The 72,089-nt window shown below is 36.2% G+C and overlaps 1 protein-coding gene across 1 annotated transcript; it reads right to left on the bottom strand.

The window, feature by feature from the left end:
• Positions 1 to 31,932: 31,932 nt before the first annotated feature.
• On the bottom strand, positions 31,933 to 68,992 carry LOC127881489 (uncharacterized). The gene is made up of 5 exons (XM_052429390.1): positions 67,775 to 68,992; positions 44,740 to 44,944; positions 39,025 to 39,171; positions 35,975 to 36,124; positions 31,933 to 34,733 (listed from the first exon to the last, which is right to left on the bottom strand). Exons 1-5 carry the CDS (start codon positions 68,933 to 68,935, stop codon positions 34,492 to 34,494), a joined length of 1,905 nt encoding a protein of 634 aa, XP_052285350.1. The 5' UTR covers positions 68,936 to 68,992; the 3' UTR covers positions 31,933 to 34,491.
• Between the last annotated feature and the right edge of the window lie 3,097 nt (positions 68,993 to 72,089).

The following is a 72,089-nucleotide window of genomic DNA, read 5'->3' as shown; positions in this document are numbered from 1 at the left end:
TAAGATAAGAAACACGTTTCCCATCAACTCGCTAGCAAAATCACTAGAACCGGAATCCGCATTTTCATTTAGAAACTGCCATTGATGAATTGGCGCCTTTTATAGGTTTACTTTGATTTAACTTATTCTGGATGTTCACATTGAAAATTTTTAGGCCTTGTCCGAATCTGGTTCACGTGCGTCTAAAGTCCAAAAACTAGTTCATCACTTACAATTGTAAAACAGAAATATTAAACGACTCTAGAGTCAACAGTTATGACTTCATCTTGATAAATCAAAGCGCTGAAAGCACCGAAGTTGTTCGCTGTTGTATAATCTTAGACGCAGCTTAATTTTTAAAATTATGTTATAGCTTTTTATATCGCAAGTTTGAAATGAACCAACCCATTCAAATTTATAAAGAGTGTGTTTTAAAGAACAGGTCGAGATGAGTTTTTTTTTTCAAATCATTAATATAAAAAAATTAGCTTCATAATGGGAAAACAGGGCTTAATGCAAATGCGTTAATTGTCATTCGAGTACCAGAGACTCTTAAACAAAAAACACAATAGAACTTAGAAAGTGTCGTCCTTGATTAATTGTTACGCTCACAACTAAAAAATCAGAAAACTTTTCTTAACACTTGCAAGGTCACGTGTTAAACTAGTCACAAGGTCAAATCTTAAAAAAAAATCGAAATCAATTACAAAAAATAAACAGCAGTATTGGTGCATCAGCAACTATACTTAGTACAAACTGATGGACACATAAAGCAACTTTTCACAACATACATATGTTATATGCCTATAAACAGCAAATAGATGTAATGCAAACCATTGGCATGCTTTTGATATGATCCGACCTTGCAGACTCTTGACTTGTTCTTCACTCGGCGGATGGCTGCATGGTTCCATTTGTCTTCAATACATTCTTCTGTAGCCAGCACACTGACGATGCGCTCTATCCTTTTTGCCCTACCGATGTCGGTGTCTTGTCGAAGCGTGACTTCCGTGGCAAAAGTATTTAAAATCATGATACTACATGTTGGTGATTGATTGACATTGACCAACGTTGTTGCAATTCGAAGTGCATACATGTCCTTCTCAAACTGTTGGACAGGTTCGAGCATAAAATCAGAGTTGACGTCTTCGTCGTCATCTGTGAAAGCTCCACAAATACGCTTAAAACCGCCTGGGCCATACAAGGAAGTATCATGTCCATTGATACCTTAACGCGCCTAGCCCTGTTGGACTTGCCCACCTGGAATATAGGTCTCGAGCCTATCGAGTAGGATCTTGTTGCTGCTTAAAAAGATATCTGCAGGTTCTTAAGAATGTCGTACCACAGCAATGCTTCGTCTTCTATTTCTGCAATTATGACCTTTTCAGACAGTATAAGTAGGGAGAAGCTCAAGATCAATAATTGCTTCACCCGCATCCTTAATTGGTACCCCGTTTGCACTAACGAATCAGGCTGAATGGTCAAACTGTGGACGTGAAGTGACCGGCAACTGATTAAATGCCCTCGTTGAGATGATGGTCCGTGAAGCACCTGTATCTGCCGTGAACGTTACCGGATGACCGTTTACATTGCCGTGTACATACACCCCTCTGCCAGCTTCCTTGGCCTCCGTACCACCCTATTGGTAGCGGCTTTATCCGTATGGCCAATGCCCTGTTGCTTCACCTCCCGCCTATTATGGCCTTCGCAGCTCTCTAATGGGACCTCCCTTTGGCCGCAAGGGCTAGTCCCTTTTCTTTTAAAGGGTTGTCTGCTGTCTTGCTTGACTCGGTCTCGATGATTGGAGAGCCTTGTTTAGTGGCCGTACTCTTCCTAGCGTAGTGATCCTTCTCATGGCACTTGAAACATTCGACTTCCCTTTTCACCCGGGGTCTTCTTTTCCCATTCCAGTGCCTCTAGATATTCTAGCCTTTTAAGGATCTGCTGCATTAGTGTCTCCTGGCGGTCATTGGTGGACCAATGCTGTTTCTCCGTGTTAGGACTACGCATCTCATTAGTCTTGTGCTGCCTCTTGTAATTTCGGGCGGCCCGGTGTCCCGATGTCGCTGCTTGTCGTCGATCTCTATGCACTCTGTTGCTATCCTAGTAGGTCGGCACTGCTTCCAATCGCCTTTATGGGTGCTTTTCGTGTTTTACAAGACGGACACAGCATAGAAGACAGCATCTTCAATATTGGATGGCTCTTTATTCAACTCGACTTCAAAACGAGCGTCCTGGTATAGGAGACCTCAGATACCAACGATTGGTAGTTACTAACCAGCGATGCGTAAAGCTGCGTAAAGACAAACACGGCCACCTGCCCTTCTATGTTTTGCAGCAGATGGTTTAGCCTTCGCTCGTCTCCCCAACCTATGTGGTCTGCAATGGTATTTAGCATGGCAATCCAAACTTGCCAGTGTTTCATTGCTGGTGAATGGGGGCATCTTGATCCGCTCATTGATAGGCATGCATAACAGTTGGGGAGCCCGCTGATGAAGCGGAGTAAACTGATGAGTTGCAGGCGCTGCCCACCGTTGATTGCTATCCCCCACTGCATGGAAGCTTGGAGCATCCGGCCCACGGGGGAACATGTTGACATTAATTAGGGCCGGGCAATCGAGGGACGAAGCAGGCTGTTGCAGTGAACTACTCTGATCACCAATCGGCATAGCTTTGGTGCTAGTCTGCGCAATGGCAAATGCCTCTGCGTGGGCCCCCTTTACTGCATTAACCTCAGTGGCAAGGTCTCTGATACAGCACTGAAGCGTATCTACGGCCTTCCAGAGGTCACGAGATGATCTACTGCAAGAAGGTTGTTTGCTTAGACTCATATGCCGGTGCGTAGAATCGCTATCAGAGGCTTCTGACACTCTTTCCGGATGGGTATAAGCGGCGCCTGGACTCCCTGCATTAACCGGACCATCCTCCTTGTAAGGGAGATTAAACTGCACGTCAGGGTCACTGTTGGCCATTTAATGTTATGTTGTTCAATCAAATGTCTCAATAAATGATTTAAAATTATCAGAGTTCAATTTTCTGTTTAGAATAACATTGCTATTCTTGGTTGTTGTTACTTTTTTATTACTTGTCTCTGGACATAAAGTCAAAAGATGCACTTTATTTTCGTTAACTTTTATTTATTATTTTTACACAATAAATAGCGTACGTTCGTTTCAATGGATCCACAGAAACTTTCATGAAGCCCACCGCTGCCACAAAAAAAATGTTGCGTTCCGAGCGATAGTAAATATAATTTGGTAGTGTGTAACCTTCAATGAATCGACAGACGACGTTTCCGTATTTACAAAATATGTTCATGTAACATATGAATACAAATAACTATTAAACGATATGTTTAGTCAAATTGTCATTCTACAGTATGTAAAATAGCTTCCGTCCGAACGAATGAGTGTGAAGCATCTAGGCTATACATTTCATTCAGTAAAAATAAATCTTCATTGTTTACATTGCGTAGATCAACTTAGAATTAAATCACCGCGAGCCCAACATAGACTTTAATGTGACGCTATAATGTATAATAATAGTCTTACTCTTAATATTAGCTTATACATTACAAGTAGCAGTTTTAAATATTCCAAATCATCTCACGATGAATGTTACTTTATTATTTACTTCAACAAAGTGAAGGAGTTGCAAACTAAAACTGACTGACAAATCAGTCCTATATATACTAAGAGCTCTAGGTCGAACCAAAAACATGGTCGATCGACCACAAATTTTGTGGACCAAACGCTACCGACGTACCGTAATGTAAATATCCACCCAAATGATGGTCGATCAGACACTTACGACCAAAATTATTGGTCGATGACGTAATTTGTGATACAAGTATTCTACAGTTCCTAGGCAACGCCGGAAGCAATATGGCGGATGAAACATTTTCCGATTTTAACAACAAAGTGTTTAAAAATGAAAATGAGCTGTTTAAAACCATTTATGACAAATGTTTACAGCAAAATTATGGAATATATTGCCTAGGACCTGTTCTTTCTAGTACGTACCTTAAAATTAAACTAACATGACTTTTAAACTGATATTTAAAAATCTTAAAGTCAGACATTTCTCGACTAAACAATGTTACCGCTGACATAAAACGGAGCGGAATTTACACTCGAGTATAAAAGAAAACATGGATTAAGGACTAAGACCTTTTGGATATAACTGGAGATTTGTTCTGGATCTTACGAAAATCGTACTGTTATAAATTACTGGAAGGGCGAAACAATGCCTTCTTGTGAGCTGCATCAGTAACAATCTACAAAGCATGAAAGGAAGGTAAGTTTTTTAGAATAATCACTACCCATAGTAGTAGATTGCATCAATATAGTCTAATATCGACCGGGTACGTTTAAGTATCGTATGCGTTGAAACGTTTGTAACTATTAGTTTTGTCTTGACTGTAGTCACATTTCCTATAAATTGTAAGATCTCTTTAGGACTGAAGCGTCTCAACATTTGCCATTCAACTGTGATGGGTGTGTTAAATGACTTCTTTTCAAGTGTTTTTACATAGGAAAAATTAAGCCAATGTTATTGCATACCCTGTTTCAATGATTTTTTTCAAAAAACACCATGTGAATGGAAATATGATAAAGTGACTCCTTTAATTAAAAACGAAAGTAAGTCTGAAACGGGGAACTGTAGACCTGTTACTTTAACTTTCATATTATGTACAAGCCTGAAACGAATTCGAGGCTAGGCGTAGCCGGCATCAATATGATTTTGATAAAATATAAAAATTTAATTAAAATGTCTGATTTTCATCTGGTAATAGGACACAATACATTATTATGGTTTAGAATAACGGGGCTCTTTAAATGTGGAACCATGTCGTCTAAAAAATAGATACGCCAGGGCTTCTTCAAATAGCAGTCCAAAGATCCTCAGTTGGACGATTGGACGATTGGTCTGATATACATAGAACTGAATTGAATGTTGATCTTCAAATTTATATTTCATAGTCTCTGAGTATTGGACGAACATTTATCCTATTACCTGATGAAAATCGATAGTATAACAACGATCGTATAAACTTGAGATTTATACTATCGCTATTTTTAGATAAGAGTTGTTGTTTTTTTTTTCCAAAAAATGGAGAATCAGTTTTTGTCAACTAAGCGAAAACAAAATCGAAAAACATGCGATATTGATAATAAATCATGGAAAATAAGGAGGTAATGATAAAATAAATAGAATATTATGTGAGTTTTGGATAAAGATCAAATTCGGCTACCATGGCTCTAAGCCTCGCATGATAAATTTTATCTTTATCCAAAACTTACATAATATTTTCTTTGAAACAGAGGGTTCGCATTGCAATCATAAGACAAAAACAAAGACACACAATAAAGGTAAATCGTTTTATTTAAAAACGCTTGAACAAAAAAGAACTCCAATGACACATAAGTTAAGAAGTCTAGCCGATGAGGTCTACAATAACATTTTTGTTTGTTATTTCCACTCAGGGAGACCAATCACAAACGACACAATCTCACCACCACATAAAAATTGACACATGAAAACTGGTTTAGTTTATTTCCCAATGGGAGAGATGGTCCTTTAAATACAACCGCTTCGGTTTGTTTGGATGCATAGGAAAGGGACAAACTAAAATCCAGAGTCAGCGTTTATCCTTTGCAAATTGTATACGAACTAAATTCTTACCATTGCAAGAGACGTCACATATTACTAAATAACGGACATGTATGAAAAAACTTTTCACATGAGGGAAACTATGGCCCTTAAAAGTTCATCTCCACAAATTGTTGAAGCCTTCGCCTGAAAGAAGGTAGAAACTTAGAAAAATAACTACATCTAAATGAGAAAACGTCAATAAGGCACGGATGCCCCTACATTAAACTTGTGTCTCAAAAGTCCGCTTACGTCTAACACAGGCACTTTATTTCCAAATATATTGTTTAAATGATTGTTATATTGACGTTTGAGGTCATCCGGCAGGTAATAAAAACAACACTCAGGGTTGTAATTGGTGGAACGTAGTCTAAATATTGAATTAACATGTGAAATAAATACAAATGTGAAATTTGCCATAATGGTAGCCATTTGTGGCAAGCTAGCATAAAATAGCAAAACACATTTGCAAGTAAGCTTAAAATAGCAGAAAACATTGGCAAGTTAGCTAAAATAAGCAGAATAAATTGGCAAGTTAGCTTAAAATAACATATAAATTGGCAAGTTAGCTTTAATAAGCAGAATAAATTTGCAAGTAAGCTTAAATAAGCAGAATAAATCACAAAAAATAAAGTCCGATATATTGTATGGCAAAAACTTCGGAGAAGGAATGCGATTGTTACACTTGTAAGGACTAAACAATGGTGAATTGTAATAAATGCATTTGTGCCAAGTTATTTCACATTCTATCACTTCATTTCAATAGTATGGCAGTGGAAGCAATTGACCAAGCTACTATATGCATTTATTTGTTTGTTGACTTCTATTTGTGACCTTGACCTTTTAGGAAGGGAGATGATTGCTATACACAAAATGTCATCACATTATGGTTGTTATTTTCATTAAGGTACTGTTCAAGTATTATGATAAATAGTGATAAAGCTGTTTTATGGAGGAAAATTATCTTTGAACTCTAACGTGTTGCTTTGATCTTTGAGGTTGGGAGACACGTTTTTCACGCGACTTTTCTGGTTTTGCATAAGCGTGTTATTTTGAAATTATTTCTTTATTTAAGATGTTCAATTGTAAATTTGGCTTTTGACGTCTAAGGGTCACCTTGACTTTTGATGAAGGGAGACGGTTTTTACACGCCGTCTAGTGATTATGTAATTTTGTGCCAAGTTACTTCAAAATACAAATAATATAGCAACTTTATCGATGACACAGGTATTGTCAAGGTATTATGGCCAAATTTACTGGACAGTAATGTAACGTAATTTCAAATGCAATCAAGGATATAGCTGGGACAGATAATTTCTCACCAACGTACGGACGGACACTACAGTGCTATAAACGCTAGTCTTCGAAAGAGGGCATAACATTGATTGAACCTCGAATAAAAACAAACCACGCATTATGCGCGTATGTAAACTGAACTATCATTAATACAAGTGTAGTCAAAGGGGTATAACAGCTTACATCCTAAGTTGACATTTACAAGAGGTGCCTCGCATATAAGATAAGCTTAATTAATATCTAGAATGGTAACAAGGTGTAACGTCTGACCTTTTTTTTTAATTAAGTTACCCGAAATCAATTCATTTATTGATAATATAAACTTGTATAAATGGAGGGGCATGTACTTTGTTTATTGACATTTGTCGCCGTTAACAATAAATATTAAAGGCTCTATAAAGGTGAAAATACGTAATTATCTACAGATTTTTAAATATTTTTTTCATATTTTATTTATAAAGGTTATCAAAAAACAATATATATATGCTATTGGACGTAATAATAAAAATATGAGCAATACAACTTGTTTTGAGCTCAAAATAAAGTGTCCTCCAAGTCAATTGTGTTTACAAACAATCAGTTTATTTACATCGCTGTTTACTCGCGAAAGAGAAAGTGAAAGTGACTTAGGTCACCAAAATGATAACGATGACTTTTAACGTTTTCCGGTATCACTCACAAAGTAGGCCTCTTCTAAATGGTTAAAACGTTTGAAGTGATCTAATAAGTTACTTTCTGCTGGTAAAAAGTTGTTAAAATAGAATTAAAATTGAAATTTCTTTCGGCTATTTTTAGCATTTGTCAACGCTCTGAGGCTACACATCACGTTAGTTGCAAAAATGTAAACATTTCTTCCAATTATGATTCTTGACAACGTTGTACCTAAGCTGTGTTATTAGCAGTTTTTATGCAAGAGTAACTGAAATCCGGTAAAAAAAGACCAGTTGATATGCATAATAATTGGATTTGTGACCTTTATAGAGCCTTTAATAATAAAATCAAGTTATGGCAGCAAATAGACTACACTAGCGCTGCACATTAACACAATGTTGATGTTTTCTTTTAAATACCCTCACTTATTAACAATACACAAACAACCTATTTCATACAAGAGTAACATAAAGTGCAAAGTACTTATTTTGTATTTCAAATAAAGGGCAGTCCGGTGATTTAAGAGGTTTCGAAAACACATATACATTAAATGCATTTAGGCCACTCCAAATTGATCTGTTGGTCGTCGGATTTTCCGCACTTATTTTTTCAAAATGTAAAAAATATATATTATTTTTTTACCACTCACACTTATTTTTTTGTCCTTCTGTAACTATAGCGCATATTGTTGTTGTTTTAATTTGTGGAAAAAAACGCGATCTAGCAGAAACGATTTTCACGCTGAATACGAATGACAAATAATCAAATATAGTGTTTCGTAACTTTTTTAATCGATAACTGCAGACGCTTAAAAATTCGATCGAGACGACCAGAAAAAATGGCTTAATGCGCGAGCAGTTTATGTTTCGCTTTCGTGACCGTTTTCACAAATTGCGGTGAAAAGTTGCTGCCGCCAACCCTTAAAAATATAAACAAATCTTTAACGTTCTGTGACTTATTTGAATGTTTTTGTTTACGTTCGAACATGCAACTATCAGCAGAAGCCTGTTCAATTTCAAACAACATCGGAAAACATGACGTAATATTTTTTTTACCTGTTTTCATTAACTGGGCATACGGACGGTATTTCTCTATATCACGCCATCTACAAAATACTCTTCTCTCATTGGCTGTTTGACGTCACATGCTGACCCCTTATATTCTATATGGTGTCAGTAAAAAACAGTAGAAACATTCAAAATGGCCGCCCGGAATCGTCGATTCAACAGTAACAGCGCATTTGGATTTTCTACTGCTTATCGATATGAGGCTGTATAAAATAACTGGCTGCTCAAATATGTTTAGTACTATGTGACCTACAAAAGGACTTTCCGCGCTTTTTTTTCATTGGGTTCGTTATCAAAAATGAGTTTGAAGAGCAGAAAATTTAGATGCAGAATGACAGCACAATTTTCAATGAAACTTACAAATAACAATTTAACGAGTGAAGATATTCATATGACATGCATGGATAAGCGAAATATGTGTACTCATCTTTCATGGAGAGTTATTTTAAGCCATAAACATTCAGTGTTCAACATAGATAATTTAAGTGAAAGTGTGTTTTCCAAGCGGACCGTTTTCATGACAACTTTACAAGAAAGAACAGTGGCATGATTCTTGGTCAAAAATGGTAAATGACAAACATGGTTTGATTTATATGTTAGTGGATCTGCGTTTTATCATATTCATATTCTGCTTATTATGTTTGTTTTAACACCAGACCAAAACAACGTAACTGTAAACACGTGTCTTAAAAAGGTAAATAGTTTTTTGTACTAATAACCCAGCTCATAACATAAACCCCCACAAATTTTGGCCAAACTCAGAAGCAGAAAATTGAGATGGAAAGTTGTTGGCGTGATATAATCGTTACAGGGTTAGTTACTGACCCGATACGGTCGAGCCCCGATATGGCTTTCCACAGAACCGTATATCCCGTATCGGGTCAGTAACTTACCCTGTAACTATTAATATGTAGGCAAATTTGTATTATAACACAATTTTAAGTGAACAAAAATAATTCTAACACGGCACGCGACTTGTTTTCTATAGACAAAGAAGGAAATCAAGTGTGGGTTATTCTGCAATAACTTATGGGCAGAGCTGAATGTTTCGAAAATAGTTCCGAATAAATAAAGAAAATATTGCAGTAAAATACACGTGCTAACACCCGCTCTAAAAGAAATATAATAAATGTAGCATATATATAAATGTAATGAAACAACAAATTGTATATTTGGTGATAAGTGGCATAACCACGCCTACAAAGAATGTCATTTGTTAGGAAACGTAATTCATAAAACATTTATAGCATGTCAGCTTTTCAGTAGCATCAATAAACGTGACGTAATTAAGTTTCTACGATTGTTGTTTTCAATGAAAATGACGTCATTTGCAAAATATTTATGAATGAAAAGACGTTTGTACAAGTCAATGAGTATTGAAAAATATAGTTCACGTCCTAAAGCTTGAACCAAATCAATCAGAATCGTGTTAGAATCGAAATAATATTTTTATATGATGGTTTGTTGTCGAATAACCCACAGTAAGTTGTATAGATGCGTGTTATCGAATCACTCGTGCTTCGCACTCGTGATTTAATTCCTACGCATCTATACTCCTTACTGTGGGTTATTCTACAACAAACCATGATAGAAAAATATTATTTCTTAATTCTACCACGGCACGTAACTTGTTTTCTATATACAAAGAAGGAAAACTACCGTGGGTTATTACCCCGATATACCAACGGGGATAAGTATGACGTCACTTTGATTGTCCGCGCCCTGTTTATGAATGAAGACGACGTCATTTAATTGTCATTTTTGTGGTGACGTCACGTTTACGCGGAAACGTGGAGGGCGTTCTGTTAAACAATTCTCATTTATAACCTTTAAATCGCGGATAACATATTAACGAAATCGTGTTAGAATCGAAATAATCGACATGTAAGCGTTGGTTATTGCGGTAATAACCAACGGTATGTCGTTCCGATGCTTGTTATCAAACCACTCGGGCTACGCCCTCGTGGTTTAATTCCTACGCATCGGAATTCCATACCGTTGGTTATTACCGCAATAACCAACGGTTACCCGTCGATTATCTCTTAAACATAAAATCATTAAATGCTGGTTCTAAAAGTTTCACAGGGAAAATGTTTTATAATTTTTAAAATACATGCTTGACGGAACATGTTTAACAGCTAGGTCCGTGTATTTCAGAAACATCAAATAAGTTTTGTGTAATGTTTTAATTTATTTAAGAAAAATACAATACCGTACTAGCCATCGATATGCCCCTTTTAAATAGGGCAGCGACAATGGATTATATGCATGGCCTTTGTCCGACTGGCTGTCATTATTATGTTGATGATTGTCCCTCTTCAAGTACTATTGCAACATGGTATACCTTTTCACAGCTTGCACCATGGTATACCTTTTCACAGCTTTCACTGTTTTAAACTTCAAACAAATTTTAGCAGCAGTATGTAGACATGTGTCCCTCACATCAATGATATGTTTACATGTATATTTCGCGGTCAAAGGTCATATGCAACTTACGCCTATAAATATGAGGTCGATATATATTCTTTCTATAAGAATCGATTTGAATGTAAAATATAGCTGTTTAAACCTGTATCTCTTGATAATACAATATTTTTCTATCGAAATATGATTTCTTTATTCTTCGCTCTTCGCTCGCTCGAGGATTTTCCTGTTTTCAAAAAAAAAAAATTTTTTCGCTCGCCATTTCTACTTTTTCTAAAAAAATCCGTAGACAAACAGATCAATTTGGAGTGGCCTTACTACATAAAAAACAACAATATTTGGAACTATTTTTTAAAACGTGATGCAATCGAGTAAAATGTTAAACTTTAAAATGTAACATCGCCACAAACAAAACACGGGGTTCTTGAGAGGATAATCTACAATACTTCATTTTAAACATAAATACTCAATCAGAAAAAAGTTACGGAAGCAACACATAAGTCGAAAACCATACGCTCGCTGCAGGTCACCAGACGTTTTCTAGATAAAATACCCGAACCTCTATACTAGTATTTATTACATATATAGTTATATATTTTGGAGAACTGAACTGAGAATTTTCGGTAAAAAATGTAGCTAATCAATTCGTTCAATAAAGATTAATAATGAATGTTCGATATTAAAACTAAGTAAAAACCTAGTTCTTATTCCTTTACGAATCGTTATTTTGACCAGTCACTGTATACTATACTTATGTAATGTATTCAAAAATGACTATACATGCCCTACTGTTTTCGATGCGACGCAAACTGTAAAAAAAATACTTTTACGCCTTTTACCAAACATGACACGAATTCAACATCAGCAATAATTTTTTTTACACATTGTCAAGCTCAATAATAATTTTTTTACGCCCTCTCGGAATTTTTTACCGCTAAAAATATACACATAAAAGTTAGTGCGTATTTTAGGTCCACAAGGTATCCAGCTGCGTGCTCAATGGTCTCCCCTTGAAACTTATTTAACGAAATGCTCTCCGGATAGTTTTTAAAAATCACATTGACTAAGAAGTACAGAATATTGGTTATAAGATATGTAACATTAGCCATTATAAGATTTGTTGTCAATGAACGGAACCTCGCAGATTTTCTGTGCGTCTGTACAAACGAACGATGTCCGAAGCTTAATCCATATTATGAGACTTCCTGTAATAACGTAAATGAATGTTATAGCTGGAAAACTGAAAGATACCCAGTGAGATGTTGTAAAGAATTTTTTCCATGTATCACTTTTTGGAACAAGGTTCCAGGACTCATTTCTGACAGCGACGAAAACTCGCAGGTAATTTACCACCACAACAGCGATAGACGTCGCAGCCAACGCAAGTATCACCCTTGGTACCGTCAGCACATGTTGAACTTTAAACGGCATCGTTATACCGTACTTAAAAGTCTCTCTGTAGTTATGGCGAAAAGGGTCCACGTCGATAATGTCTCAATCGTTTCACTTACGAACATAAAATATACATTGAACTCTTCTAAACTTTTTATATATGCCCTCGCCGCGGAACTAAATCCAACAATTATTTAAAACAGCGGCTGAATAAATGTCGCTAACATATCTGTGCTTGCAAGTATTCCAAACAAAGCACTGGTTGTAGTTACTTTGTCTCTCGCAACCACTATTATTATAAGTAGATTGCCAAAAATCGACGACGCAACTATCGGTATTTTGAGGAAGTTAAACACTTGAATCATTTTAATCATAATTTATAGCTTTTGTGACGTTTCCCGAAATATTCATTTCATCAAAATGCTTGAACCAAATGTATTAACCTACACCCGAACAAAACAATTCCTCGTCATATGACGACATATTTATTGTTCTCTGTGTCAATTTATAGTTGTCTGGGTCATGATTAGATGATTTAAATAAAATGGTGATTATTAAATCATAAATGAACAACATTTAAAGCAAATCATTTGGGAAATCAGTTAAGTATTGGTAATAGCTTTGGCCTAAATCATAAATGTCTGACTCTCACCAAGTATAGCACGAAACATTAAAGTTCTCTAGTGTATGTCATGAATAGTAATCAGTATTATATTATTTTCAACGGATTATAGAATGCTATTGAAGAAAGAAGATTTAATTGTTTTCACTAAGTTAAAATATCAGAAAACAATGCAAAACGGTTTCATTAAATACAGCGGTCTGCAAGTGTCAGTTACTTTTTCTGACTATTAAAGAAGTGTTTGAAATATTCAACAAATTGTGTGTACCATGAAACCATAAAAGAAAATCTTTAGCTACGAAGACGCACGTGATATGACACATTTTCAGACTATATTTAATAATGACGCCGGGTTTAGCACACATGTTAATGACGTGATTATATACAAACGTTTAATGTTACGTTTTTGTTTGCATGTGTTTGTAATTTTATTATAATAAAGCATATCGTCTACTGAATGTAATAACTAGGGTAACTGACATTTTGTGAATTATTCAGGAAAGCATATTTTCAGACATTTTCAAAAATACAGTAAGAGCACTTACGTTATATTTGCGCTCAAAATATTTCAGTGTTGAAAATTATGGTAACTGCTCCTTTCTTAATTTTATATTGTTTTAAAAAAGACATATCAATTTGGAGTTTTGTTTCGTTTTTCAAGTGATATTATAATACTATAATCAGAAAATTTGAATACGGAAACATGTTTATTATTTTAATAGAACTTTTTTTGCTTCTCCTGAAAATTTAACAAAATGTCAGTTACGCTACTTTTTGCATTCAGAAAATGACATGTGTTTGTTATGTCAATTTCAAAAATTTGATAAAAACGTTATTTTTACCAAAAAGGTTGACTTAATATTTTAACAGTTGATGTATGTCACCTTAATAAACACAAAAATGGAAAAAAGTAAAAAAAAATAAAAATGTCAGGTACATGACTTATTACATTCAGTAGGCGATATACAATGTAATTAAAAGAACAGTTGCCGTTTTTGTTTTATGATTAATTTTTTATTTCACTCGTTGTTATAGAAAAGGCATATGTTCACTCGTGGCTACCATAACCACCAAGAGGAAAGACAAGTGAGGCCTTTCATACGGTCAAACGAGCACATACGAGCGTCGTAGCTACAGGCGGGCCAAATAATTCTTGTACGCAAATCGCTCGCCTCATAATCGGGCAGAATATTTTTAAAAAAAACATACTAAGCGTACATTTAACAGTCGACAACGCGAAAATTATCGAACATATTCAAAGTCACAACCTCAAAAGTTTATAAAAGAAATAATATAAATAATCTGAAAAATGATAGTGATATTTCTCCGGAAACATTTTGTTAACACTTTAAGAATATATTTTCTTGCAATAATGTTTTCTTCTTACGTCACAGCTGAAGAAAAGTTATCAAACGTATTAGATAGTGCATTGTTTCCTAGTAAGAAGTTGATTGCAACTTAACAATTGATTAAATAATATACGCAATAGGGGATCGGCGAAAAGCGGTGGTTTTACTTACTTATTCCTGAGATTGTAATTGACTGTAAGAAGCTTATAAATAGTTTTAGAACACACACCCTCACGCATGCGCACAAACACGAATACCAGCTCGCACGCACGCACACAAACAAACACATATACATTTAAAAAATACCGAATCTAGTGACAAAAAACTGATAACTCATCCAATGTTAATGATATGTGATAAGAACTGTTACCGTTTTAAAATTTCCATTACAACATGCCCCATGGCCTTAATTATCAAATTCACATCTGACAGCTGTGTACTTCAATTATAAATCGCTCTCTCGATACAACAAGGAGAATGCCTCATGCGTTACTTAATTAAAAAAATAAAACAAGCTTTTTACTTGTTCGTCGCTGTTGGGATACTAAAACTGGCGGACAATTTCCGCCATAAATGAAACAAGCACTAGAAAATTAAGTGTACGTCACTTTATGGTTGACCTGAAAACAATAAAATAATATCTAAAAGTACGCTTAGCCTCGGATGCTTCCTCAATAATAATTAAAAAATTCCCACATATACTTTCTAAAAACCGATCCAGTGATTTAGCAGATTGTTAACACATCAACGCTATTTGCGTTAATGTCGGCTTGTAATGGTAAAATCTTTGTATGTACTTCCTTATACAAGAATCCTTTTCATCATCAAATATCAAAACGATCGCAAGCAATTAATAATAAAAACCTCGATGATGATAAACTATATATGCGAAAACATAATCGCATTAATATTGCCTTACGGCTGTTCGTCGGATAATTTGATTTCTTTGGTCTAAAACAAAGACAAAAATAATACAAATTCAGATTTGAAGCCTGGTATTTTTTAACTTACAACAAATCGCACATTTCTTATGAAAATTTATGTTTAATTTCAATATTTTTATATAGACAATATAAGAAATTGATAAAACTGTTCATAACACTAATGATTTAAACACGTTTTGATGAATGTACAAAGTTTTATTATTACCGCTAACCACTGCTCAACTGAGATTGTCTATAAATTGCTTCTAAATGTGTTGTGTTTGTAAGTTCGTTTTTTACGTTTTATGGTAATGACCCGCGTCGATAAAAAAGCGTACATGCCAAAAAGCTTTTCAGTTTATACTCCAGCTCCATGCCAAATATATGATATTATATAACCTAAAATTTATATCGCAGACACAAAACATTCAACACAACGCAAGGTTTATTAACATGTCGCCTATGGTAATTTTTTGTACAATGTTTTGTCGGTATTCATTTCTTTATAAAAATGTTAGTTTTCCTCAATACCAGAGTGTGCTGTGTGTAAAGCTGTAAACCTTTGTTACACGTTAAAGGGGCCGTCCAAAAGATTGTTAAATTGACAAAATTAGAAAAACATGTTTCAAATTCGCAAATTGTCGTTTTTATTATGATATTTTTAAGGAAATAGTAATACTGACATTTAACAATGCTCTTAAATATCCATTATATGCATCTTTTGACGATTTGAAAACCTGAAAATTATAAAGCGTCGTGCGACGCGAAACGATTGAATAAATTGGAAAGTTCTGTTGTTGTCGTTGTGTTTTGGGAAACTACGAGGATTGCTTATATAGGTAAACACTACATCCGCATGAGCTTGGATGGTCGAGTGGTCTTGGCGGGAGACTGAAAATTCAATACTGCTCCAGCAGCTGGAGTTTCACTTCTTTATATTGCATTGCACAACAGTTTGATGTGTGCTGCGTGGATGCAGTAGCGTGTATCCCCGTACATATCTTCGATGTTGTTATATTTTCAGCCTTCAGAGGCTGGTAGCGGTATTGTGTTTTTATTATTTTTTAATTGTTTTAATGAAAATTCAATACTGCTCCAGCAGCTGGAGTTTCACTTCTTTATATTGCATTGCACAACAGTTTGATGTGTGCTGCGTGGATGCAGTAGCGTGTATCCCCGTACATATCTTCGATGTTGTTATATTTTCAGCCTTCAGAGGCTGGTAGCGGTATTGTGTTTTTATTATTTTTTAATTGTTTTAATGAAAATTCAATACTGCTCCAGCAGCTGGAGTTTCACTTCTTTATATTGCATTGCACAACAGTTTGATGTGTGCTGCGTGGATGCAGTAGCGTGTATCCCCGTACATATCTTCGATGTTGTTATATTTTCAGCCTTCAGAGGCTGGTAGCGGTATTGTGTTTTTATTATTTTTTAATTGTTTTAATGAAAATTCAATACTGCTCCAGCAGCTGGAGTTTCACTTCTTTATATTGCATTGCACAACAGTTTGATGTGTGCTGCGTGGATGCAGTAGCGTGTATCCCCGTACATATCTTCGATGTTGTTATATTTTCAGCCTTCAGAGGCTGGTAGCGGTATTGTGTTTTTATTGTTTTTTAATTGTTTTAATGAAAATTCAATACTGCTCCAGCAGCTGGAGTTTCACTTCTTTATATTGCATTGCACAACAGTTTGATGTGTGCTGCGTGGATGCAGTAGCGTGTATCCCCGTACATATCTTCGATGTTGTTATATTTTCAGCCTTCAGAGGCTGGTAGCGGTATTGTGTTTTTATTATTTTTTTATTTGTTTTAATGAAAATTCAATACTGCTCCAGCAGCTGGAGTTTCACTTCTTTATATTGCATTGCACAACAGTTTGATGTGTGCTGCGTGGATGCAGTAGCGTGTATCCCCGTACATATCTTCGATGTTGTTATATTTTCAGCCTTCAGAGGCTGGTAGCGGTATTGTGTTTTTATTATTTTTTAATTGTTTTAATGAAAATTCAATACTGCTCCAGCAGCTGGAGTTTCACTTCTTTATATTGCATTGCACAAAAGTTTGATGTGTGCTGCGTGGATGCAGTAGCGTGTATCCCCGTACATATCTTCGATGTTGTTATATTTTCAGCCTTCAGAGGCTGGTAGCGGTATTGTGTTTTTATTATTTTTTAATTGTTTTAATGAAAATTCAATACTGCTCCAGCAGCTGGAGTTTCACTTCTTTATATTGCATTGCACAACAGTTTGATGTGTGCTGCGTGGATGCAGTAGCGTGTATCCCCGTACATATCTTCGATGTTGTTATATTTTCAGCCTTCAGAGGCTGGTAGCGGTATTGTGTTTTTATTATTTTTTAATTGTTTTAATGAAAATTCAATACTGCTCCAGCAGCTGGAGTTTCACTTCTTTATATTGTTACTCAAGGACTCCAGAGGTCAGTGGTTCGAGTCCTATTGAGGGATACTATTTTTCCTTTTTTAAATTGTATTCTAATTTTATTATTGGAGACTTTTAGGCCAAAATGTTTAAATATATCAATATAAAGCATAAATGACATGCTTCAATACATGCCAAAATCTGTTAGACGGCCCCTTTAAATAACAGTTTGTCCTTTTTGTAAACGCAGACCTCAATGAAGACGCTTTTGCCTCACAAAAGCCATCTTATAATATAAAGCAAATCTAAAGGGGGTATAACTTACTATGTATCTTTTTACTATTATCTTATTGTTAGTTTAAACTTTATTTTAAGCAAATATTGCATGTAAACATGTACACATGTAAACATAATTCGAAATAAGCATATACCAAAATTAAATGCGCTTTGGATTGGAAAACAAGTCGATGTAACACTTATATGAATTCCTCTCCGTTTGTGTTGAGTTGCGACTGCAGTCATTGTGGTCAGAAGTCGAACTGTAAGTGTTTAGATTACATGTGAAAATGGTTGGAGAAGACATTATCTAAAAGAATTATTTAAAAAGGAATGCAAAAATCTAACAAGAAAAAAAAACAACGTTATTTTATTTGTAAACCTGGTACACGGTCTGTTTTCGAGCAGGAGAGAGCCGTTTACACATATGTTGCAAAGCGTTTCGTTGCTATGATATATCGCTGTACAGCGCGAAACAGAAGTTCGTTTTCTGCAAGAGAGAATCGATCAAAGCCATTTAAGAGATTATTTGTAGTAATAGGGCACCGTATATCGGCAAAGCAGTGGGTTCTGAGGTTTGTATAATGTGGACATCTTAAGAGGAAATGTTCAATTGTTTCTGAAGATCCACAGGAACATAAGGGGGAGCTTACTAAAGACCTTCTGTACAGATCGTGGTTCAAACCGCTACAGTCGAGTCGAAGACGTGTGTGTAGGATTTGCCCAGTTCGTGAACCGCAGTAAAAAAAAGGTGAGGATTTATTTTTTTATTTTTGTTGGGCGTTTTTGAATGATTGTACGTCTGGTGAATTTTGTATTGTTATGTGCAGTTGATTCCATTCCCGTATTGTTTTGGGTAAGAAAGATAAACTATATGCTTGCGTGCGTGCTCTGGCATGTCGGATGTGTCTTAAGTTGTATCCGCCTGATTGGGTTTGATTAATATGTGTAATTAGATTTGACATGTAGGGTGGTGAAAGTCAATGTGCCATTTTGTAAAATAGAAGTAGGCGATGTTGTTTCCTTCTTTCCGATAGTGTATCCCATTTGATGTCGTTGAGTAGCTTTTGGATGTTGCAGTATTTTGTTGCTCCAGTACATATACGGGCAGCTTCCACTTGAACAGATTCAAGTTCTTGCTTTAGGTATTCGCTACAGTTGTCCCAGACCACATCAGAGTATTCAAGTGTAGGGCGGATAAGTGAAAAATACATTTTTTCGAGACAGGAGCGGTTGAGGAAGAATTTAAGCGACCTAAGAATACCGATAAGTCGCCAAGCTTTTGACAGAGTAATTGAGATATGTGCGTTCCATTTTGCGTCAGAGGAAAGGGTTAGACCCAAGTGCTTGTGGGTGTCAACTTCTTCGATATTTAGAGAATTCATAATTAAAGGTGGGTGTTGTGATTTAAGCCTTTTCCTGCTGAAAATAATAGATTCAGTTTTCTCAGGGTTAAACGATACAAGCCAAGACTGGGACCACGAATGTATGGATGCAAGGTCGTTGTTTAGCGTGGTTGATGCAGTTACAGGATCTTCTACAATAATGTAGAGACTGGTGTCGTCGGCAAAGAGTCGGATGTTTGAGTTGACAGCAGAAACGATATCGTTAATATAGGCGAGAAAGAATAGGGGGCCAAGGATGGAGCCTTGAGGGACGCCTGCTTGTATATGGCGCCATGATGATGTAGAATTTGCATACACAACGCGTTGTTTGCGATTTGACAGGTAAGACATAATCCAGTTAAGTAGGAAGTCACATATTCCAAAAGACGAAAGTTTTGTGATAAGACCACGATGCCAGACTCGGTCGAAAGCTTTTGAAATATCGCAGAATACAGCACGCACTTCCTTGCCCTCGTCCATGGCCTGACATATGTCGTTGTAAAGACATGTAAGTTGATTCACGGTCGAGTCCCCTTTTATAAAGCAAGATTGGAAAGGGGTAATAAGATTATTTGTCGTTAGGTAATTATATATGTATTTGTGTATGCAACGCTCCATTAGTTTGCCGAGGCAACTAAGTAGGGAAATAGGGCGGTAGTTGGCGGGTTTAGAAGGATCTGATTTTTTGAAGATGGGCGCAACGTTTGCAAGCTTCCAAGAATCAGGGAAATACGAATTCTGCATGAGCTTATTGAAAAATGTTGAAAGAGGTATAGAAAGTTCGTGTATGCCTTCTTTTAGAAGCCTAGGACTGACCATGTCTGGGCCACTTGCTTTGCTTGGGTCAAGAAGTGAAAGAGCGTCTTGAACGTCTTGGGGCGTTATGGTGATGCTTCTCAAAGAGGATTCCGTAACACGATTTATTGGTGGAGGATAGTGATCTCGATCGTCGATAGTTGACTGAGAAGAAAAGTAGTTGTTAAGAAGATCAGCTTTGCCATCGTCAGTAGTTGCCTCGTGATTGTGGTCGTATAATGTTGGTATTGTTTGCGATTGTGTTTTGTTTGCAAGTTGTTTAGCTGTTTTAAACCATGTTTTAGGAGAAGTGTTAGGTTGATTTAATTTCTCAATTAATTTATTTTTATAGTTTTGTTTTGCCTGACGTATATGTTTAGTGACTAAATTTCTTGCGTGTTTAAACTTTGACCATGCTTCTGGCGTATTCAACTTTTTTGCTTTTTTATGAAGTTTTTGCCTCTTTTTTTATAAGAGTTCTAATCAGGTGTGACTATGTACTAGATCATCAACAAATGTCCTTTATGACTTATTTAACAAAAATCCATCTTTACGGATTTATTAGTATTTTTACTTTCGATAACATTTTAGGATATACTATTTAGCATTTGTGCATTCGCTCGGAGCTTCTTTTTAAAATGCACTTGCACAGCTCTTTTGTTTGTGTGATATTTAATCAAGCTTGATAATATATAAGCAACGTTTGATCTTGGATGATTCAGTCAAAAAATAGATTTAATTTAAGAAATAAACCTTCTTACCATAGTGTAAGCCACATTCTAGACGCAATCCTGGTAAAAACTTGGTCAGAATATTCATCGTTACAATACTTAAGTTAAGCATAAAAAGAATCAGGGTCATGTGCTTCCAAAATGAAGGTCAATTAATTCTCAGAAAAAAACTTTATACCTCTCAAAGCCACTCTGGAAGCCACATTAAATGACTAAATCTTAACGAAACTTGGTCAGAATTAATCTTTACAAATCCAAGTCGAATTCGAATCTGATTCACACGCATCCAAAAAATACGTTACCTCGTAAAATTTCCGTGTAAAAACACACACTTAGAACGTTATTTTTAGTATATAACAGGTCATGTCATGTGTGTCCAAAACATTATAACCAGGTCAAGTTTCGACCTCTCATCAAAAGAGCTTTCTTACAAAGATGAGTATATATCAGTCGCGTTCTGAGAAAACTGGACGTAATGCTTGTGCGTAAAGTGTCGTCCCAGATTAGCCTATGCAGTCCGCACAGGGACGACACTTTACGCTTTAATGACATTTTTCGTTTAAATGAAGTCTCTTCTTTGCAAAAATCCAATTTAGGCGGAAAGTGTCGACCCTGATTAGCCTATTTAGACTGGCAATCTGGGACGACACTTTACGCAAATGCATTAAACACAGTTTTCTCAGAACGCGGCTCAATTATGTGTTAGCAGTTCCAGGGTGGTCAGCAGCCATTGTCAACCTGCGTGCAATCGGTATGATTGGGGGTCTTATTTAAAGCTAGTTTAAACCTACTTATTTTATCTCTATTGCATTGAAACGCTCTCGAATCCGTTACCTGAGCCTAGAACCAGTACTTAATGTTTGGGGGGGGGGGGGGGGGAGATCTAAAGAACGCTCCCAAAGTGGGGATCGAACCTGTGACCTCCCGGTAGGCGAACAACATATCCATTACACATCGGCGACCTTTTCAAGTAATATCCTGATGCTAGGAAAACAAATGCATATTGTCTCTATATATTCTATTACTTTGAATGTAAGCTTCGCACCCGTCATTTTGACGGCATATATCGTTTTATGAATCCTTAAGTTCACAAATATTAGTATACTTTACACTTTTAAAAGTGTAGCGATTTTAAACGTACGTGTCAAGCATACACTCCATTTATGTTGGTTATTCACCTTCGCAATGTGATTCATTACATGTCAAAAGAACGTTTAGGTAATGAATGTAGATGGACACAATGAATTGCACAATACCATTTCAAGAAAGATTAGTAGAAAATCCTCTTGATAATCATGCAGCCAATGTCTTATAATTTGCATCAATCTGTATACACATTTGTCCCGTGTCATACGAAAATGGGTTTAACCCATTTATGCCTAGTGGACTCTCCCATCCTTCTAAATTGGATCAATTTATTTCAAAAATTAGGGATGTCTAGTATAGTTATGTGGTATATTTAGAATATTTCTTACAGAAATTCCTTTAAGCAAGCAGCGCAGACCCTGATGAGACGCCGCATCATGCGGCGCCTCATCTGGGTCTACGCTGTTTGCCAATGCCTTATTTCTAGACGCTAGACCTAAATGGGTTACTGCCATATGTGTAGCCCAGCCTGTGAATCCGGCTTTGAGACCACATCGGATCTCATGACAAGACTGCATGATGGCACAGGATATTTTTTATATACGCTGGTCACATATAGCATATGATTCCTTTTCGCATGACGCGGCTCATAAAATACATGATAATCATTACGATTTATAATTACGGGACTCTTTACACGTGGAACCATGTCGTCTAACAAATTGTTAGGACACAAGTTGCGAGGACTGCTTCAAACAACAGTCCAAAGATCTTTAGTTGGACGATATGGTCTGATAAAATTAGAATTGAATAAAATGTGAAGCTTCAAATGTATATTTTTAATAGTCTCTGAGTATTGGACGAACATATAACAGAGGGTTCGCGAGTATTGGACGAACATATAACAGAGGGTTCGCGAGTATTGGACGAACATATAACAGAGGGTTCGCGAGTATTTTACGAACATATAACAGAGGGTTCGCGAGTATTGGACGAACATATTACAGAGGGTTCGCGTTGCATTCATGACATAAACAAACGCACACGAAAACGTATAGGTTAATCATTTAATCTAAAATCGCTTAAACAATAAAAGAACTCCAATGACACAGGCATAAGTTAAGAAGTCAAGCCGATGAGGTCTACAATAACATTGTTGTTTGTTATTTCCACTCAGACAGACCAATCACAAACGACGCAATCCCCCCCCCCCCCCCCCACACACACACACAAATTGACACATGAAAACTGGTTTTGTTTTACTTCTAAAGGGGATAATGGTCTTTAAAATGCAACCGCTTCGGTTTGTTTGTATGCACAGGAAAGGGAAACACCAAAATCCAGAGTCAGCGTTAATCCTTAGCAAATGTATTACGCACTAAATTCCTAACATTGCAAGAGACGTCAAATATTACTTAATAACGGACATGTATGAAAAGAAAAACTCTCAACATGAGGGAAACAATGGCCCTTAACCCATTTTTGCCTAGTGGACTCTCCCATCGTTCTAAATTGGATCAATTTATTTCCAAAATTAAGGATGTCTAGTTTATTTATTTCTATATTTAGAATTTATATGCATCATGCGGCGTCTCATCTGGGTCCACGCTGTTAGTCATGGCTTTTTTTCTAGACGCTAGGCATATATGGGTTAAAGATAATCTCTACGGGGACACATTTTGTTGAAGCATTCACCTAAAAGGGACTTAGTAAAACAACTACATGATAGATATTAATGAATACAAAACAACGCATGTCAATAAACCACGGATGCCCCTACATTTTACGTTTATCTCAAAACTCCGCTTACATCTAACGCAGGTAGTTTATGTCCAAATTTGATTGTTGAAATGATTGTGATATTGACGTTCGAGGTCATCCGAGGTAATAAAAACGACAGTCATGGTTGTTATTAAAATACAGGTGTGAACTGTGCCATAATTGAAGTTATAAGTGTCACGTTAGCTTAAAATAGCAGAATAAATTGGCAAGTTAGCATCAAATAGCAGAATAAATTGCCAAGTTAGCTTAAAATTACATAATAACTTGCAAGTTAGCTTAAAATAGAAGAATAGATTGACAAGTTTGCTTAAAATAGCAGAATAAATTGGCAAATTAGCTTAAAATAGCAGAATAAATTGGCAAGTTAGCTTAAAAAGCAGAATAAATTGGCAAATTAGCTTATACTAGCAGAATAAATGCCCCAGATAAAGTCCGAGATATTGTATGGCAAAAAAATCGAAGAAGGGGCTTCTAGTGTAACACGCGAAAGGACTAAATAATGATGAATTGTAATAAATGCATTTCTGCAAAGTTATTTCAAATTTCATCACTTCACGGCAATGGTATGCCGTAGAGACAATTCACCAAGCTTCTTAATGCATTTTTGTATGTTGACATCTATGCGTGACCAAGACCTTTGAGAAAGGGCGATGCTTGTTATACACGAAATGGCCTCTCCTCGTGGTTTTCAAAGCAAAAATACAGTCTTTCTACAGTTATTTCTCAATATATTGTTTTAAGTCAAAAATAATGCCGGAGACAGGAATGTTTAAGCTGTTTTATGATTAAATTTTATTTTTAACGTCTACGGGTCACCTTGACTTTTGATGAAGGGAGACGGTTGTTACACGCCGCCTGATGATTTATATTTGTGCCAAGTTGCTTCAAAATAACGCAGAAAATAATATAGCAAATTTGTCAATGAGACCGGTATTGTCAACGTATTGGGCCAAATTCATGATGGACATTCATGCAACGTTATTTCAAATTCAATCAAAGATATAGGTGGGACAGACAATTTCTCACAAAAGTACAGATGGACATTTACAGTGCTATAAACGCCCTACTTCAGAGGGCATAACATTAATCGAACCTCGAAAAAAAACTAATTATACACGTAAGTTAACTGTACTATCATTGATACAATTGTGTTCAAAGGGGAATAACTTCTTAAATCCTAAGTCGATATTTACAACAGGTGCCTCACATATTATATAAGCTTAATAAATAGCAAGAATGGTAACAAGGTTTAACGTCTGACCTATTTTTTTAACGCCACTTACCTGAAATCAATATAGGCATACCTATTGATAAGATAAACTTTTAAAATGGACGTGCATGTGTTTTGTTTTGTTTTGTTTTTGACATTTTTCGCCGTTAACAATAAATATTAACATACATTAACAATGTTGAAACAAAACATTCTTAAAAATTTGCAAAAGAACGAACAATGAAGCGTCCTACTAAAAAAGGGCAGAGTGAAATCACATAAAATTATTTTTTCTTATATTGATTAAATCAAAGCAAAGTGTTAGTATCACAATTATAACTACGGGTTGACAGCAAACCAGGTAATTGATCATTTACAAAGTATTTGAAATGTCAACATAATTCACTGCGTTCACAAAAGGGGAGCGGAAGGGAAGTAGTACAGAGCAGAACTTAGTACCCCGTCATTTCGCTATAGATCTTTCAAATTCTGCATGTGTTTATGTATTTCATCTGATAAAATCAATATGACTGTACACGGTGTGAAGGAACCGATAATGCGTTAATTATCATCTCATCGTTATTGAAGTGTAAGATAATTAAGAGCCGCGTAATGCGAAAATGGGTCTTATTCCATATGCGCAAGGTTAGCTCCGGACGAGCCTGTGCATCCGCATGATCAGGATCTACACAATCCGATCAAGGTTTCGTGGTCTCATAAGCTGTCAAGGTAGTTCCTTTTCAGACTGCACGCGTGTGCAGGGTTTTCTAAGACAGCGCTTACCGCTTATGTCATAAGACCCATTTTCGCATGAAAATGAATATATGATTCAGTAGTAAATACACCAGTTGATACATTGCAAATCTTTTAATTATTTTACATTTTATACTAATTACAACTGTAAGCTGCTTTAATAATCAGTTTATGTATTAAACAAATTTACGCGAGTCAACATGGGTTTTGGCAGACATGTGTGGCTGGTTTTGCGCTGTCTGTCGTAATGATAAACTCATAATGTAGTTTTAATAAAAACGAAACGATGCATTAATAAGAATGAGATATAAATCACGATATTTCATTTAACCCATTTATGCCTAGCGTCTAGAAAAAAGGCATTGGGAAACAGCGTAGACCCAGATAAGACGCCGCATGATGCGGCGTCTCATCAGGGTCTGCGCTGTTTGCTTAAAGGAATTTCTGTAAAAAAATCTAAATATAGAAATAAATATACTAAACATACCTAGTTTTGGAAATAAATTGATCCAATTGAGAAGGATGAGAGAGTCCACTCGGCATAAATGGGTTAATATTGTATATTTCAGATTGAATGATATAGTGTAAGTACTTTATCGTTTATGAGAAATAATAAATTCATATTGCTAAATTTATACAGCATTTTCTACGATACGCGATGGAATAATGCAGTATGTTACATAGTTGTTGTTTTTTGTGATAATTGTTGACAACCCAAAAATCTCGTAGATAAAATTATTAATGTATTGATAAACATTTAATCAGAATGGTAGCGTAATTCACGCAGTACTCTTTTGTACTAGCTGACCCGCGTACGAAATTACTTACTTTTTTCATTTCTCTCTCCTTTTAAATATAATTTTATTTTGACTTATTGTTTGTGTCACCACACTTATATTTGAGTTCATGGAATCGCATATTTCAAATGAAGAATACACTACTGGCGAATGTGCAATCACCGTGTGTCTTTATAAACAAAGAGGAAAACACCACTGGGACCTTTAACCCATTTAAGCCTAGTGGACTCTCCCATAATTCTAAATTTGATCAATTTATTTCCAATATTAGGGATGTCTAGTTTAGTTATTTCTATATTTAGAATATTTCTATATTTAGAATATTTCTTACAGAAATTCATTTAAGCAAACAGCGCAAATCTTGATGAGACGCCGCATCATGAGGCGTCTCATCTGGGTTTACGCTGTTTCCCAAGGCCTTTTTTTCTAGACGCTAGACATAAATGGGTTAAGAAAAGTACCCTGCATACTATACAAGTATACAAATATGTCATTTCCGGTTAATGGTGGACGGAAAAAAAATTGGTCGAGCGGTGTTTATATTTAAAATAATAAGTGTTAAAAGTATAAGTAGTGGAATTTGTGGTTCACGAGACAGTTAGAATGGCTAGTTTATCGGTTAATGAGGTTATAAGCTCTATGGATGAATCAGACTCAATATCTATGACGGAATACTCAATACCCGTGCAAAACAGGTTCAAACAAAGACAAAATGGCGGCATCGGATCGTCTGACGGCTTTCAAACAGTGCAACGAAAACCGAAAAGGAAAAAAGTGAGTAGCAGTAACACAGAACAGTTCGTAAATATGAATATAGATGATAAACTGTTGTGCATTTTCGAAAAAATTAACAGCGTTGAAGATAAAATATCACAGTGTAGAAGTGACATAGTGAGAGCAAACACGAATTTCAAACGTATTGACGACAGAGTGTGTGCACTAGAACAGATATGCGAATGGCAATCAGAAATGACCAGGTCAATGTGTTACCATTCCATTGATATGGATGCAAGAGACATGAGAAATAACATAATAATATATGGCCTGTCAGAAAAAATGTCGTACAATGACAGAACATTAGTGATAAGGTTCCTTGAGAACGAGTTAGAAATCGAAACAGAAGGCATGATGATAGACCGAGCACACAGGCTGGGGAGAATTAATAGTAATCTAAATGATCAAAAACGCCCAATGATAGTCCGCTTTCGCGATTACGTTGACACAGAAACAATTCTTGCTAGGGCCTACAAGCTAAAGAGAAGCCCGTTTGGAATAGAAAGGCAATATCCAAAGGAAATAGCGAGAGCGCGAAAGGAATTGTATCAATCACAAGAAGCTGTACAAGGGAGACAGTTACATCAGAAAGTCCAAATAAAATATCCAGCTAGATTGTACATCAACGGACGGGTGGTACGCGATATGTTTCCAGAATGGTACAGCATGCTCGCTACAGATAGACTAAAACAGTGTCCGACCAGTCATACACATGATAAGAGTAGAGTGTACTCTAACGAAACCGTGGTAGAACGGCGCGAAAATGATGAGGACAGTGATGAAGATGGAACGGACGAGGTGTTTACATTTACCCAGAGCAAAAGTCAACAAAATCCTTCCATCGTAAACGCCCATCTCGATGTAAACAATCAAGACTGCATTGAACACACACAAAGCGAAAGTAGGCCAAATTACGCGGACCGTAGTGAAAGCACGAGTAAAGAAAATGGCTACTTACCGAAAGGCGGTAATAAATCCAACAGGGGAAAATCAATCACGAGCGAAATTCACACAGACTGTTCGCAAAATCAAACGCAAAAAGCGAATTATTCCGATGCAGTAAAACGAATTAAAAGTGGTAAATCCTCACAAGCGCAATCGACCAGAAACACACAGAGTGTTGGAAAAACCCCAAATAGCGGTACTATTAATAAAACACGGACACAGAACGCAGCCAAGCGCGGTGAATTGGACCAGAAATAGGACAGCTGTGGAGAGAACACGGGGATTCGACTTAGTATGTTAAATGTACAGGGACTAGTTGGAAAACGGTACAATAAATTGCAGTCGGTGGAAATGAAAGAACTGTTTGCAAAAAAACGATATTTTATTATTTACTGAAACCTGGTCAAACAAACTGTTCGATTATTCTGTGGACGGGTTTCATTCTTATATATTAAACAGAAGTGTTAAATTAAAAGGCTCAAAAAGAGATAGTGGGGGGATAATAATATTTATCTCTGATCAATTGAAAAACGATGTTGAATTCTTAAAAAATACCGATGATTGTTTTATATGGGTTAAATTAAAAGGCAATTTGTTTAAAAGCAAGAGCGATGTTTTACTCTGTTTAGCATATAATGTGCCACAAGGAAGTAGTAGAGAAATGTTTGTTAATGAAAGCATATTTGATCTAATCTTAAACGATATGATTCAATTTCAATGTAATTTTAATAATAACTGTGAGTTTATTGTTTGTGGTGACTTTAATTCAAGAATTGGTAATAAACCTGATTATGTCGAAAATGATGGTTTACACCGTTTCAATTTATTACCAGATGATTATGTTGTAGATATTATTTTACCGAGGATAAGTCAAGATAAAAATGTAAACGAAAATGGTAAATGTTTACTTGATTTTTGTAAAATGTCTGGTTTAAAAGTGTTAAATGGTAGAGTAGGGGTCGATTGTCAATTAGGAAAGTTTACTTGTGTTACGAGTCGAGGATCGAGTGTTATTGATCTGGTTATGTGTACGCCATTGTTATTTTCATGTATTGATCAGTTTGAAGTACTTGATCCAAATGTATTATCTGACCACTGTGTAGTACAATTTCACATGACTTCTGTTAAAAATAATTGTTGTGTTAATGACAGGGTTATAAATGAGTGCGATAAAGTACCGCACGTATTCAAATGGGATAATGAAAAAAAGGATATTTATATACAATCTTTCAATAATTCAGGAACTACTCAATGTGTGATTAATATATGTAATGATATCGATCTTATAAATAGTTCGGCGTCATTAGATAATTGTTTAGAAAAATTTTGTACTGTAATTGATGGTGTCTGTTCACCTTTATTCAAAAAGACCATAAACACTCAAGTTAGAGGTAAACATCGCGATAATAACAGTAATCAATGGTTTAATGACGAGTGTCAAAGGGCAAAATCTGAATTTTATAATAACTTGAACATATATAGAACGGACGGGTCGGATGAAAATAGAATTTTGATGGTTCAATCCCGGAGCAACTATAAATGTTTAGTAAGAAAACATAAATATAATTATGATTTAGAGCAGACAAAGATTTTAGAACATAACAGATTATTAGATGCAAAACAATATTGGAATTTTTTAAAGGGATCGGTAAAGCCATGCAAGTCAGATAAATTAAAGACTGATGATTTTTTTTCGATACTTTAAATCCATTAATGATCCAGACACCCATTTTTATCAGCCAGATGAAGACATTCTGTTTTTTAATGAAAGATACCTAAATGAGGAATTTCAGGTAATGTTCGATGATTTAAACATTGAAATATCTCAAGACGAAATTAAAAAGGCATGTAAATCTTTAAAAAATGGTAAATCTGCTGGTCCTGATTACGTTTTAAATGAGTTTCTTAAACACGGTGTTACAAATGAATCCTTTCTTAGGGTTTTACATTTACTTTTTAATAAAATGTTTGATATAGGTTATTTCCCAGAGGCTTGGAGCAAAGGATTTATTGTTCCGCTGAATAAGAAGGGGGATTTAGATGACCCGAATAATTATAGAGGAATAACACTGTTAAGTACGATAGGAAAATTATTTAGTAAAATAATTAATAGTCGATTGAACATGTGGGGTGAAACATACAATGTGTACATAGAAGCTCAAGCCGGATACCGAAAAGGTATGGGAACTGTTGACAATATTTTTGTACTGCAGGGTATTATCAACCATATTTTGAATCAAAATAAAAAACTCTACACAGCTTTTGTCGATTTTACGAAAGCATTTGACTTTATAGTAAGAGATATCATATGGTATAAATTGATAAAATTAGGGGTACGTGGTAAAATGTTGAATATAGTTAGATCGATGTAAAATGTTGTTAAATCGAAAATAAAATTTAATAATGAAATCAGTCCCGATTCGTTTACATGCTATTTGGGATTGAGACAAGGTGAATCTTTATCGCCATTTTTGTTCTCAATGTATTTAAATGATATCGAGGAACATTTTATGCTAAATAAGTTTGAAGGAGTTAATCTTGGTATGTTAAAACTGTTTTTATTGTTATATGCTGATGATATTGTATTATTTGCAGAATCGAAAGCCGGACTGCAAAATGGATTAGATTTATTAGAGCAGTATTGTACTAAATGGAAGCTATGCGTTAATGTGAATAAAACAAAAATATTAATTTTTAAAAAAGGAGGACATAATAGACGAAATTTAAATTTTTATTACAAAGGACACATTGTAGAAATAGTGAATAGTTTTACATACCTAGGCATAGTATTTACCACTGGGGGTTCTTTTTCATTAACGTATGATGCACTCTCAGGACAGGCTCTTAAAGCAATATACAAGCTGAAATCTAATTTAGTTAAATACCCAGATATATCAGTTAATCATAGACTTGATCTTTTTAATAAACTTATTGAACCTATTCTAAGCTATGGTTGTGAAGTATGGGGGTTAAATAATAGTGTTCAGATTGAAAGAATACATATACGATACTGTAAACAAGTGTTAGGTGTTAGGTTGCAAACACAAAATAATTTCGTTTATGGAGAACTGGGACGTGTACCGTTAATAAATAAACGTATCATTTGTGTTTTAAAGTACTGGTTTAAAATATTACAATCCGATGATGTCAAGTACATAAAAATTGTTTACGATATGTTATTACATGATCATGATATATACACAGAAAAAAAGTCTTGGGTTAAATCTCTCAAGGATGTATTAGACAGATTAGGTTTTAGTGATGTGTGTTTTTTTCAAGGGGTAGGAGATATTAAGATATTTTTATCAGTAGCTAAACAACGTATTTCTGATATGTTTTTGCAAACCTGGTCAAGTGAAATGGAAAACACGACCAGAGGTAGAACTTATAGACTTTTTAGTAGCTTTCAGTTACAACCATATTTAAATTTTGTAAATGTCTCAAAATTTAGGATGGCGTTAACTCGTTTTAGAGTATCTGCCCATAGACTTGAAGTGGAAGCAGGGAGATGGCACAAGCCTGAAAAGATACCTTTTCAAAATAGAAAATGCAAACACTGTAACGTCCTTGAGGATGAATTTCATTTTTTACTTGAATGCCCAACATTTATTAATTTACTTAAGAAATACATAAGTAAATACTATTGGAAAAATACAAACATGATAAAGTTTATCGAACTCTTACAGACTGACAATGCAAAATTGTACGAAATCTATCCATTTTTGTTTTTAAAGCATTTAAATTGAGAGCTGACTTATATTATCAGTAGTTTCTCTCCAAGTACCTTCATTTATTTATCTAATTTATATATAAAAAAAATACAATATACGATAAAGTGTGCATGAATTTGTTGTATTAAGCATTTGATCTACGTTATGTTAACAATTCTGTACGCCATTGACCATTTGTGAATATATTGTGTTGTAAAATGTGTTTACTCATGGGCTTAAAGCCTAATGTATGTTGAATAAACTCTCTAAACTCTCTACAAAGGCTATTGTTTAACAGTTTATTTGGTACAATTATTGCTTTTGGAAGTGAATATTTTCCTTTTGTTCAGACCATGGTGTTGTGCAGGAAATTTGACAGTTGTATCCCTTATTCCCTTATATACTTTTGTAGTATGTAGAATGTTTTTCTTAAAGGTCCCTGTGGGAAACACTGGATGATAACAGCTGTAACAAAAAGGCAATCATAATCAAAAACTCGAGTTTTTTCACACGTTTTTAGAATATTAGGGCTAAAAGTATGAATACATTGTTCAAGAATTGTTTCGGACATGTTACCAATCGATTCAAAAATGAACGGATAACAAAATCAAATAGTTTGTTAATGAAGGCAACAACAACAAAAAAGCTTTTTTGTGAAAACAATTGGTATTTTCCTAAAAGAAAATCAATTAAAAAATCCAAACAATAATTGGAAACGGCAAAATTATACAACTTTTGATTATATCCACACATATAATGTGACAAAGTCATACGAAAAAAAAAACGTAAAATAGCAGTCAATTTGTGCACAAAACCATCAATAAATACAACGACTATTTGTAGAAAACAATAATATGTACAACCAATATATGTTATGTATCACAAAAACAGGGGTCCCTTATTATGACGCTGTTTAGTCTAAAACGACTATCATGTCGACATCTCCGCGACATATAAAACAGAAATAGTATGGACATATAGGCTACATGAGACGCGCTCTTGAGAACGGGGTTTCATGCGTCTGCGTTAAGTGTCGTCAAATATTAGCCTGTGCAGTCCACACAGGCTAATCAGCGACGGTTTTGTGGTATTTTACATCTAACGCATGTTTCTCCTTGACGAAAATCCAGTTTAGGCGGGAAGAGTTGTCGCTGACAAGCCTATGCGCACTACACAGCATGCTCTGGGACAACCCTTTACGCAGATTCATTAAACTCCTTGTCGACAGAGCGAGGCCATATATTTCTGTTCGGAATATTGATTTTATTCCGTTTATTTTATTTTACGCCATCTGTTTAATTCAATGTCACATACTTACCAATGATAATTAACATCTATATAATGTATTGGGTTAATAAAAAAAGAATGTGTACTTCAGTCTAAGTATGTTCCTGTCACATTTTCAGTTTATATGAGACGTGTTCTGAGAAAACTGGGCATAATGCATGTGCGTAAAGTGTCGTCCCAGATTAGCCTGTGCAGTCCGCACAGGCTAATCAGGGACGACACTTTCCGCTTTATTGGTATTTTTAGCTTAAAGGAAGTCCCTCCTTACCGAAAATCAAGTTAAGGCGTAAAGTGTCGTCCCTGATTAGCCTGTGCGAACTGCACAGGCTAATCTGGGATGACACTTTACGCACATGTATTAAGTCCAGTTTTCTCAGAACGCGACACATATAAACGACTTGAGCGTGCACTTCCATGTCCTGGACTTGAAGTTCAATGCCGCAACTGTATGCAGACATGAAACTATACGGACCGTGCTCTGTGAAAGGGGGTTTCATTCATGTTCCTAAAGTGTTGTCCCAGATAAGCCTGTGCAGTCCTCACAGGCTAACCAGGAACGACACTTTTCGCTTTTATGATATTTTTTGTTTAAAGAAAGTATCTTCATAGCAAAAATCCAGTATAGGCGGAAAGTGCGGACTGAACAATCTGGGACGACACTTTTCGCACACGTATTAAACCCCATTTTCACAGAGCGCGTCTCATATTGAATTTCATTTAACATCTATATCACCATCATCTGACGGGCGTTTATATCCATTCACTTTGGTCTTCCTGGTACAATCTCGTCGTGCAAACTTGTCAGATGATTTCGATATTCTCATCACATTGAAATTCAGCGCCATCGTGTTATCATTTATACCTCGTGTACATAAACACATTTCGCTCACAAGATATCGATCCGATTATCATTTCCGGAAAGAGTGCATATTTACATTTGATATTTTCTTTCATTTTCTCTTTCTGAATCGGTCGATGACGCCACATATCAGTTATTATACACGATCTACACACTGAGCCACAGTTTCCATCCATACCCATTAATGACGTAGAAAATGTGTAAACCGTAACTTAGCATATCGATGTTTTTATACCCGTCATACATTTCAAACCTCATTTTCGGTGTGTTTATACCCGTCATACATTTCAAACTTCATTTTCCATTCATATCCGGCTGGTGACGTAGAAGAAATGACGTCATATTTCGGATATTTACCAATGATCATACGGGGTGCGTGTTTTCGGGTTCGCTCGTCCGTGAACGCCAAAAAATGTATCTACAACACCTATTTTGAGCAGATTCGCGCACGAGCTCGTCGAGGCTCATGCAGAAGGCAGCGGCGTAAAAGAAGGCGGTACCTGCCCACCCCAGACCGAAGCCGCTCCCGAAAGAGTACGATGCGAAGGTGCTGTCCGTGGACATCGCCACGGCGTATATTATTAAGGCAATTGTTGAGCTTAAAGCTGCAACAGAAAAAGGGTGATAATTGGGCCGCGTCATGCGAAAATTGGCCTTATGCCACATGCAGCCAGAGTCGCTCCAGACCAGGCTTCGCAATGCCGCAGTTTGCACAGGAACTAGCTACCATGTTAACTATGAAGATACGCAAGGATTCGATGAATCATAAGTGAACAGGGTAGTTTCTGTCGAGACTGCACGAAGCGAGGGCTGGTTTGGAGCTAATCCGGCCTCATATGGCATAGCAACCATTTTCGCATGACGCGGCTCATACAACGTATACTAGGCAGAACTATATACATGTATATATGAACATAAACACAAACATACAAATGACTTTTATACTGAAGCCGGGAAATATAAAGGCGAAACATGCGAGGTAAATATTTAAATTTTGCCTGAAATTGGTAGTTTATTGGTCCAAACGTCAAGATTCTTCGAAAAAAAGTCAATGTTCTGGTAAAAGCGTGTTGTTATTTTTAGTTTATTTGGACGCAAATAGACTTTTGTAATACCGCATTTCAAAATCACAGGGAAATCGGTTGTCCTTTTCCAAGCCTTCCCTGATTTTGGGCAGACGAAATAGATATTTAATATAGTATTTCGTAATTCTTACATTTTCTTCCAAGAATATTACTTACACCATTTTTGTGATTTTTTCAAAAGACCTAGAATAAATTGTATTCTAGGACTTTGTTTTTTCTAAGACCGTTTTACGTGAAAAAACGATCTTAGAAACGAATACAAATTTCGTTAGTAAATGAATTCTGTTACTGGCAAAAGCGAGTGACTAGAAATATTGGGATTCCATTATTTTCATTTTTAGAACATTACCATCTACAAGGCAAACTTAAAAGAATTACATCCCTTGAAAACAAAGGGAGACAATTATATTACTGCTTCATGCGAGGTAGGGGACTTTTATTGCTTGGCAATAGTCTTGTTCTTCATAAAAAAATCTTTTGATAGCCTTTTACATTTTCATTCAGACAACCTATCCTTTAACATTTACTTCAGGAGATATTTTCCTGTATCTTGCAAATACGCTTTCAACGCCATCGGCGCTCTCGTTCTTATTCTAACAACCGGCTATAACCCCGGCGGTTTTTGATTATTCGAAGCATGTTTGGTCAACTAAGATCATATGGTAATGTATGATGGAGAACGTAATAACTGAAGTATCAACACAGGAATCAACGGAAGTGGAAGAATAATATTGATTCAACAGTCAATCTGTGTTTCTTACCACAAACGAAAAATATTTCTCCAGCGGAATGGAAGAAGTAGATTTTCTTTGGTAGCGGAGACGTGCATACTCCGCAAATCGCCAATATGGCCGCCCCAAACCCGACCGAGGCCGAAAATATCATCAGACCAATCACCCCTTTCTGCCAGCCTGAAACGGGATATAGCGGAATGTCATGAAACGGGATATAAGTGAAATATCGTCAGATAACAAGCCTGAAACGGGATATAGCGGAAATGTCATGAAACGGGATATAAGTGAAATATCGTCAGATAACCAGCCTGAAACGGGATATAGTGAAATATCATATAACGGGATATACATGAAAAACCGTCAGATAACCAGCCTGAAACGGGATATAGGGGAAATGTAATGACACGGAATATCAGTGAAGTATCGTCAGATAACCAGCCTGAAACGGGATATAGGGGAAAATATCAAAACATATAAAATGTGAAATAATCAGAAAAACATCAGCCATATCGTAACGTTCTTTCATACTAAAACGAAACGTAAGAATATCATAAAACATATCTCCGTCCTCTTCAACTCTGAAACGAGAAATAGAAGAATACACGGAGTTAATATGAAGTATGGAGTATCAATAGACATATACAAGAATCATTTGAAAAAATATGTTGACTTATTACTACATTCTTCCAGCCCAAAAGGGGACTTTTTGAATACCATCAGACGAAATCAGACCTACAACCTTAGTCTCCATATTGTTACGGAAATTATTTGTATTTCATCGGACAGATCAGCGACTACTTTCAGACTGAAACAAGCAATATCCGAATATAATCTGATTTACTACATGGAAATAATAATATCGGCACTGCCAATCTGGAACGAAAATAAACACAAATATAACCGTATATATTAGCTTCATCTGTCTTCTCGAAATATAACGGAAAACATGTGGAAATTATAAGACATGAAAAGGCAAGTATGTGATATTCATTAGATCTTTCACTACCCTCTGCAAACTGTCAATTATTAATAAAATTATGCTATCAAAGGGCACTGTATTGATAGCGTTCTGTGAGCGCATCGTTACATAATCCTAGTGTAATGTTAGCGCATCGTAATTCGTTACATAATCCTAGTGTGGTGTGAGTACCGTTACATAATACTAGTGTGATGTTAGCGCATCGTGACATATAACTAGTGTGATGTGAGCGCATCGTTACATAATCATAGCGTAATGTTAGCGCATCGTTACATTATGTGCCGATAAGAATTTCACATCATTATGCGTAAATGGAGCCCACCGATGTATTCTGTGAGAAAAGTGCTACATATTCCTAGATTCTTAGGACTATGATGCCTAAACTGGCTTGCAATGAAAAGTTTGCATAGTTAACGAAGCGTTAAGTTCTCCCTCCTGTTATCCGGTAGAAAACGTTTTATTTTTTCTATTCCTCATTGAGCTTACCGTTACAATGTTTTTTATTAATACATTCTGCAAGGAGTGTACACGTTCATTTATTGCAAATGTTAGGGAGAAAATATTCGTTAACTATTTACATGAAACAGCGATTTACATCGAGACAAACAAGACGACAGAACATTCTGTCACTTAAGCCTTGTGTATATATATTGAATTCCAAGTCGTTCTTAGAGACTGTCAACTTTCAGCGACAATTCTTTCAGGTCAATACAAATTATCCACTACGCGGGTTCTTGGCGCTGCTTGTCACATTAGCATATAAAGTTTGCCTCGGGGTCGCGGTTCTATCAGAAACATATGCTAAATACCAGAAAGTCTATATCTCACAGGGGATTATCGCAAGACGCCTGACTTTGTGAGATGCTTTCCGGCGTTCTTTTTTTCAGAGTTTACCAGTCTTAGTCTGGCAAAAACTAAATTCTCTTCTCGAATTTATAGTACGCATATGTCAAGTAACTGCTAGTGGCATCAGTAGAAACCATGGTTTCAGTAGGCCTTCCGAGATTCCCACAAAAGTACCAAACAACATTTAACACTAAGACAAAAAATTCACCTTTAAAGTTGGCCTCGAGTGATCACCACACTATAAGGTCAGAAAATCATCGGATGTTAGAAGAAGCAACAAAAATTATTTCCGAGATTTCTTAATGCTTTTGTAAAAGTATCCCTTTGTAATTATACAAACACGACATTTAAATTGAGCACGGACCGAAAAGCATCAGTTTTCAGTTTGATATTCAACGACTAAAACTATTGACTAACGAAACAACCGGAGTTCAATTGTAACGGACAATTAATCTTTCAACAGCTTAGTGACACAATAAACATCGTTCAAAACAGTATCCATGAAAAAAAGTATGGTATGTACGTGTGTATAAGCAACACATAGACAAACAATATGGTCAGATGCGTGGAATGTTCAATGCAGGCTACATGTTTGAACGAGTACACAAATCCAGACTAAGCATGGTAGCATTACCTATTGATTGTATCGGATGAACGAATCGAAAGCATTATCATTTTAATGTTATTTAAATACATAAAACTGCTTATTTCTTGCGAAAAGCACGAAACCCTTTCATGAATTGGTTTATATTAAGAAGACTTTTTTCTTGTCGGTTAACACCGTACACTTGGTCATCTTCATTACTCATTTAAAGAATCTTACCGAGGCATATACAGGAAATACTATGTTTATTAAATAAAATATTATAAACATATAATGATCGCACTTAAAGACTCAAATATAGAGTTGAAAGTCGAATAAATATTAGTTTTGCGTATTTCATTTAACAGACTTAAAAACAAGTAATCGAATAAGTTGATTATTCGAGGTAATGTAGATTAAGTTTGGTTCTCGCGTGTTGTGTAGAATATAAATTCGATGGCACAATGATTATCTCCAAAATGGATATTGAGCGAAGCCGCCGTTAGAAGGGTTAGGTTAAAAGGAATGAGCATCATATTGGAGAGGTTCCGTTCTTAAGAAGACGAATGGTGTTTTGCAAGTAGTTAATTGGGAAAGTTTTGTGGGTTAGTCTCGCGGAATAACAACGCGCGACCACTGGATTGTGAAGTCAGCGAGTTACCACTATACCGTGTATCTTATCTATGCACTCGGGTGGACGGACGCTGGCGTCAATCTGCGCGCATGCGCAGTCCCAAATGCTGCTCTCGAAGTCACGTGACACGCCCTGAGTGATCATCTGAGTGACGACCGGACTTTGGATGGTCGGTAATGTGCCTGAAAAACATGCAGGAGTGGATTTTTGAAAAAAGATAAGAAGCGGTAAATGTTTTTAAAGTGATAGTATGCGCATTTTTTACTGGTTAATTTAGCTGAAAAGAATTACCAGGTCAAAATACTTAGTCAAATGTGGTAACTGACCAATTATCTACAGCTCATCTTGCTACCAGTCGTTTATAAAAAAAATTATTATATTCGATATTTTACATGATTGTCCCAGACCTCTAAGTCGAGCGGAACTGTTTTTATATAAGGATCGGAGTGAGTGTTTGTGTGTCGTATGCACAAATTTGCACTAATACTAAATTTAGATTCACATCGTAAATCAAATCTTTTCTGTTGTCAGTTGTCAAAACGAAAGTACGGTTGATATTCAAATGCATTGTGTTTTTTTCCGTGATATTGTTTTAGAGTGTTGATGCTGCATTAACAAATATAAATGTATATGAAGTGAAAACACCAAAAAACAAACAACGGTTGCAATAGACACCTATAAACATAACATGTACTGTTAGATGCGCATAATATCACGTTAATAGAAAGAGACACATAGTAAAATAATTAAACGTCATTCATATTGCATGATATATTTTTAGACCAACGTCATTAATGAACGAACGGCAATTGAACTGTGTCACTACAGCGGTTTAGTCCATGTATTGAATCAAATTACATGTTGCCGATTCCTAAAAATATCATAAAAACGTGATCATATGTATCTCGCTCTAGCGTACAGGTTGCACATGCTAAACAAGTAAGACACTTTCCGCTTTTATGGAGTTTTTCGCTTAAAGGAAGTCTGCTTTTACCGAACTCGCAGTTTAGTCGAAAAGTGTCGTCCTGGATAAGCCTATGCCGACTTCACTTGTTAATCTAAATTGACAATTCACGTTCATGCATTAAGCCCAGTTTTACCAGAACGAGGCTAAAACCCGATGCAGTCCTTATGAGGGACCTTTAACAATGACCCTGTTAAAATATGTTAATTGTCGATTGATATCTGCATCACTTACGGGGATTTGTGCAAAAGTAAAACTGAAATTTCTGAGTACAAAAGGGAGTTGATAAATGTAAAACATTCAACATGTTTATATATAATAATATACAACAAGACATCTGGGTTTTACAAAGAATAGCTGATGTAGATATCCAGACATAATACGACAATTCACGCAAACCTTGACGTTCTTTTTTTTTATTTTCAACATGGCACAATTTTGCTGCATTACCAATCAGATCTATGAGTTTTCAACATTTATTATATATATATTTTTAATGTCCCCATAGACATTTGTAAAGCTTAAGATGAGATATATGCAATGTCTACATCAGAAACACCGGATACATCATACAGTTTTCTATTTGAATGAGAAATCAAACATCACGTTATGGTAAAATTTTATGGTAATATTTAGTTTTGTAAATTAACGGCAAAACTTTTATGAAACATTTTCGTAATAAACAAAGAATACAACATTTAGCTTCGAGTATTGAAAATAAATCTTTCGTAACGGGCTAGCCACTAAATAAATCGGCTTTTCTGTTGTACTGTGTTGTGTTTTTTATTGGTGTGTATATTAAGATTTAATATACCATGTGTATCTAGAATACATACTTTTAAAGACCCATTATGAAGACACAGAGGCGTCAGTCTGTTTTTTTTTTTCAATTATATACTGTTTGACACCGAAATGCCGTTTAATATTCGATTTGAATAAAGCTCCCTATAAAGATGCGTGATGCATAGAAAGACCGACACAGCGCTGGCAATGTCTGATGCCTTTGAGAAACGCAGACAAATCGCAAACAATACCAATGTGTTAAGTTTACAAGCTACACTTCTTAGTCAAAAAGCTGTTATTGATATTTCTGATAAATTCATAGAATTTCATAAGGCACTCTCAATTTAAATATGTTGACGCAATTGTAAAGAAAATCGTATTGATTATGTAACGAAGTTAACGAAAATACCGTTTTGCAGCGTAACTGCGATTATGAGAAGGTGAAAACGCGATATAATGATACTTGTCGCGATTTACCATGGTAAGGTCGCGTTTGAAGGCAGCTAGTTTTCTTTTCAATCAAGCAATTGCACGAAATAGTATATATACTGCACGTGATCTGTTATGCTACCTAATATCAGTATGAACATGGGGAAATGTAAGCGTATAAAGTTTATAAAAGTTCGAAACAATTTGCGTACTTGCTTTATAAATACAATCGATATACACTTAATATTTCATGCGACTAAAGTTGAAATCAAAACATATCATTGTTCAGCGCTATTTCTAACTTCTTGTTCAGCGTTATTTCTATCTTCGAGTGCAAAATCAATGTCAATTAGTTACATTAGCAATCCTAGTCAATTACGATGAACAATGCATGATGGGAAATGGACGAGTGCTAATGGAATTAAGGATGACACATCCGCGGCATCTAGAGTCCTCGAATGCGTTGAGTCCATACATGTGATAATTTTCTCAGATCTGAATAAAACTTATTCTTCTGCCTCACACCGTTACACCAACGTCCTTAGCCTCTTCGTTATAATAACTCTGTAGAAATGTGTATATGTATTCGATCAATTTTCAAACAATGCCACAAATCAAGACATTAAGACCCATTTCGACAATACGCGGCAATCAACATAGACGCAGAAAATAAAATGACTCTTTAAATGTAAAAACACGTCGTCTCACGAATAAAAAGGCCAATATCTGTGTGCACATCACACCAAAAGTCAATATGTCCCCAGTGGGACGATACGGTCTGATATTGTTACATCTGAACGAAAAATGAAACTTCAAATTAATATTTCATATATTCCGAGTATTGAGCGAACAGATAACAGAGGGTTCGCGTTGTAATGTAACAGATAACAGAGGGTTCGCGTTGTAATGGAACAGATAACAGAGGGTTCGCGTTGTAATGGAACAGATAACAGAGGGTTCGCGCTGTAATGGAACAGATAACAGAGGGTTCGCGCTGTAATGGAACAGATAACAGAGGGTTCGCGTTGTAATGGAACAGATAACAGAGGGTTCGCGTTGTAATGGAACAGATAACAGAGGGTTCGCGTTGTTATGATGGTTAGATCTGGCCAAGGTATTGGAACAGATAACAGAGGAATCGCGTTGTAATGATCGTTAGATCTGGCCAAGGTATTGGAACAGATAACAGAGGGTTCGCGTTGTAATGATCGTTAGATCTGGCCAAGGTATTGGAACAGATAGCATGTGCATGTACAATTGTTGTATGGCAGACACAAGTGGTTTAGCGCTTTTCTGTATGAAGAACAAATTCGCGACAACAGACGAATTTCGACCGAAGTGACCCATATATACCCCTTCTCGAATTTCTCTTAAGCTGGGTCTCCACTGCCGATCAATTCAACTCGATCAAGCTCGACCAAGCGGTCGGGTACTGGTCTGGTTTGGTCGGCATGAGTGGTCGGGGGCGGTCGGTAGGTCGGCATTGGTCGGCCTTCCTATCCGCTATTTTTTGACATGTCAAAAAATATCGAGTAGCGGTCGAGTAGGAAATGGATCGAGAAGCGCTCGGGAAGTGGTCGTGTATTAGTCGAGTAGAAGATCGAGTTGATCGTGAAGTAATCGTGTGGCGATCGGATTGACATCTTTTGCACGATCTGTACCCGATCCGCTCGACCTCTACCCGAGTTTTTTTTAGATCTCAACACGATCCACTCGAGCTCTATTTGATTTGATGTACAGATTTACCAGACTGCTACCCGACGGCTACTCGACCGTAAACGATCACTGCCCGCTTGCTATTCGACCATACACGAGCTCTGTAACCGATCCGCTCGACCTCTACCCGAGTTATTTTAGATCGCTTTGTACGACTGTAGTACGGCCATCACGATCTGGTCGTGTGAAGATCTGGTGGCGATCGAGCTGAGGTCCACTTGGTCGAGCTGGGATCGTATAGGGCTCGCGTATAGGTCGAGATGATCGAGTGGAAATCGGAAAGACGGTTGAGTGGACGTCGTGAATGAGTCGTGTGGGGGTCGTGTGCTATCGGCAAGAGGTCGAGAAGAAGTCGTGTATACCGTTTTTAGTCGAGCTTGGTCGGATTCGGTCGGGAAATTTCGGTGATCGGGATTATCGAGTTGATCGGATCGGAAGTGGGAACACGGGTAAAAATGTAATCATAACGGCTATTCTGACAGCATTTAAGGTGCAAAGAATCTCGAGGTGTCTCTAGCTAATACGGTATTTACAAAGACCACATAAAAATGTCGACATGAGGAGGGTACTTATGCTGGGAATGGCAGGTATCTTTCGTTCTATAGCTGCATAGCGAGTAAAATAAAGGAATCACATTACGTAAGGCCCCATCCACATTATATGTTCCCTTTGTAACTGTTGTCAACACATCATTTTGGATGAATAAAAGCCATAAACTATAGCTTAAGAACAAAATATTGATATGTGCTATTTGTCGATTTATCGTATAGCAAGAATCGTGGCCATGCAGCGAAATGTGGTTATCAACGCTTTTACAATATATGTACGTTAACCCATTTATGCCTAGCGTCTAGAAAAAAGGCCTTGGCAAACAGCGTAGACCCAGGTGAGACGCCGCATGATGCGGCGTTTCATCTGGGTCTGCGCTGTTTGCTTAAAGGAATTTCTGTAAGAAATATTCTAAATATAGAAATAAATATACTCCTTACCGGAAATCAAGTTTAGGCGGAAAGTGTCGTCCCAGATAAGCCTGTGCGGATTGCACATGCTAATCTGGGACAACACTTTACGCAAATGATTATGCCCAGATTTATCAGAACAAGACACATATAAATGTCCTCATAAAAAAAACTAATGTATTGAGTGCAACCCGTTTTCAATTCTTCGACCTTGACATTGACGCAACTTGAAGCAAATGGAGTCATAAGATTAGCCGACATTTAAGCTATTAATTTAAAAAATCAGCACAAAATCACTAGTAAGAAAAACAGTGTCTTTTTTATTTGCAGTTTTTTTCTATTTCTATTGATTTGGAATTTCACCCGATTTTTCCCGAATACAGTTTCAAGCTAGGTCTACATGTCAGCTACATAAATAAGGAATTTAAGTGCAAGTTCTCCATATCAATATATTTTTTCAATAATTCAAATGCAATCAAAGCTAGAAATACAAGCAAGCTACATTTTAAAACAGTTAGATTGCAATACGTCCATGAAAACTCAATTGTTAAGCTGAAACTGACCTTTTCTCTTTATAGTAATCGTATATAGTTCCATGACGCGCGACCTAATCATTTGGGCAACGGGGCAAGGAATTAATAATGCCATAACTACTAATTAACTTAAAACATGTATTGCTCAGAAGTCAAAATAAATGACTGTATGGAACCAGCGTAAAACCAGTACAGACTGCAAGTATCTCTCAGGCTGTTCAGGTTGTATGCTGTTTTCTGCTCAATAGTATCATTTGACTGGAAATAAAGCTTTAACAACTTCAATCTAGAAAGACAATTTTATTTTCTTAGGGAAAACACACGCGTAAAGATGCGTATCTGTGCGGGAAAAGGTTAAACACGTACCTGCTGCTGTACCGTGAAGCCAGTACTTGTTGAAGATTGAAGCCACGGAGAGCACGAGCGCAAGGATCGTCGACAGCATTCCCACCCACCGGAAGGGGCGCCAGATACGCGCCTCCCGCAGGTAGAATTCCTCTCCAAACTTACGAGCATCGTGGCCAGAATCACTGGTCTTAAACTTCAAGAAGCTCTTCATTTTAGAAACCATCTATTTATCCCGTCGCCTTATGACGGATTCGGATATGGCGCTTTAGAAAGTGTTGCTTTTTTCCTTTTAATTTTATTTTCTTGAAACCTCACTGCTTGTCACTTCATAATTTGTATTTCTGGCTCCTGTCAGTGATTTTCACTTATTCTAATCTGTCGAACAGTTTTCCAAAGGCAAGTAAGTTTTTCCAGGTTTACTGATTCGATGGAAGAGTTGCATTTATCTCGTGTTCAGTGGTTTCGGTTCAATTTTTTAAATAACTATGTCTTCAATAACAAACACTATCCGACGTCGAATAGTTTTGTTTGTTAAAACGTCACAACATGTACATTTCGTCGCATTATCCTCATCATGCATCACTAAAGTTGAAAAGATGATGGCCTTAAATATATAAAACACTTTATGATCAGTTATAAAATGGAGGTATCGTTCGTTATCCAGAATATTTCACAACTCCCAATCATATGGACCCCACGCCTACCCACTTGAAAGTAAGCGTGCCTAATCAACAACATTTGAAACGAAAACCCAAATGCGTTTTAACCCATTTATGCCTAGTGGACTCCCACATCCTTCTAAATTGGATCAATTTATTTCCAAAATTAGGGATGTCTAGTATATTTATTTCTATATTTAGAATATTTCTTACAGAAATTCCTTTAAGCAAACTGCACAGACCCTGGTGAGACGCCGCATCATGCGCCGTCTCATCTGGGTCTACGCTGTTTGCCAAGGCTTTTTTTCTAGACGCTAGGCATAAGTGGGTTAATTATCTGGGTACGTTGCGAAAGCCTGAGCCTCCGCCTAATTAGGTGACCCACAACCACTCTCAGAGATTAGACGGGAACCAGCATAGCTGTATCAAATCCATGCCTTCATAACCAACCACGTGAGTATAGCCAGGCGGTACAATAATTTAACCGTTGTTGTTTTTTTTCCTTTTTTAATTAAGGTTCTTATTTTAATTTAAACACCTTTTTTACAAAATGTAAAAGAAAATGATACTAATTTTCATAAAATAATGCTTAAACCCATAACAAAATAAAATGCTGCCAAATTTGGTAGGAGTTTCATATGATGGAAGAAATTGTAGCAAGGAACGACAACTCTGGCTGGAGATTGGGTGAGCCATAAAACAATCGAATGGTTCACTGACACTAAACAAGTACCGCTCTTGGCATGGTTCTTAATTTTTAATATATTTTGTTCTATAACATAGGCACATATACGCGTATACGTTTATGCTTATAAGGTTCGCGTATGAAGTGCATTGTTCTTAAATTCCTACAATTGCATACAACCGGCTAGAATTTCATATTGTGTCTCAACATTCTTTAACTATTGACACCAAATCACAAATCGTTTCAATGAAAACAATTTTAAAATATTATGAGGTTTTCAGTAAAAACTTTTGACAACGTTTTCAATAATGAAAACTCCTAAAAATACCTTTATCCGTAAAAATGCCTCATTTCGTGACAAATTGCATTTCCGAAATAAAAAATACATTATTTAGGTACGGACACACTCTTCTGGTCTTGATTGGTGCTGACAACCAAGTTCTGTAAAATCGTTTATATTCGTCGGCGTATCATTTTCAGTTGTTTATTTATGTTTTAATCTGAATTCTGACAAGAAATATTGCATCGGTCATTTTCAGATTTGTTTGTGTCAAATTTGTGGATCCGTCAACACACGAAATCAACAAACAACTCGTTACATCCACATGTGGTTAGCATGTGGCTATGATATTAATTAGTAAAAGCATCATTTTGAATGAAAAATAATCAAATGATAACGAAAATTCAACTTCTATGAAAATAAAAAATCCAGAAAAAATCAGTTCTACGTTGAATAAGGCCGAGTTCATGGAAAACGCTGCACAATTCATAACGTCATGGCTGTTCAAATCGATGCACCCTGTTTTCGGGTCATTTTGAGTTGAATACCTTGTTATATATTTATATTTATATATATTTTATTTTTTATGGTGATTTTTTTCAGAGAAGTTGATTTTTTATACTTTGATTATTTTTCATGATGATTTTTCTAGTATTTTCTATCATAGTCACACGCTAACCACCTGTGGTTACATCCTGATTTCTTTTAAACACCCAAAATGCATTACTAGAGTAAATCATTTTGATTGCTGGACAATTGTCTATACAGACAGGTTATTGTTGCTCTGAATCGGATTTGTTTCTGTTATTCTCAAAAGGCTTTATCTAGTCTCGTAACAGCCAGTTCTAAACGGGCTTTCGCGTCATCGACAATGACGTATTTACTAGATTTATCATAAATGTGGAAGGAAATGAGAAAAAGAACACAAGAGATTCTAGCAATGAAATTGTGAATGATTAGGTGAAGAGGAGGAGGAAGAAGAATGAGAAGAAGAAGAAGAAGGGAAGACGTACACTATAATTATTAAAATGTCGGCACTGATTGTTGCGTGTGTCAATTACCAAAATCGTTAGTCGTAAAACTAATATTAATGTCTTATTATACGTTTGCAAAATCATTCAGTATACTTATTGAATATTAGGTACACGGGTTATGTAACAATGACTATTGTTGTCCAGCTTCGGTCATTGATTGTGTCTTGTTCTGATAAAACTGGGCATAATGCATGCGCTTAAAGTGTCGTCCCAGATTAGCCTGCGCAGTCCGCACAGGCTAATCAGAGACGACACTTTCCGCCTAAATTGGTTATTGCTAACAAGAGACTTCGTTTTAACGAACAATGTCGTAAAAGCGGAGAGTGTCGTCCCTGATTAGCCTGTGTGGACTGCACAGACTAATCTGGGACGACACTTTACGCACGTGCATTATGCCCAGTTTTATCAGAGCAAGACTCATTTATAAGTCGTATAAAGTTACTTGCAATGATGGCACTGCAAGTCAAAACGCACTACCATAAAGATCTATACAATACTCAAGAAAACAAGTTTTATGTGCGGCTAGGAGTATACCAATACAAAACACGTGATTGAATATTGCGATCCAGATACGATATTGCTTAAGCCCTGCCCCTGTGTCCGTCTATTTTTGTACACTATGATATGTAAAAGTAGAAAAAAGTGCTCTATGAATCCAGAAATTATCAATTCTTGAATAATACTTTGCTTGATTAAATTGGCATAAGTGGGTTCTTAAGATTTATAAAAGCGTTGCATTTTAATGAAATATCAATTAAATCAATCAATATCTAAAATACACTGCGTTGATATTTTAAGAAACCGAAAGGTTAAGTAAATACATGTAGTTATTATTGATCTGTATACAAATAGCCAATTAAAATTTACGTTTTTCACAACAAAACCATACAAAAAATTAACTTATGCTCAAGGAATTCAAATACAAACGAGTATATCCACATTTAGAAACTAGTTAACCATTTGCATGTTGGTAAATTTGTCGTCTGCTAAAATGTCGTCTGCTGAATTTCTAAAATTAGCATTTTCTTCGATTTTTTTTTTCAAAGAATACTATCAGAATAGCAAACAGTTTGGATCCTTATGAGACGCCACGTCTCATCTGGATCCAAACTGTTTGCAAAGGCCTTCAAAATTCGGTTCCCAGCACTAAAAGAGTTAAAATAACATACACATAAAACAACGTTTGTGTACCTGCATCGGACCTTCATGTTAAACAAATCCGATATAGCTAAGTAATTGCGGCGAAATACACAAACTTACTATAAGTAAAAGAACTAAAAATTAAATCAACTTTTAAATTCGAAAAATACCACTGAATTTATCAATTGCAAAACTAATACATCCGTACAAACGAGAATTATGAACATGTTATTTAAACCACTTATATGCAAACAAAGAAATGTGTATAACCTTAACATTGTTCAATCCGTTTCAGGCCTGTACATACACTACACCGTTTCACAACAGCCATGAATTCAGTGCGAAAACGATAACTTAATGGGAAAATAATTGTCGAGTATTTCAACATATCGATCCGTTTGTATGTACGGATCATCCCGTTAGCGATATCGCCTGCATATGGAACATGAATCGGCTCTGTATCGTGAAAAGGATTCAGAAAAGACAGAATTTGATTATGATTTGCATTGGGAGTTCCACCGGTGTGACGTCAGTTTTATTCACTTTTTTGGTATTATGTTCATGTCTTTTATAGGAAATTGCTTGTTTTTAATTAAGGACTTTGGGGAAGCAATCAACGTTTCTCTACCGGTTTTGTATGTATGGTTTCGGTTTTTCTGTATTTCCTCTATTTTACCCCAAATAAAAACTTCCAAGCGATTGAATACATTCCGCTTATGTTTAAAAAAGGTTGTAATGCAAGACCCGACGAAAAAGAGGGTAGAGTGATAATGATGTCTGTGTCGAAACAATGAAAAGACAAGCACATTCATATTTTGTTGAAGATGTAGATAATATGTGTTGGTTTCTATAGATTGTCAATGTTAAAACATGGGCGACCAAAGAACTTAATATTTACATTCTCACTACTGATACGATCTATGTTTTAATTCGAGAAGAGATAATACAGTTTCATAGAAAGATTGAATTGTGCAGAGAAAATTCGTTGTTTGTATTCACTGTTTGAAAAAACAACAACGAATTACCCAATTTAATTGTAGGGCACTTATATTTCTTGTGAACAACGGAAAATCATAAAATAAATGGAAACATTCCTTATCGATAACAATTGAACTGAATATCTAGCTGGTGAAAGTGTCGTAAACAATGACACTGAACATAGTGATGACGAATAATGTGTTCATGTTTATGAATATATTTTTCGACGTATATTATACGGCGCATCAATCAATTATGTTAATCCATTTATGCCTAATGGACTCTCCCATCCTTCTTAATTGAATCAATTTATTTCCAATATTAGGGATGTCTAGTATATTAATTTATATATTTAGAATATTTCTTACAGAAATTCCGTTAAGCAAACAGCGCAGACCCTCATCTTGGTCTATGAAAATAAGAGCAAGTTTCCCACATAGAGGGTCATTTTCCTCAATATTTTGCAATCCAAATCCAAGCGCTGAAGGTACTGAAGTTGTTCGCTGTTGTCGTCCTTGATTAGCTTGTGCGCATTGCACAGGCTAATCAGTGTGCACATGCTAATCTTATTTGACGTGCATTAAGCCCCGTTTTCCCTGAAAGCAGCCACTATGTACAGATTTCAATGATAAACACTAGACTTGCCAATGTCGTCTTACAAGCTGGTATATACACTCACTGCTAGAGCAGAATCATTTGTCGTCTGCTGCAGACAGGCAGCAGTAATCGTCCCTAGCAGAGTGAGTTGCGGTTCTTACCGAAGCTAAGGCTTCTAAGAACATACTGATTTGCAAAATATGCTCTGTAAATTTTGTCGGCCGCTAACGCGACCAACTAAAAAGGAAGAAAAGCAACGCTAGCTATTTGTATAATAAATAAATGCAATGTTCAAATCGACCATAAGCAATCGATATTGGTTTATCCTAATTGAAAACGCAGCTAAAATTATTTAGTATTCTTAAACTCATAAAACACACAAATTTTATCCGAAAGTTCATTAACAACTGTTAGCAGCAACACATAAATAGTTGAACTTGCCAGATGTTTGCAGTGAGTGGTCACCAAATGTGACAAAACCTATTTATGCCTAGTGGACTCTCCCATCCTTCTAAATTGGATCAATTTATTTCCAAACTTATGGATGTCTAGTATATTTATTTCTATATTTACACTATTTCTTACATAAATTCCTTTAAGCAAACAGCGCTTACCCTGATGAGACGCCGCATCATGCGGCGTCTCATCTGGGTCTTCGCTGTTTGCCAAGGCCTTTTTTCTAGACGCTAGGCATACATGGGTTAACCCTTTGTGTTAACTTTGTTCTTAGAAAATGTTTGCAATGCATTTTGTCTTAAGTCTGTTTTTAAATAAAGTGAATTCATTACTTAAATTCATATTAATGCATATTTCGTTGTATTACACAGATCAAAAGGGCATCTCAAAGATTTGAATTGACTGTAAAGATCGTCTGATAGAACCTATCGCATGCAAGGATATTGATCTGAAATTCAGATTTGCCCCCAAGGAGTTGATTCCTTTATAATAACCAATCTGCATTCGTCTTGTTGTATGAACGTATTCATAGAACACGGATTGGACATTAATCGATGGCTTTGAAATATATATATTCTACATCGATTTCATGCTGAGAAGTATAGACCAAAGTTTCACTTCAATATTTAAGTCGTTGATATTGTTTTACCAAACTGCACCAAAAACAGCTGTCATTGTTTTCATTTATTTCATTAAACTACGTTTACAAAAAAAAGAAAATAATTAATATACAATCAGAAGTGTATCATTTTATATCAACTAGTGGTGACACAAAAATGTCGACTATTATTCCGCATGGATAGTTTAATTTGCTTTTTTTCAAATATCTCCATCCTTATTGAAGTTACTGAACAAAAACAACAAATTCTTTTATCACAGTGATCTTTACCTAAATGGCCTGGTATGAATGTAACCTAGCGAAAGATGTTGTTTGGCGCAAGCGTTAACCTGAATTAATACGGGCCTTTTTAATGTTACATATGTTGTAGAATACTGATATGGGGAGAAGTTGCATTCAAACATTAACCAGAATTTTCAAAGTAAAAACGGGTCATACTTCTGCTAAATTGCTCGTCAAAGTTTTCAAAGTTATGAAAGTTATCAAAAAGCATGTGTTCTCAACCTCCGCGCAGAAATTTGACGGGAACACGCATAGCTGGATCAAATCACTGCCTTCATAATCAACCACGTGATGATAGCCAAGCCACGTGGTACAATAATTTTACCGTTTTACTTTTTACTTTTTTTTAATTAAAATTATTTATTTTTTAGTATGAACTTGAATTTATACACTATTATCAAAATATAAAAGAAAAATGATACTACTTTTCATAATATTATACGTAAACAAAAAAATAAAATCCTACCAAATCTGGTAGTATTTTCTTGTGATGACAGAGGTTAAATGCGAGAGCGATGAACGACAACTCTGCGTGGAGATTGGTACAAACAGTGATTTGGAGATGTTGTCTGTTAACCTAAACCTTAACCAGAAAATTACGTAGACGCAGACGCCGGCATTTGGGTGAGAAATTTAGGACAATCATTTTCTGTTAACAGTCGACCTAACGATGAATGACATTTGAGAAACGCATCATTTTAATCATAGATTCAAATTTCTTTCAATATGGCTTGCATATTAAATTCAGTGAATAGCAGCATTCTGCCCCTTGTTTTACTCAGTCGAGATCGATCTGAAAGCAAATGCGACTTCACAGCTATACCGCACCAGAACTATGCAACATTACACGTTTTTATCTCGCTGCTTTCGCTATCGATCTGTAGTTATTTGATTCGAAAGAGTTACAACGCGCTATATTGAAGGTGTTAATTGTTGACGCTCTCAGTTACAGGTTTGTACTTCTAAATTATTGGAGAAATTCGTGCAGAACGGCAAAAGCCCTTCGTTTATATTGATGTTTTTTCACAAAATAACTCTTGTTTGCTGTTGAAATGAATATATTTCATTAATAATTCCAAACTACTTTCACTAAAAATCTTTTTGCTGTTGTATTGAACTTGTCACTTTCTTGTACCTGTATATAATAGCAGTAAAAGTAACAAACGAACACATTCGTATTCACTTTCACTTTCTCGGTGTTTCAAGAAGTATTGGTATAAAAAATGGGTAGCATTATGCTGCAAAATTGTCAATGCGAATTCTTACACTTAAATTTTCACAAAATATGCGCACAAACGCCACAAATGGCGAACAAATGAATCAATCTCCACGCAGAGTTGTCGATCCTTGCTCTCACATACAACTCTGCGAAAGGCTCAGCCCTCCATTTTGTCTATAAAATAGATAAAACCGAACAAACGCATTCAACGTATATTTGATTGGATATTTAAGATCGCATGCATTAAATTAAGAAATATGACTTTTAAATGTACGATAAATCGTGCAAAAACTTGCGAGTTTTAATGCAACTCTTTGGAACTAATTTATTGCCCATTTACGCAGATGGAATCATTCCACGCACTTCACAAATGTAAACAATTGAACATATTTTTTTTGAGTGACGTTAGGAATTGCTTCGACGTGTGTATGTATGTTGGTTTCTTAACATAAAAATCATATCAATTTTATCATAATGAATTAAGACTAATATAAGATATCATGGTATGAGATGGTTTTCTTTAATGCAGTGATTGCAATGTAACCGTCGTGCAAGAGATTGTTTAGTATTCTGTTACCTCAATGATGAACGCTTGGAATGATCATGACATTAATGAGACGCTTTCATAGCAATAGACCGTTCTGAGCCCAACACAGAGGTGAATGTAATGTAACCGCCGTGCAAGAGATTGCAAATGAATGTCGAATACACGCAAACAAAATCAAATTCTCGTCACCAACAACCACTGAGTGGCTTGTCGTATTTAGTTGAAAACATGAATATATACATGTGGCTTCAAATATACGTATCAATAACGCAATATAATTATTATGTAAATTTATAATCAGCTACGGATTTACACAGAAAATTCATCAGGGCCAGGCTAAATCTATGGTTTAATACATTAAGGTTAATTTATATAATAGTATATCCACTACCGCAATGAAGAAAGCATAAGTATTCATGAATTCCAAATACGTAATATTAATCGACAATTACCATGAGCTGCCCGAAGCCGTTTTGAATAAACGCATCATGGCTAGTGATATGATAGGAAAAATGCTTCTCCGGAAAGAAATCCTCTTGAAACTTTGTTTCATTTTGGACGTTATTCGACGAGTTATTCTTTTTCTTGAGTTACGGTTTAAAATTCAGAAAAATGATACTGTTTTGATACAAAACGATGAAAGAAAGAACTATATACATAAAGCATGATCGCTGTGTATTATTATGAAACCAATGCCTCGACAACCGGAAAGACGACGGTAATTATTGCATTTTGGTGTCGTTGTGTTGTTTTTTCTTGTTTTTTTTTACACCTTATAAATGTGAATTGTTCTGAGAAAACTGAGCATAATGCATGTGAGTAAAGTGTCGTCCCAGATTAGCCTGTGCAGTCCGCACAGGCTTATCAGGGACAACACTTTCCGCTTAAATTAGATTTTCTGTAAAAAGGGACTTCCTTTAAACGAAAAATACCATTAAAGCGGGAAATGTCGCCCCTGATAAGCCTGTGCGGACTGCAACGGCTAATCTGGGACGACACTTTACGCACATGCTTTAAACCCCATTTTCACAGAACAAGACTCAAATAAACACGTAGTGTGTACTCCAAAGGGCGCTACCGACCCATTACCAAGCCGCTTTAAACGTTTAAGTGGCCTTTTCACGTTTTGGTAAATTAACAAAATTAAAAAAAATGTTTCAGATTCGCAAATTTTTGTTTAAGTTGTGATATTTGTGAGGAAACATAAAGACTGAACATTTACCATGCTCTAAAATATCCATTCTATGCATCTTTTGACAATTTAAAAACCTGAAGAATATGAAGCGTTGCAACGCGAAACGATTGAATAATTTGGAGAGTTCTGTTGTTGTCGTTATATTTTGTGAAACTACGAGGATTGCTTAAAATATAAAGTATAAAATGCACCAGTTATTTTATGAGCACGGATGGTCGAGTGGGCTAAGCGGTAGACTTATACTCCAGGACTCCATGGATCAGTGCTTCGAGCCCACATGAGGGTTACTTTTTTCTGTTTTTAAATTTTATTCTTGTTTTTTTACCGGAGCTTTTAAGATCTAATGTTTACATTTATAAATATAAAGCATTTAATGACAAACTTCAATATACGTGCCTAAATCTGTGAAAAGGCCCCTTTAATATCATCGGGAATTCTCATTATGAAAACGGAAATGGTCGTCAATTGTTATCGTCTGCAATCAGTATGCAAGCAAATAACAACGGAGAATATTGATAATGGTTGCCAAGTATGATAGATTGATCTTGAAAACCTGTGATGATAAAGCAAAAGCTGTAAGTTGTTTTTCAGTATAAGTATTTCATTTGCTTGTTTGATTGTTGTTGATACTTGTGGTGGTGACTAAGATGTTGTTGTTTATGATGATAATGTTTTTATTGTTCCTTTAACTTCGATACCTTAATAAATAGATACAGTTTTGCCACATGTAAAAGGTTAGCCCATTTATGCCTAGCGTCTAGAAAAAAGGCCTTGGCAAACAGCGCATGATGCGGCGTCTCATCAGGGTCTACGCTGTTTGCTTAAAGGAATTTCTGTAAGAAATATTCTAAATAAAGAAATAAATATACTAGACATCCGTAATTTTGGAAATAAATTGATAAAATTTAGAAGGATGAAAGAGTCCACTAAGCACAATGGGTTAAATAAGAAAAAGTGTGTTTGTGCTTGATATTTATTAATCGGATGCACAAAATTAAAACATCACACAATTGTGGTGTTACCTATATAAGAAATAACATTTCAATTTATTGTCTTCAACAGTCAACCCCATGGCTAAAATGTGTTTGATTCCGACGGAACCGTTTTACTTTGATATATTCTCAAATATTTCGTCTTGGTCATATTCCGATGCATTCGTGTGTTTTATTCTAAGTTTTATGGCAAAAATTATACGTACACGAAATATGATTATTTTTCTTTTCTGTTTAGCTTTTATTTTATTAAATCTAATCAATAACGCTGTAATATAGGCTTTCATCCCGATTAATAAAACGAATAATACGATGTAAGTACATGTATGTGAAACAGCATCGCTGGACTGTGTTTCTCGCACAATAACAAAGATCGATCGCAGGTTTGATATAGACGATAGCGAACCACACGTTTCAAATCAATATAATGATTGAAAATTGAAACAAATACCCTGCTGCTTAAAATTGCGTTTATCACTTTCTTATTCATCGCGATGTTTTTTCAATATGTTTCTTGTTGTTGTTGTTGTCGTCATGTTGATTTTTTTGCTCGCCAATAATAAAACTTATATAAGGAGCAGCAGCAAAAAGATGGCGGTGATAAAAAGTAAAAAAGGTGACGACACCGATTAAGAAGAAGATAAAAATAAGTGGATGATGTGGTTTAAGATAATGTTGGTGATGATGGTGACGATGATTAAGAAGAAGAAGAAGAAGAAGATAATGATGATGAAGATGATGATGATGATGATGATGATGATGATGATGATGATGATGATGATGATGATGATGATGATGATGATGATGATGATGATGATGATGATGCGGATGATGCGGATGATGATGATGCGGCTGATGATGACGCTGATGATGAGGCTCATTATGATAATTCTATTGATATCGGATGATGAATTGATGATGACGCTTATTTCTGTGATGATATCGGTTAAGATGAAGTCGACGACGACAAAGACTATAACCGAAAAAAACGTACCCATAGTTTTGACAGGTTCTTAATCCACCCAAATCGAACAACATTAAAATCTCATATGTCACAGAAAAACACTTTAAAAGAATTGACGTAAATCAGAATATCCCAACGCTGAACCAATCAAAATGTTCCCCGATAACTCTTCAAATGCAGGGCGCCTGATACGCAATACGAATCTCTCAACACACTGACACACACAGTTGAAATACGATTCTCACCGTTCACTTATTCCGTTACAAGCGAATATGTCGTCGCTGCGACACTCCTGAAAGTGTGTGTGTGACAGAGTAAATTCCTGCGGCCCTGAATGATATTGGCAATATTGCCACAATTGACTGCGTTGCTATGCTTAAGAGGGCTTGTGGACGCGACGAAGAAATGCATCGTCTTTGAGAATTATTTCAGATTGGATTAGATCGAGAGAGCGATGAAATAGTAGTCTTATTTTTAAAGCGAACTCTGTCTTTTTTTAACCAAATAATAAACATTTATGCCTGATAAATATAGAAAAAAGAACGCGTCGCAGTATAATTATATTATAATTTCGAACTATAGCTTATTGGAACAGAAACACACGGAGATATTGTTAAAGGTAAAAATATGAAAAAACATAACCAATAAGTTATTTGATCAGAGTTATGTGAACATGAGCCTTACGTCATAAGCGGCTAGCAAAGCTCGAGCACTTCATGCGCAGCCGCAGTCTGGTCATGATACCCTTGTCTGCTAATGCTACCACGAAGCCTTGATTGACTAGAAGCATACGATATGACACCTATTTTCGCACGACACGGCTATTATATGAAATCCACATTGATATCACAGCGAACCGCAATTTTGAGAATTACTGAGGGACAGTGAGCTTACTTTTAATATAAGGAAATTAGTATAAAAGAATTGTATATCACATAACAGTTTTGTCTGAAATGCAACATGCCTCATCTCACACAATTCTGATAGCACTGTATATACGATATGTAAATGAGTCGACAATGCCGGTTGGTTTCTATGACGACGGCTACATTGTTATTCTATAAAAGGTTGCCAGTCACGTTTTATTACGGACTGGGCAAAAGGCGGTAATAATACCATGCTTAGTCTAAGTATATAACAAACCATATAAAACAGAGGTTAAACTCAGTTCACTTATAATAAAGAACAACCATTTAATTTTATATATTACATTTACACACGGTTTACATAAAAAATATCCCTCCTTTATTGTCAAAAGAGAAATCAAACTTGTGGGTGTAAACCATGCAACGACTTCAGTTCCAATACATTTAGATATCTGTCTCTGTCGTCTGCAACACCAATATTGATGACAGCTCGCCGCAATTTCGTTTCTTCGAACATTACGCTAGAATTCATATCATGTCCACTTAAATTAACATTTCTACAGATAGTGTATTTGCAGCGTTTGGGTCGTTTGTTGCTTTTATCCATCACCTCACTCCTTCGGTTATGTATCAACTATCGATCACACCTTGCTGCAGCACTCCTAGCAGTAAGAATACGGTTGTCTATCACGCGATTATATTGACAGGAAAGTTCTCTAAATAGTTTCACAATAAGAGGTTGGGGTTCACTCCCTTGGGGATATATTTCGAAGAGAAGTTACTTGCGCTTAGTTGTGTTCTATGGTTGCCTATGAGACATTTTTTTGTAAATTTTAATTTGATTACCACTTTCAAACTGTAATTTAAACTTAATGACTATACACCGTTCACCTCTTTATCCGCAAGAAGGAACATTGTACATATTTTTGTATCAATATCGGAGTGGCATAAACATGAAGCACCAACATCAGAGATAACTTTTGCAGTTCTCCCATTCATGTCATACATTTATATATGCGTGTATTACAACGTTCAGTTTGAATACATGCAATTCAAAATAAGGTTTAAAGAAAAGTAAACAAAATTAAACTTGTCGTAAGATGGCAGATGACACTGGGCCTTTTTTGGCGACGACAATCAAACACTCATTCTCATGACTGGGAACAACGGCGTCCCTATATGCTGGCCTTGTATATACGCACTTACCATTGCTTCCGGAAAGCCGAAACAAATAAAGGGAAAATGGGATGAGCCGCCAGTGATTCAGACGAGTAGGTCAACTGAAAACAACTCAGTCCAATACGAAATATAGGCGAAAAAAATCAATTACAACTCAAATTAAATCAAAAAATAAAACACAATAAAAACAACGCCGTAATCACAACACATGAACATTCTTTATAACTGCTGAACAATCAATACGACTGCTTGAGACCTGTTAAAAATGAAGATCTATTAACACTGTACACACATTTAACACTGAGAAAACTGTTTACAGGGGCCTTTTCACAGATTTTGGCATGTTTTGAAGTTTGTCACTCAGTGCTTTATATTGATCAATGTAAACATTGGATCTAAAAAGCTCCATTAAAAAAATAAACAATAAAATTTAAAAAAGAAAAAAAAGTAACCCCAAGCAGGGCTCGAACTAGTGACCCCCGGAGTCCTGGAGTAAAAACCCATTAGACCGCTCGGCCATCCTGCCAAGTATATATGTAGGACGTATTTTATACTTTATATAAGCAATCTTCGTAGTTTCACAAAATTGAACGACAACAACAGAACTCTTCATATTATTCAATCGTTTCGCGTTGCAACGCTTTATTATTTTCAGGTTTTTTAAATCGCCAAACGATGCATATAATGGCTATATTAGACCATGGTAAATGTTTAGTATTACTGTTTCCTCACACATATCATAACTAAAACGAAAATTTGCGAATCTGAAACAACTTTTTTTTCAATTTTGTCAATTTACCAAAAGGTGAAAAGATCACTTTAAAGAGTCAACATGGGGTAGCACTCTGCAATGTTAAACAAGTGCAAACTAAATACAGTCGCCTCCCTTGTTAAAAATATTCTTAGCAAGCAATAACATGTTACCTATTGGTATTGCTCTGTCTAACGGGCGCTTAAAGCACAAACTCATATACGATCAAATACATGTACTAGGAATCGCATGAAATAATACATATAACTATTCATATACACATGTAAAAGCGATTTTAAATCGCATTCAAAAAATTAAAGCTGTTTATTAATAATCCGATATGCTGCAAGGAAAAATTGATGTTATTTATAAATAAGTTAGCTTAGATATATACGGGTTCCTTTAAAGCATCTAACACGTAAAGGATCTATTTATCACGCACATGTCCAGAGACGATCTATAAAAAATACGTCTTTGAGACTTACTAACTATCAAATCATATAGCTCAAGTCATCGTGCACTTAGAAACTAAGTAACTTTCTGAAAAAAAGAAAGAAATATACTTAAAACATATCATGTATCTAAACCAGTCGCACACAAAAGACGAACCAACAAGCTAAATCCTGTGTTAATAAACATGCAAAGCTATCAAACTATCAGAGTTGGGTATCATATACCAGGAGATCAACTACTTAAGTATATGAAAAACATGCTGTTAACAGAGGAGAGCGTAATAGCATTGGTAATTGTTCGAAAAACGGCAATTAATTTGACAATATACTAGTAGGTCACACCTATCCCAAGAAAACATGAAAGGATATATAAAGAAACGCTTCTTAATAGCTTCTCACAGAAAAAAAACATGACTGGATTTATTTCGAACTGCTTCTGTAGAGCTTACCTCTCTGTAGTCCGGAAGATCCGCAGATCTTCTCGATACTCGTACCCCGCCAATGGGGGACGCACTTTGACCATAGACCTTCCTTGATATCGAGCGCAGGTATCGAACGTGTGCGCGTCGACTCTGTGAAAAATAGGGTCTCGTTTTAACCCATTTATGCATAGCGTCTAGAAAAAAGGCCTTGGCAAACAGCGTAGACCCAGATGAGACGCCGCATGATGCGGCGTAGAATCAGGGTCTGCGCTGTTTGCTTAAAGGAATTTCTGTAAGAAATATTCTAAATATAGAAAAAAGTGTACTAGACATCCCTAATTTTGGTAATACTTTGATCCAATTTAGAAGGATGGGAGAGTCCACTAGGCATAAGTGGGTTTAACAGTATTACAGACGGAAATGTTTCTTTAAAATGAATACAAATCATCTATAAATGGATATGAAGAGAATAAGACCTGATGATATTGATACTTCTATACAGTCAATCTTGTGGATGCGACCACTTGTATTAAGCGACCTTTGTCTTATGCGACCATTTTGAAATCCCACGGAGCTTTTTCGCTATATAATGACACTGTATTAAGCGACTTTTGTCTTACGCGACCAGCGACCGATTATTGTATAATGATTCCGGCTAGTAATCTCTACATACACTAGTACATTTTGTAATTCAAATGTAGCTTCTTTTTTTTTTACGCTGTTAGGATTTCTTTTTGTTTAAGTTTGCCGAGTGCGATTGGTAAGAACTGGTTAACTCATGTATGCCTAGTGGACTTTCCCATCGTTCTTAATTGGATCAATTTATTTCCAAAATAAGGGGTATCTGGTATATTTATTTCTATATTAAGAATATTTCTTACAGGAATTCCTTTAAACAAACAGCGCAGACCCTGATGAGACGCCGCATCATGCGGCGTCGCATCTGGGTCTACGCTGTTTTTCCAGGCCTTTTTTCTAGACGCTCTAGGCATACATTGTTGCATGCCCGATGATCAAGCAGAATTGTATCGATTTCTTTTTTTGTATAAAACAAACAAACAAATGAACACGTGTTCACTTATGTGAACATGACCTTGGACATATTTAATCTGTTATTTTATATAATTGTATTTTTACAATATTTTTCAAATAATACAGACGCACTTGTTAAATACAGGATTTCATTTCCACACTTGCTAAGAAAAGTTTATTATTCTTCACGCGTCCTGCATACCTTTTACATATTAAATGAATTTGAGAAATTCAAAAGATTTTTTTACATTAAGTGCACAGAGTAAGGCATATTTACCTTTAATGTACATGTACATTGTTTTTTACGTTTTCTTAGTTTTTATGAATCTGTAACAACATTTGCTTAATTCTCAATTTGATGTTGGTGTTTTTTTCTTTCATTTTCAATGACATAGGACAAAGTGGGACCATAGGTAAAAGCTTTCGTCATTAGGAATACGTGTTGTATATATTTTTTATAATACCAACAACGCTGGCCGCATGTCTACTCAAGAATGACTCATTCCCCTATTTGCCCCAATTCTCATAGCGTCAATATGTTATTCTTACATTGGATACTTAATGACCTTGCTATAAAGTCTGACATAGAACCGACGTATCGTTTTTCAACTGGCCGATGTGCATATTACCAACTAATTCCTCGCCGGAACGCGTAAAAGTTAAAATGAACCCATTTATTCCTAGTGGACTCTCCCATCCTTCTAAATTGGATCAATTAATTTCCAAAATTAGAGATGTCTAGTATATTAATTTCTATATTTAGAATATTTCTTACAGAAATTCCGTTAAGCAAACAGCGCAAACCCTGATGAGACGCCGCATCATGCGGCGTCTCACCTGGGTCTACACTGTTTGCCAATACCATTTTTCTTGACGCTAGGCATAGATGGGTAAAGTATACTGCAAAATCATAATTATTCGTGGCCCATTAATTTGTGTTTATTTCGAAGTTTAACTAATCTACGTTTTTAACATTAAATAAATCGAAAACTTGACTACGCAAATTTCTCATTTTTTTCTCAACGAAAATGTAATCTTTTTTTAACTATGAAATGTCATGACGACGTATATTAATGATTTTACAGAATGTTGTTTCAGGATAAGCCATGTTTTTGAACCCTGAAATGGCAACAACATTTCTGTTACAGTAGTTGAATATTGAATATATAATATAGTAGTAGTTATTTTTTATAACTACAAAACATGAGACCTAAGAAATTGAATTTCGAAACATGGATTAAAAATAAATAGTAAACGATAAATGAAAGCGTTTGTAAAAAGGCACCCTGTCGAAGAAGCAGAAATCTTGTTTATTTTTTATCCGTGATCTTTTATTCTATAAAATCAGCCTGTATCGCGGACTGCTTAATTCAACACTTAACCAGAACAAGCGTGATGCAATATTGGTGATATTTTATTCATACAAGTTTTAACTTTCAATTTAAAATATGCGTACTATGACGAGTTAAATTAATAATTCATGTCTTTAAATGTAAAATGTAAGGTAATTAAACAATGGTATAAAGGCACACTTTTGAAGTATATTAGATATGGTACAACCAAAACAAAATACTAAATACAAGTAGATATACACTGAGTAAGCATTTGCAAGCAAACATGAAAAATGGAGTCGTGTTCTTGTGCGTAAAGTGTCGTCCCAGATTAGCCTGTGCAGTCCGCACTGCACAGGCTATCCCAAATTAGCCTGTGAAGTCCGCACTGCACATACTAATCTGGGACGACACTTTACGCACAAGCATTGTGCCAAGTTTTCTCAGAACGCGACTCAATGGTTATACACATGATACGCTTAGAGTTTGAAATGACGTAAGTGTTGGAAAGGAACTGTGCCGTTTTGGTTACAAGCTTTTTGCGACACGGCAACTACTGAAGCGCTGTTTGTACTTTTCTTTCAAAACAAAATCTTGCCTATGTTTAAAACATATAGACAACGGAATAGTCGAACATGAAATTATTTACTTTTTATGCCAAAAAATGCAATTAAAAATGCAATAAAAGGTTGGTAACTTATGAATTTCCTGTCCTCTAAAGTTAACAACTGTTGACGACTTGAAAGATATGTAAATATATCCTGTATATATTAACTTTTCCCCACTCAGAAGAAAAGTGAAAACGGCCATGTGCAAATAGCATAAAACCAGAACAGCCTGTGAGTAACTCACAGTCTGTTCAGGTTTTATGCTGTTTGCTGCTCATCAGTATCTAAGGGTTGGAAATGAAATCTTTAAAACTTGAATCTAGTATAAAAAAGGGTCTTTAATTAAATTTAGCTTTCTATGGGACTACAAGTATGTCAAAATATGTATCTAAGTGGTAAAGGGTAAAGTGCGGAATCTGACAAATATGATATCAAGAATCAAAGTTTTGTTTTTGTATGAAAACTCGACTGAGTAATAAGCGTTGAAATGTATCCTAGTTATAGTTTAAGCGTTGTTTTCGTTGTTTTTTCGTTGTTATAGAAGATATCAAGAGATTTATTTCACGAAAGCAGCAAGGAAGTCGCCAGAACGTGCGCACGCACATATATTATTATTTAAATGAGCCGCGTTCTGAGAAAACTGGGCTTAATGCATGTGCGTAAAGTGTCGTCCCAGATTAGCCTGTGCAGTCCGCACAGGCTAATCAGGGACGACACTTTCCGCTTTATGGTTTTTTTAGTTTCAAGAAAGTCCATCCTTACCGAAAATCAAGTTTAGGCGGAAAGTGTCGTCCCTGATTAGCCTGTGCGGACTGCACAGACTAATCTGGGGCGACACTTTAGGCACATGCATTATGCCCAGTTTTCTCAGAACACGACTCAAATAAACATAAATGGCATTCTCTATCATATGTGAAAGAATCGGATGTTAAGGTATGTTGGGTAACGCACCTAGCTGAATAATGTATGTAGCGCTTTGCTACAGCTAACGACAAAAATAATTTATTATCAACATGTCTCTTTAATCATTGATGACTTCAATACACCTTGTCTGTTACAGCATTATATTAGAATTTATTGCTCAAGCGAGGATGAAATATTAATGAAACGAACGCTGAACTGGTATTTGAAATCCAATACCGTAGCATTTGAGATTGAAACAGACACCTATATACAATGACAATGTTACACGTGTTTAATTGAGTCACAGCGGGAATTGTTAATCACAATAGTGATGAAAGGAAAATCTATATGTTTGTTAAATCAATAACTGTATTGTCAACAGCCGTTCTGCGGACGATAGAAACATTGTCTACCAAATTGCAAAGAAATTCCGCAGTTCAGTTTAAAAATCAATTTTATCTGAACTTTAAAAGCAATTTGTTTCTTGAAAAAAAATGAAAAAAGTATTAATTTTATATCAAATTTAAAAAGCATTTTTTGTTTAAAATAAATGTTTTTTCTGCATAAACACATTTTACACCAGGAGAAAACATATCTAGATATTTTTGCATACTTTTATACAATAAAATCACTCGAGTATAAACACTGATATAGCCATGTCCTGCGAAAATGGGTCTTATATCATATGCGGACAACATTGCACAGCTTGGACATCCGGGTACCCATATGAGATCACGCGACCGTGCGTGACATTTGAGCGGAGACAGCGTATTTCTTGACCAGACTGCGCAATAGGACAGGCTGATCTGGGGATACTTTTGTCCCATATGGCATATAACCCATTTTCGCATGGAGATATAAACGAATAAACATGATACACTAGGAAAACATTCTTGGACTTTCTTCAAACGTAATAAGCGATCCTTGTACAATAACTTATATATTAGTCAAAGAAGCCCTTTAATACATTCATGACTAGATAGTCGGTGTCAAGGCAATGATGATGAGGTATAAACAACAAAATACAATTTAATAATTGATGTACTAATAGTCTTGTGGGCGACATACGATTGCTATCAAGTGTTGTCAGGGAGTGCACATGACCTGCAGTATGTTTCCCACACACAAGCGTTTATTATTGATGATTTGTTTGTTGTGGTTATTGTATTAAGTTTGGATGAGGGTCGCTGGTGGGTGGAAAACCGATCTGCACATTTCCAATAGTCATGATCAGTATCACGAAATGTCGAAATAGCGAATTGATGTTTACATAATTATTTGTTACTGTACATTATTACAAATGCAATTACGAAATGTCGCATCGCTGTTGTAGGCTAAACGACACAATTACATTGATGGTGCTTGATGTGAAAAATATTAAAAGTACGAAATACTTATATTGTATTGTGAAAGCAATTACTAAAAACTTTATCCTTCTGCTTTCTTATTCAGTGCACGTAACACTTACTTAAACATGTTCTGTTTAATTTTATTTTTTTAAATAAAAAAAATGAATATCACGCCTGATAGTTTCTTTATAATTGTGCAATTAACATAATTTTGCTTCTTTTTTAATTCCAAGCATGCCTGAAAAAAAACTGGTTTAAATACAACTTCTTCAAGGGAGTGTTACAGGCCAATGCCAAAGTTTACGCACACAACTGACATAAGCATGAATGTTGTTTTCTTCAAACACAATATGAGACTCACAAGTTTAAAAAGGGGCTTATGCATCTGCGTAAAGTGTCGTTCAAGATTTACTCATGCAGTCAACATTCTTATTTTGACTATGTTATAATCACCTTTTTACAAGCCCTTTCACACTGAGTTTTTAGATTAAGTTTAAACATATTTATGTTAACTCGATTGCATCAAAAGCCTCGGGCATATAGAAACGCTCTCGAGTCCGTTTCCTGGGCCTATACTTTTTGTCTTTGGGGAAGATCAAGAAAACGCTCCCCGAGTGGGGATCAAACCAGTGACCTGCCGATCTTATATTGTGTTTATATATTGTGGTTATACACGTGCATAGGCTTCACTCAAGTATACCTATAACGATTTAACGTTGTTTTGGTAAAGAACAATTTACCTGTTTGCCATTTGAAAGCATTTATACAGCTAAACATCCACATGGTTTGAATGTGGGACACGCTCTGGGAAAAGGGGGTTAAATGCATGTGCGTAAAGTTCATTGCTATGGTTTTTGTCGTTTAAAGTAAGTCTTTCCTTAGAGAAATGCCTAGCGAAACAGGCGGAAATTGTTATCCCTGATTAGCCATTGCGGACCTCACATTCTTATCTAGCTGGACACGTTACGCACATGCTTTAAGACCCGTTTTCCAAGACTCCGTCTCATATTTAAAATATTGACTGTAACACACTCTCCGACCCGTGTAAATTGAGTAGCTTCGTTATTGTTTCTTTTACAAAATCTAAGAAAAACACGTTTAAAGGGATACTTGTTGATACATGTTTAATATAGGAGACATTATTTTTACTGATCTTGTTTTTAATGATCTTGTTACCAACAAATTCATAATTTGTGTTCGCATTTGAAGGTTTAGCACGTTCATCGGCTTAACACAATTATACATATGTGCACAGGCGATTCTCTACTGTTTTTGCGTCAAATCATACATCAGAGGTTTTGATATTAAATAATGCAATTTATATGATACTTTTTGAAGGTTTTCGTTATAAATACTGTTATAAGTACTGAACGACATGGTTATCTACCATGTATTTGCATTCTTAAACATATGAATGTTCGATTTTCCTGGCTCTACTTTAACCCATTTATGCTAAGCGTCTAGAAAAAAGGCCTTGGCAAACAGCGAAGACCCAGATGAGACGCCGCATGATGCGGCGTCTCATCAGGGTCTCCGCTGTTTGCTTAAAGGAATTTCTGTAAGAAATATGTAAATATAGAAATAAATATACTAGACATCCCTAATTTTGGAATCAATTGATCCACTTTAGAAGGATGAGAGAGTCCACTGTTCATAAATGTAGTAAGTAAGAATAAAATAAGTTGCATGCAATAACAAACATCATAACCACTGCCATACATAGCACTAAGTAGCACTTTTGAAGATGCTAACAGTTTCAATTTCGTATCTCTAGTAACTACCCGGATTCAAACGGATAATAAAATGCATTTAGCGAATAAATAAGCCCCCGGTAAGTTGATTTCTTAGTAAATCGTGTATTGCACATGCCGAAAAAAACTAATTGTCTCGTGTTCTATGTTTTGAAATGTTTTGACGTTTAAATGAGAGTTTAAAAAGTGCATTAGAACATTTATTTCAAAATGCTACTATTTACTTTGATCCACTATGTTATTGCTTACTTGTTGATATAACAACTTTAAAACGATAAATGTAAATACTACCTTTTTTTTAAAAATGAACTTGAACGATATATAACATTGTCTTAATATGACGACACACGTGACAAAATCATCTTTGAAAAAAAAATGCAGCGCAAAATGAATTCTTTACTGTATTAAGTATTGCGAAAACGGTATCATTTCAAAATGTATAAATGTTTATTATCTCAAACTAGAATGGAAATAAACTCGTTATTTATCGTTTAGTTCTACGACTGATAGTTGTCCACGTTATTAAATTACTACACCTGATAATGCCAAGTCGTTATTATTTGACCGGCTGACATTAATAATCGAACGTAACTCTGACAAACAAAACACCGCCACAACACCACAACACCATCACACAAACGAACAAATAACGAACTTACGTTCTGGCGACGGGTAAACCACCCACGGTGAGATGCAAAGTCCGATCACTAACAAAATAGTGGCCGTTATGCTGAGCAACACCGACATGTATCTTGAGCGCACAAACATCTTGTGTTCCCAGAACCGCGACAGTGTCATAAGATCCCCTGGAGCGAGGTTATGAAGACCGTAGTGGTCGTGGTGGTTGGTGCGCTTCCGTTTCTTTTTGTCGGTGACAATGTACGCCTGCATTCGTTCATGTCTTTGGCGCTTAATGTAGTTAATTTCCTCCTCGGTAATGTACTTGTGCTCTAAATCCGGGTGCACGAATATCAACCCCTCGTGTCGCGCTTTTTTCACCGGCGTCGACGCTCGAGGCGCCTGCGGTTGGTTCGCCAGCTTCTCGATCTTCTTCCGGTAGGAGGCGCGTCGATCTGCACCCCACTTCATCCACTGCGACGTTCGCTCGGATAGAAAGCGTTTCTTTGATCCGGAGCGCGACCGGAAGGACCCCTGCGACGATCGACTCCTCATTGAGGAGCTCCGTTTCTGCTGCCGGTTCCATTCGTGATCAATTTGATCCAGGCGCAGGCCGACCGTCTGCTGGGCGGTGAGGGTCTGACTCTGCCGGAAGAGGTCGTCAAAGTTTGGTCCCAGCATGGCGCTCTGCACGCGAAGGGACTCCGGCTTCTTGACGTCATCCCCACGGAAGTCAATGGGCGTCTTGTAGACGCCGACTTTGAAAGAGTCCGTAGGCAATTTTATCTCTACCAATTGTTTCATCTCGCACTCCGCGGCTTCTTTTTCGGAGCCCTCTTGCGAGATAATGTTTGAACTAACACCAGAAGCTAAATGACTATAAGCCGTCTGAATAATGGGTTCGGTATGTATTCCTTCGGTAGCTATATATTGCAAATTGCTACTTTTCCTTTGTTTATTTGCATGATAAATTATATTATCAGAATCGATAGTTTTCGTCCCAAACGTGTTATTACCTCCATGTAGGCTATTTGTTGTGTCTTCGCTAAGATCAATACCCAGGTCTTCACACGTGCTCGGTCTTGCGATACATGTAGATCGGGACCCATTCTCATTCAGCACGCTCTCTTGAGAACTAAAATTGGACGCAATTGTTTCACCGAGACCGCTGGTTTCTGTGGAGCTCTGGTTATGGAGCCGACTCTGGCGGTCGATCGCCGTCGCCCGTGGATTACGAGGATCTACCGAAAGAAAGTTTCCATCGTGCTGTAATAACTGTTCGGGCTTGACCAGTTCGCCCGACATTAATGCTAACTGGGTCGTAAAACTTGTATCCGAAATGCGCTCGTCCGTTTTCACGTCAAACGCGACGGTTTTCTTGCGATCGGAATCGCAGCCTGTATCTTTTAACGCCGTGTAATGCACAGGCGCTGAAGTGTCTCCGAGGTTTGTTTTCACACGGAACTTTTCCTTGTATTGAGATTTATAATCCGCAGCGTCTGTCAAATCTGTTCGTTTAGAGTCAATTTGCGTTAACTCGATTGCATTCACTTCTATGGGAACGCGCGACACACGCGATTTGTAAATGTTATCACTTATATTGCATTCGCGACCCGTCGGTAGCGGCAGGGTAACGTCCGAGCTGTACTTATGTTCAAACGTAAAGTACATAGGCGATGTCGATTTTCGGGCCCGCTCCTCGTCCGAGTCGGACCGGAAGTCTCTGACGTTCCACTGTAGCGCCCTCACTTTCTGCCGATATGAAGAGTTCGTTTCGGATAACGCCCGAGATCCGACGCTAGGCTGTCTCGCTGTCCGCTGTTTCTCGCCCGGAACAGACGGAAGTTGACGTCTGGTTCCGGGTCCCACAATGTTACCTTCAGGGTCAATCAGTTGAGTGCGAGGGATTGGCGATTTCGTTGCGTCATTTGAGCTAAAATCATCGGGATGATCTGCTGCCTGTTTAATTCTGACTCGTGAATATGACTCGCCAAGCTTCGATTGGGTCACACGTACATCTGTCGCACATGAATCAGATTGCAAATCGTGTTCAGTGATGCGTCTCTGTCTAAACAAAGCACGCGATCGAGTTCCAGCACTATCAACACTTTTCGTTAGGTAACTGAAATCAGTATCCGAATTATTGTCATTTTGTCTCACCGGATGCTCGTACACTTCCGTCGATGCGCAACGAAACTTTCGCGCAGCTTTACGTGTGAATTTGTCGTCTACTTGGTCTTCGGACGATTGAGGCGTCAGAAGATGTCTGCTTTCGTCTTGACTATGCTGTTTTTGTGGAGACCGACGCATCTCTTAGTAGTTTGTGAGGAGAATGCGGCACTTACAGGGATTTCTTCCACATCTGACACGCTCGCTTTCCGTGGAATTTGTGAAAACGACCTGGAATGAAACGTCAACGAGTAGGATGTTGGCAATCGAATATCAGGTGTGGATAATTGATAAAGTGAATGAATGCATGGACGTTTATAGAAGTGATCTATGGAATCAATAAATGAATGGAGTATTTATTTATGTATGTATGTATGTATTGATTGATTGATTGATTGATTGATTGATTGATTGATTGATTGATTGATTGATTGATTGATTGATTGATTGATTTTTTATTGATTCATTCATTAATTTATTGACTGATTGATCAATTGAACGATTGATTGATTGATTGATTGCTTGTTTGCTTGATTTATTGATTGATTGATTGATTGACAGTCGCTCGGTTAGTCCATTATAATATTTTAAACAACTGTTTCTGGTATAAAATCCAATAACCAACTGCAGCTAACAATAAATGCGAATTTTATAGATAAATACATTTGAAAGTTATTAATTATTAATTGGATAGAACGCTCACATTTTGTTCGGTTTTTGTTTGCAATGATCACTTGACATTGATTCAGTCTAAATATAGAAATCATGTGTGCATTTCACAAATGTAAGCTGTTTGAACTTCGAAGTCAATACTAGTTTTCATTACCAGACTCTGTTAGATATCGGTTTACATTTGAGTCTATACATTCCGCTTATATCCCAAGGGAATATATTCTGTTTTGAGATAAGCGCAGCACGATGAATTATGCATATATGTTTCTTTAATAAAAAAGTAGCTTTGATCTTAAAACAGCATAACGTAAAAGCTTTATCGTTCTCGTTTTGTTTTCACAAACAATACGAGCACGCAAGACGGTAAAATTCACTTGAAATTAGCTATAAACATAAACCACGCAGTGACTATTAAAGTAATACATATTTCAACGATGTATAAAAGAAATAAAAAGCGATATAGTCTATGTAATTTCAATTAATTGCTAACATTAATAGTCTTTATTTGTATTTTAAATAGTAAATACTGACTGACGCCAGACGCTGATTTATTTTATATCAACAGTATTTTCAACACACCTATTTGAGCCGCGCTCTTGGAAAACGGGGCTTTATGCATGTGTGTTAAGTGTCGTCCCAGATTAGCATGCGGGGCTTAATGCATGTGTGTTTAGTTTCGTCCCAGATTAGCATGCGGGGCTTAATGCATGTGTGTTTAGTTTCGTCCCAGATTAGCATGTGCAATCTCTTCTTTGCGAAAACCAAGGAAATGCGGAAAGTGTCGTCCCTGATAAGCTTGTGGGGTTCGACCCTTTAATCTGGGACGACACTTTGCGCACATCCATTAAGGGCCGTTTTCACAAATCGCGTATCGTATTGATCTGTTCGACGGGCAGAGGCATATTTGGACAACCATTGAACGAGTCTTTTTATCATACATCAGTAATATAGTCCTTATCACACTGATCGATGGAAGCTGATGTTAAATATCGGCGAGTTTGAAGGTCGGCAACAGGAGAACACGTGAACAAGTACGACACAACGGGGCAAAGATATATATAGACCGTGCTCTGTGAAAGCGGGTACAATGTATAATACATGTGCGTTAAGTGTCTTCCCAGATTAGCCTGTGCAGTCCGCACTCGCTAATCAGGGACGACACTTTCCGCCCAAACTGGATTTTTGCTTAAAAGAGACTTTCTTGAAACGAAAAATATCATAAAAGCGGAATGTGTCGGCTAATCTGGGACGACACTCTACGATTGCATTTTCAAAGAGCACGGCACATATTTATCTTTCACTCGAAATGGCGGACTTGAAACTGTGAAACACGACAACACGCCAAAAAACAACAATAACTGCCTGAACGACGAAATGGCTACACATTTTATTCGTATCGTATTGGCGTCCTAATTCTCGTTCTGGCTGATATGTTTGTCGTTCTCCTTTAATGGCGGGTTTGAAAAGTTTTAAACACGATGGGACAACAAAAACGACAAATATACCAGCTAGAACAATACAAAGGGCTACATATATCATTCTACTAAAACAAACATCGAACTTACTTACTGGCCAAAACCGACAGAATTTTTAACAAACATACGACATAATTTAAATG

This window comes from Dreissena polymorpha, chromosome 5, assembly GCF_020536995.1.
Source record: "Dreissena polymorpha isolate Duluth1 chromosome 5, UMN_Dpol_1.0, whole genome shotgun sequence".
In the NCBI taxonomy this organism is placed as follows: Eukaryota; Metazoa; Mollusca; class Bivalvia; order Myida; family Dreissenidae; genus Dreissena; species Dreissena polymorpha.
This window is presented reverse-complemented; position numbering and strand designations above follow the sequence as displayed.

What these genes read in the sequence shown, in the direction of transcription:
- LOC127881489 (XM_052429390.1), bottom strand. Translation starts at nt 68,935, where the DNA reads ATGTCGGGCGAACTGGTCAAGCCCGAACAGTTATTACAGCACGATGGA. An exon ending in GCTTCACGGTACAGCAGCAG is followed by an intron (nt 39,172 to 44,739) that starts GTACGTGTTTAA and finishes CATGTTTTTCAG; the next exon opens with GCACATTACCGACCATCCAA. An exon ending in GTGCATAGATAAGATACACG is followed by an intron (nt 36,125 to 39,024) that starts GTATAGTGGTAA and finishes ATCCCGTTTCAG; the next exon opens with GCTGGCAGAAAGGGGTGATT.